At 36.5% G+C, this 63,900-nt stretch overlaps 4 protein-coding genes, 1 long non-coding RNA gene and 1 other non-coding gene across 7 annotated transcripts; 3 read left to right on the forward strand and 3 right to left on the reverse strand.

Moving 5' to 3' along the window:
- Nucleotides 1–21,081: 21,081 nt before the first annotated feature.
- LOC147552156 (cysteine-rich receptor-like protein kinase 10) lies at nt 21,082–24,195 on the forward strand. The gene is made up of 7 exons (XM_086666365.1): nt 21,082–21,970; nt 22,125–22,250; nt 22,386–22,507; nt 22,599–22,809; nt 22,930–23,167; nt 23,262–23,412; nt 23,502–24,195. The coding sequence occupies exons 1-7, from the start codon at nt 21,097–21,099 to the stop codon at nt 23,841–23,843; spliced, it is 2,064 nt and encodes a 687-aa protein (XP_086522491.1). The 5' UTR covers nt 21,082–21,096; the 3' UTR covers nt 23,844–24,195.
- A 766-nt stretch (nt 24,196–24,961) lies between these two features.
- TRNAF-GAA (transfer RNA phenylalanine (anticodon GAA)) lies at nt 24,962–25,034 on the reverse strand. The gene has a single exon. It is a non-coding gene; the product is annotated as a tRNA-Phe (tRNA).
- Nucleotides 25,035–25,821: 787 nt separating this feature from the next.
- On the forward strand, nt 25,822–29,061 carry LOC147552158 (cysteine-rich receptor-like protein kinase 25). Of its 2 annotated transcripts, none has more exons than XM_086666366.1 (7): nt 25,822–26,781; nt 26,890–27,021; nt 27,101–27,225; nt 27,478–27,688; nt 27,807–28,050; nt 28,141–28,282; nt 28,367–29,061. In XM_086666366.1, the coding sequence occupies exons 1-7, from the start codon at nt 25,917–25,919 to the stop codon at nt 28,658–28,660; spliced, it is 2,013 nt and encodes a 670-aa protein (XP_086522492.1). In that variant the 5' UTR covers nt 25,822–25,916; the 3' UTR covers nt 28,661–29,061. The 2 variants fall into 2 exon arrangements, with proteins under 2 accessions (XP_086522492.1, XP_086522493.1); XM_086666367.1 differs by having other exon boundaries at nt 27,813–28,050.
- A 505-nt stretch (nt 29,062–29,566) lies between these two features.
- LOC147552159 (uncharacterized) lies at nt 29,567–38,256 on the reverse strand. Its single transcript, XM_086668612.1, has 15 exons — nt 37,146–38,256; nt 36,933–37,061; nt 36,622–36,743; nt 36,327–36,537; nt 35,946–36,183; nt 35,704–35,854; nt 35,183–35,457; nt 33,538–33,604; nt 32,058–32,925; nt 31,845–31,973; nt 31,203–31,324; nt 30,908–31,118; nt 30,531–30,768; nt 30,265–30,415; nt 29,567–30,021 (listed from the first exon to the last, which is right to left on the reverse strand). The coding sequence occupies exons 1-15, from the start codon at nt 37,996–37,998 to the stop codon at nt 29,746–29,748; spliced, it is 4,041 nt and encodes a 1,346-aa protein (XP_086524738.1). The 5' UTR covers nt 37,999–38,256; the 3' UTR covers nt 29,567–29,745.
- A 1,985-nt stretch (nt 38,257–40,241) lies between these two features.
- Nucleotides 40,242–42,519, forward strand: LOC147552160 (uncharacterized). The gene is made up of 4 exons (XR_015237821.1): nt 40,242–40,358; nt 40,456–40,515; nt 41,174–41,238; nt 42,305–42,519. It is a non-coding gene; the product is annotated as an uncharacterized LOC147552160 (long non-coding RNA).
- Nucleotides 42,520–42,995: 476 nt separating this feature from the next.
- LOC147552161 (cysteine-rich receptor-like protein kinase 10) lies at nt 42,996–48,639 on the reverse strand. Its single transcript, XM_086669806.1, has 8 exons — nt 48,318–48,639; nt 45,059–47,640; nt 44,849–44,974; nt 44,541–44,662; nt 44,244–44,454; nt 43,862–44,099; nt 43,595–43,745; nt 42,996–43,350 (listed from the first exon to the last, which is right to left on the reverse strand). The coding sequence occupies exons 2-8, from the start codon at nt 45,879–45,881 to the stop codon at nt 43,075–43,077; spliced, it is 1,947 nt and encodes a 648-aa protein (XP_086525932.1). The 5' UTR covers nt 45,882–47,640; nt 48,318–48,639; the 3' UTR covers nt 42,996–43,074.
- Between the last annotated feature and the right edge of the window lie 15,261 nt (nt 48,640–63,900).

The raw sequence follows: 63,900 nt of genomic DNA on the forward strand, positions 1-63,900 counted from the left end.
AGAGATATCGGCCAGTTGTTCGACCGAGAACACCTTATATGCATTGATAACTTCGGCCGGCGGTTCTGTTACTTGAGCAGCCGTAAATAAATTCTGAAAAAAGCCAATAAATTCCTGCGAGATTTCTTCGATCTTATTTGTGGATTGACCATTGCTTAATGTAAGTTGGTGAATTTTGTTTCTCTGTTTTCTGACTGACATGGCAATGTGGAATGCCTTTGTGTTTCTGTCCCCGTTCTGGACCCACTTAGATCTCGTCCTCTGTTCTGCTTGAGTTTTTTGAATGTTTTCCAACCACACGATTTCTTCCTGAATTTTTCCTTCTATGTGTAAGATAGCCGAAGTAGACTGTAGTGATTGGATATCAAGAAGTCTTTTTCTCAAAATACTAAGTCTGTTTTTTATTACCCCAAAAGCTCTCCTACTCCAATGTTTGATTGAATTCTTGACCTGATCTACTTTTTCTAGAAAATTTCCTTCGGAGCTTAACCATTTTTCTTCAAATGTCTTTTTGTAGTCAGCATGTTTAGTCCAAAAGATTTCGAACCTTGAAGATGTCGATCATGAGATCCGAAGTGCAGAAACCTTGCAGTTCAACTTCAGTATAATAAGTGCGGCCACGGACAACTTCTCTTAAGATAATAAGCTAGGGCAAGGTGGATTTGGTTCTGTATACAAGGTAGTGCTAAGTTAATAATTTCACATAATTGGAGTAAAATTAACTTTTCAATCATCAAGTGAGTTGTTTGATGTTTATCAGGGTACACTTGAAAGTGTATGAATCTCCATACCTATTATTGAGGTTGGGTATTGTATTTATAATAACAAATGGATCAGTACAAGTAAGATCTCAAAGATATTCTGGGAAATTTAAAATTTAAAATACAAGATAGATGGGAGACAAAGAAGAAGGGGCAGCAGACAATGACAAGGAAGAATCAGCAGTTGGAAGCCTCGATGCTTGCTGATCAGTTTCTGGAATGACAATGTTTGAAGGCAGAGACGAAGGTGCAGGGGGTTCCATCGAAAGCAACTGTGAGTCAGGGATTGTTGATGTTGCTTTACTGCTGGTTGGAGGGGAGAGGACTGAACAACAACCGGAACCGAAGAAGATGGTGAAGCATTGACTGTCGAAGAGGAAAATGAAGGGGGTGAAGAAGGTGAAAAAGGAATTTCTAAAAACACCCAACGAGGGGTCTCATCCACAGTAACTTCTTTACTAAGATTTTGCAAACCATTAAGTGCAAAAGGAAAAAGTGTTTCATCAAACAAGACATGGCGAGAGATAAAAATACGGGACGTAATCGGATTGAGACACTTGTAACCCTTATGAGTCTCATTATGCCCAATGAAAACACATGGAGAACTCTCATAATCAAGTTTATTTTGGCGATAGGGTGTTAATAGAGGAAAACATTGACACCCAAAAACACGAAAAAAATCATAATCGGGTTGTCGCTAGTATAAAATCGAAAAAGGTGAGACATTTTTTAAAACAGGCGTAGGTAAGCGATTGATAAGAAAAGAAGCGGTGCTAAAGGCCTCAGGCCCAAATGATTTTGGCGAATGACTTTGATGTAACAAGACTAGACCAGTTTCAACAATGTGATGAATTTTCCGTTCGGCCACTCCATTTTGTTGAGGGGTGTGGGGACAAGAAAATTGTTGCAAAACACCATTGTCTGAAAAAAAAAAATTTAAGAGAGGAAGAAGTGAACTCTCCTCCCCCATCACTTTGGAAAACTTTTAAAGTGGTTGAAATTGGTTCCCCGCTAAAGTTTTAAAATTTTGCAAGCAAGCAAAAACTTGATACTTTTGTGTTAAAAAATATAACCATGTAAATCGAGAGTAATCATCAACCAACACCAAAAAGTAACGAAAACTAGATAGAAGAGACTGAAGATGGACCCCATAGGTCAGCGTGAACTTTAGAAACGTGAGAGGAAGAACGAATAGTAGATAAATTGAATGGTAATTGATGGTGTTTCGATAGAACATAACTTTGACATTTATTAATTGAATTAGAAATAACATAATCGGAAAAGGCAGAGACAACTTTGGACACAATCCTAGAATGGCGATGACCTAGGCACATATGCCAAACATCCCCTTTTCTTTTAGATCCTAAAAAGCAGAAATTCGAAGACCTTGAAGTACGCCCTTTGGCTGAAAACACCAAACCCAAACACTAATAGAGACCGTCTTTATCGAAGTCCTTTGTCAATTGAGAGACGGACATAAATTTTTTGTTATTGTGGGTACATGAAATACATTTTTAAGCATAAGAGGAGAGGAGGGAGAACCCAAAGCAACATTGCCAACATTGTGAATAGTTAAGAGTGTACCATTTCCAATTGGAACCTGATCTGTCCCGTGGTAGGGGTTTCTGTTTACCATAGGTGATGCATCATTCGTCATGTGGTTGGATCCCTCTGAATCAGCATAGTAGTTTTTATCAAAAGGAACAAGTTGTTGCTGATAGGCTGCAAAAGATTGAGGAACATCTTGTGGTTTGTAAGAGAGTTGATGGTGATGATGAACCAGGGACTAAAGTCGAAGACAAATAGACAGAGAGACCTTAGAAGAAGAAGATCGGTTATGAAAGGATGAAGGAAGAATTAAGCAGTTTCTATGAGCACTCCCACACTCGTGTTATTCACTCGTGTGTTTTCTATTAACAGAATGGATTAGTAGAAGTGTTAGTTAATTGTTAGTTATCCTAAAACTAACTTTCTCTCTCTAGGTATTAGTTCTATATTTCTGTTAATTGTTTTCTTAAACTCTATATAAAGATATCTCTTGTAAACCAATTAGTATTAATTGAAGTAATAGAATTCAATCTTCCTCTTTCATGGTATCGGAGCCCTAAGCGAATTTTTTTTCGATCATCAGATCCAGGAAAGCGCAATTGGGACAATTTTCAAACGAACAAGATAGTTTTTAACTCGATCAGAAGTTTCTGCTATTCTTTGTAAAATCTTCAAGCTGAATCTTCAGCTTCGAATTGGAAAAGAGTTGTTTCTTCTGTATCAAAGAATCAGAGACTCAATCTCTTCCTGGAAATGGCTACAAATCAAAACCCTAATTCAGGTCAGTTTACTCATAATGCGAATATTACAAGTTTGATTTCTACTCGTTTAGATGATTCAAATTTTCTGGTCTGGAAGGATCAAATTGAGAATGCCCTAATTGGTAATGACCTAATTTCTTATATTGATGGTACAATTGAAGAACCCCCCCAGTTAATTGTTCTTGAGGGTAGAGATTCTGTAAATCCAGCCTATCTTCAATGGCGGAAAAATGATAGCTTTGTCAAATCTTTTATTAAAGCTACCATTTCTCAGTCAATAGCATCAGATATTTTAGGCTTAAAAACATCAAGAGACATTTGGGTCTATCTTGAGTTAATTTTCCTTCAAGAATTTGAAGCTAAGAAGTCCTCTTTGAGACATAGTCTTCAATCTATCAAGAAAGGTTCCTCTTCAATTTCTGTTTATCTTAGCAAGATCATAACCATTGCTGATTCACTAGTGGTTGTAAATGATAGAGTCTCTGACTCTGAACTCTCACGAATTACTCTTCAAGGTCTAGGAAGGGAGTACTCCCAATTTGTTATTACCATTCAAAATAGGGAAGGTTCTTTAACTTTTGCTGAATTAAGAAGTAGACTTCTTCACCATGAGCATTGGCTTAAAGAACAAGAACTAATTGAGGATAATGAATCTTATTTTGTTAAAAGATATCCTTCTAGAGGTGTGTCTCGACCCTTTCCTTTCAGAGGTAACAAATCATTCTCACAGACTCAAGCTCTTGAGTCTGGGTCTAAGCTTCCACCCAAGGTTAATTCTCCTTCTGTCCGAAATAATTTCTTTGACTATACAACTATACCTTGTGGCATTTGCTATAAATGGGGCCACACAACTAGGCAATGTCGAATGAGATTCAAGGACTTCTCAGAGTCAACTCCTGTTCAAAGAAATCAACCAAGAAACTTTGCTAATCTTCACTTACAAGAAATTGAAGAAGATGATGAAGAAGGAGATGAATACATAGAACAACTAGAAGAAGAAGAGGAACAGGCCCATTTTGGAGCACTTATGAGTGATCTCCAACCTCTATCTTCTTCTCCTGAACAGATTCCATCCACTAAGAGAGATGAGAAGTGGATAGCAGACACAGGAGCCACTAGCCACATGACACACACCAAGGGTATACTTATTCATAGCTCTCCATATAAAGGAGACAATGGAGTCATGATAGGAGATGGAAAGTGTCTTGATATTCGAAACACTGGTAAAGCTACTGTGATGGCTGGGTCTCAGGCATTTGAGCTCAAAAAGGTACTTCATGTCCCAGCCATCCATAAGAATCTTCTCTCTATTTCCAAATTTACTAAAGAGAATTTTTGTAGTGTTGAGTTCTTACCTTGGGGGTTCTTAATTAGAGATCTCTGGTCTAAGGAGGTGCTAGCTGATGGTCCTATGGTGAATAACCTATATAGTATTGATTTTACTATGAGTCTCTGTGATACTTCATCACATATATCTTTGGAACAAGCTTATAGTGTCAATGCCTCTGCTAGGACATGGCACAACAGACTTGGCCATCCCTCAAAAGAAGTTATATCAATTTTGGAAAGAGGTAATCACATCACAATTTCTTCTAAAGATGCCTATGATGTGTGTCCTTCTTGTCAGCTAGGGAAGAGTCACAGGCTCCCTTTCTATCAATCCACAAGCTCTTCTTCCACTCCCCTTGAGCTTATCCACTGTGACATCTGGGGTCCATCTCCAGTCTCTACAAAGTCTGGTATTAGATACTACATATTGTTTATGGATGATTATAGTTCCTTCTTTTGGATATACCCCATGAAATTGAGGTCTGACAGCTTGGGCTGTTTTCAACACTTTCAAAGGCAGTATGAGAAGCTACTTTCTGCATCCATCAAGACATTCCAGAGTGATGGAGCTTTGGAATTGGCTAAGGGAGACTTTCAAGCCTGATAGGTCATGAAAATGCCCCATCTGAGTCGCTTAATTTAGTCGAGTTAGTTCGTTTCGAGTCTTTATTATAATAAAATGGTTGGTTTTCTTGATTAGGTGTCTTTTGGAGAGTTAGGTGTGAAAAACGGTTAAAAACGAGAAAAAGATGCATGAAGGGTATTTTGGTCATTTGGAGTCAAGGACAATCTGGTAATTTGGTCAAGGTCAGTGCGTGGTTGAAAAGTAGAGGTCGAGGCGAGTCCGTAGGAGAAAACGGAAGTCAAATCGGAGTCTGGATGGAGGAATAAATCAAGGTCAAAGTTGGGTCAACATTTGGTCAACATTCGGTACAAGCTCGGGGTAGTTTCTGGCCCGCGGTACGCTTAGGGACACGTGTCGATGTATGGAGGTTGGTATACGCGGTTCCCGTATTAGCGCTCAGCAGCGAAGTGACCCTTATAAGCTTGATCCGGTGGAGCGCGTTGCAAGTTAGTACGGTAGTCCCACTTCAAAGTTTTAATCTTGACCGTTCTTCTCCGCGTGTCCCAGATCGACGGTTACTGTGCATCCCGTGTTTTATTCCATCCCGTGTAGCCCGTCGCAACTTAGAATCCGTAGCCCCTTCCCACCTTTTAATCGTGACCGCTACTTACCGCGCTTTCAAGATCTAACGGATGCTGAGCGTCAGCTCTTTATCCATTCCCATGTTACCCGAAACATTTTATTAACGTGCTCCCGGCTACGTGTCTGTTTCCCCGAAGTCCAGATCCCGCGTTCTCCTCATCCGATGCTCCCTGCTTGATGCCGCACCTAATGTCATTACCCGAGAAACACCTTAGCATCCGGATTTCAGCAACTAACCCTAGCCGCCAGCCTATTTGAATTATTTTAGGGTTTTTGCACTTTAACCCATTAATTCCCAAAATGACCCTCCTTTTACCTTCTTTTCACCATTTAACCCAACCAAAACCAAAACCCACCTATAAATAAATCATTTTCTCCTCCATTAAAACCTAGACTTCAACAACCCTCTCAAATGGCTTCCTTACCTAATTTCTAAGCCACTTCTCTTTCTATCTTCTAACCCTAATCCTCCATTCTTTTCTTCTACTTCTTCTCACCTATTTCTTTCTCTCTTTTCTTCTTACTCAATCCATCTTCTATTAAATCCATCTTTTTCTATCTTCTTCTCTACCACTATTCTTTCTACCATTAATAGTCATTTCCTTCTTTCTTCCATATTCTTCCACCATTTCTAACCCTCTTCATCTCTTCTTTCCAACTTCTTTCTACATCTAATTTCTTCCTTCTTTTCCTTCTTTTTCTTATTTGGGTGGCAATAAAATAGCTATTACTTGGATTTCTTGGAGTACAATTCTTGAACATAAATGGAGCAAATCTTGGACAAATTGGAGATACATGGGGATATGGAATTTGAGCATTCTTGGTGATTTCTTTCCATTAATTTCTTAGTATTTTCATTTATTTTACAATGTCAATGAATGTTATTCTAGACTTCATGTATAGTTAATTTAGCAATCTAAGGTTGTGAATGAAACCCATTTTGGATCTTTATAATACTTGTTCTTGATTAATTAAATCCTTTGATGTGCTTCAATGCCTATTGATTGTCATTTCATGTTGATTCTATAACCTTATTATCATTCATGTATTATAATTAGATATTTCATGCTTTTATTGATTTATTAGATGAGATATGCCTTTTAGATCTTGAATGATAGTGTAGGAAATTAGTTTTATATGGTAGTCAATCATACATTCTTAATTATAAAATTGTTTTATCTAGAATATCATCCGGAATCCAAATAGTTCATTATATTGGATCCCGAGTAAATACAAAAGAGATTTAAGTAATTAAGTGCTAGTTTTATAAAGTGAAATTGTGCGGTGGATTTCATAATCTTAGATATCTTCTCACCTCTTTCTTATAGATAGTTTAGTTACTTTTATTCGTTTTCTTATTTCTTTACAAATCAATCATAAAATTTATGAAATGGGGTGTGTGAGTGTGTTAGTCTAAGTTAGCTATTGACATTTTAATTATTGGGCTAAACTCGCCTTTAATATCTGAAGTTACCTACCTATCCCTTGGGACGATACTCGATCTTATTTTCAATACTATAACTTGACCCCGTATACTTGCGGGAATAGACCTATTTTTAGGTTCATCAAAGCCTATCTAAATAAATGTGGGATAATTTTCAGAAGCTCCTGTCCCTATACTCCCCAACAGAATGGGAGAGCTGAGAGGAAGAACAGGCACATTACATCTGTGGGCAACACCATTCTCTTTCAAGCTTCTATGCCTAAGTATTTTTGGTATCATGCATATGCCACAACTACTTTCCTCATCAATAGGACTCCAAGTAAGGTACTTTCTTATAAAACTCCTTATGAGGTATTATTCAATAGGGTCCCTGATTATAATATGATTAAAGTCTTTGGTTCCACTTGCCATCCCTATCTTGGAGACATTAAGATTGATAAACTTAGTCCAAGATCAACAAAGTGTGTGTTTATAGGATATAGTCCTACACATAAGGGGTTCAAATGCTTGGATCTCACTTCAAATAAAGAGTATGTCTCTAGACATGTTATTTTTGATGAGTACTCTTTCCCTTTTAGTGAAATGACTCAGTCTCCTACTTCCTCATCTAGTGAGTCCCTAGCTCCTTATGAAGTTATTGTTCTGCCTGCTTTACCAGCCAGTTGTGACACTTCTTTAAGTGATCACCACACAAATTATCCTATTCATGATCAAGATACTCCAACCCCTCCTATTGAACTCACAGAGACCAATCCCTCATCTGATCTACCCTCAGCCACATCTCTTTCTAATACTCATTCTATGCAGACTAGGTCTAAGAGTGGTATTGCTAAACCTAAGCACATACCCGATTATGTGGCTTTATTGACATCTCCTCATACTTTTCATTCTTCCTTTATGGCTGCTCATACCCAATCTATCCCTGAACCCACCTCTTATAAGGAAGCCAGCAAAAGTGAGCACTGGTGTAATGCTATGTCTGCAGAGTTTCAGGCTCTTACCCAAAACAAGACTTGGTCTTTGGTACCTAGGCTTCCCTCTATGAATGTGCTGGGTAGTAAGTGGGTTTTCAAGGTTAAATATAGGTCAGATGGATCACTTGAGAGATATAAAGCTAGGTTAGTAGCACAAGGCTACAACCAACAAGAGGGAATTGACTATCAAAAGACCTTTAGCCCTGTAGTTAAGATACAAACAGTGAGAATTGTGTTAACTTTAGCAGTCACAAGGTCTTGGTCTATTCTCCAATTGGATGTTTCAAATGCCTTCCTCCATGGGGACTTGTTTGAAAATGTATACATGAAGCAGCCAAAGGGGTTTGTTGATCCTATTCATCCTGATTTTGTGTGTCACTTACACAAATCTCTGTATGGCCTTAAGCAGGCACCTAGGGCCTGGTTTACCAAAATAGCTAGCTATCTAGTTAAATGGGGTTTTACAAAGAGCTCTTCAGACTCTTCAATGTTTGTTTATAGTAAAAATGGTGATCTTTTGGTGTTTCTTCTGTATGTTGATGACATCATTTTGACTGGTTCAAGTACAACTTTGGTTCAGACCCTAGTTCATGATTTGGGTACTACATTTGCAATGAAGGAGTTGGGTATTCTCCATTACTTTTTAGGAATTGAGGTACATAGGTGTTCTTCTTCCACTTCTCTTCAGCTTACACAAACCAAGTATATACTTGAACTACTTCAGAAGGTAGATTTGGTCAATTGTAAGCCTAGTGGAGTTCCTGTGACTCATGGCAAGAGAGTCTCTAAGCTGGATGGTGATTTACTTGAGGATCCATTGACATATAGGAGTATTGTTGGTGGATTACAGTATGTAACTCTCACCAGACCAGATGTTACTTATGCCATTAACTATCTCTTACAGTTTATGCACAACCCTACCTCTACTCATTTGGTTTTACTCAAGAAAGTTCTTAGATACTTAAAGGGCAGCATTGGAGCTGGCATCACCATTGCCTCAGGAGATCTTTCCTCTTTGTCTGGTTACTCTGATTCAGATTGGGGGAGTTGTCCAGATTCTAGGAGGTCTACAAGTGGGTTTTGTATTTTCTTAGGCTCTTCTTTGATTTCTTGGTCTTCTAAGAAGCAGAATACTGTCTCTAGGTCATCAACTGAGGCAGAATACAGGGCTTTGTCCTTAGCCACATCTGAACTTCTTTGGGTCTCTTACTTGCTGAATGATCTTACCATTCCTATCCCTTTTCCAATGGTTCTCTACTGTGATAATATGGGGGCTAAGTATTTGGCTTCTAATCCTGTGTTTCATGCTAGAACTAAGCATGTAGAGATTGATATTCATTTTGTTCGAGATTTGGTCAATTTGAATCATTTGGAAGTGAAGTTTGTCTCTTCGGATTTCAATCTTGCTGACATTTTGACAAAGGGTCTTCTCCTCTCCTCTTTTGAGTTTCTCGGAAGCAAACTTATGTTCCTTCCTTCCTTGGAACATATGTTTGAGGGGGGCTGTAAGAGAGTTGATGGTGATGATGAACCAGGGACTAAAGTCGAAGACAGATAAACAGAGAGACCTTAGAAGAAGAAGATCGGTTATGAAAGGATGAAGGAAGAATTAAGCAGTTTCTATGAGCACTCCCACACTCGTGTTATTCACTCGTGTGTTTTCTATTAACAGAATGGATTAGTAGAAGTGTTAGTTAATTGTTAGTTATCCTAAAACTAACTTTCTCTCTCTAGGTATTAGTTCTATATTTCTGTTAATTGTTTTCTTAAGCTCTATATAAAGAGATCTCTTGTAAACCAATTAGTATTGATTGAAGTAATAGAATTCAAGCTTCCTCTTTCATGGTTGATAGGATTGGTCTCCTGGATGATAACACACTGAAGAGCAATATGGCCTGGTCTACCACAAATTTGACACCAAACTCTCGGTTTGGGTGGCTGACCTAGTAAAGAAGGATTGGAAGAAGAGGCAAAAGTCCAATTTTGGTTTGACGAAGGAGCTCATCCTCGACCTCGGGAGCCATATCGCCCCCCTCGGCTTCCACGATTTGGCTGAGATGGGTCTCTACCAGTCTGTTTTTGGTAGGAGGGCTGATTGACGAGCAAGGCTGTAGAAATAGAGGAGGCCTCAGATTTTTGTTGTTCCTGAACTCTCATTTCTTGATTAAAAAGTAATGGAATCAACTGATTAAAAGTGGAAAGAGTGTCTCTTGTTTCCATAACAAAGCCATAATATTCCGATCCCAAACTGTAGGGGACGATATTTGGGAGGAAATATCTAGATAAGATTTATAATAAATTTAGACATATAGTAATATATTTAACTATATTAAAATTTGGAGATGTACGGGCTAGAAGCCCGTACAGAGCTCCTTCAACTCTTACAACTTACTTTATAAGTTCTTCAATTCAATCTCTAATTTGCTTCTCTTGTGCTTCCTATGCTTCCTACCCACATCTTATCTCTATTTATACTAAAGATAGAGCATACTAGTAAAGACTATAGAATTCCACATTGGGACTTACAAAGAGTTAATATAATTTTTAGACTAATCTTTTTAGTCAAACTTCTCTAGATTATTCTTCTCTAGATATTTCTACTTTAGAGAAGACTCCATCTAAATATTTCTCCCAATACAAAGAGTTACATAGGAAATTACAAATTACTAATTTCCAACACCCCTCTTAATTTGTAATTTTTATCGAGACCTTGAATTTTTGAAAATTCTTGTAGCACCATTTTCTGCAATAATCTTCTTTGGATGATGGTTTTCTCCTTCTGATTTCAATTCAGGCCAAAACTATTAACTCAACAACTTCGCAATATGTTTGCATTTGCTCGCTGTAGCTGGAAGCATATTTTTAAATGAGCAATGAGACTTTTGTAATATCTTACTTAGGACATCCTTGAAGGAAATAAGAATCACTATTTTTTCTCCATAATCTTCATAAAAAAAATTAATATCCCACTTTTCGTTTCCTTACCTGGTGTGCTCAAACGACAACTTTGGTCGTATTTTCGTGCAGATGCTTAACTTTTTTTTTTGTTGATACGAGCTTGATCAATTTTAGATTCAGAGGCTCTTCACAACCTATTGAACTTGATCACTTGGATTCAGAGGTTCTGAATTTAATTGCTATAACTCAACCCGGCTTTTAGGGTCTTCTGTTTGTTGATATTTTTTTGCTAATTTTTCTGTCTCTCCTTCTTAAGAGATTCTCTCATTCACACCACCAGGTGGACAAACCTTTTCTTTGGGTAGTCACTTTTTTCTTGCCCTCTCTTTCTTTCTTTTTTCTTCTTTGTGGGAATACTATACTTTAAATTTGTTTTGTTTGCCACTAGTGAGGGGCCTTTTTTCCGTTGTATTTTTCTTCTTCTTTCTTCCTTTCTAATATGGAGATACATCAACACCCACCCATTTTCCAATTTCCAATTAACCTTGGATGAATATTTGTGAAGGACTCAACATTGAACCTTTGGCTATGATACCACTTGTAGGGGACGATATTTGAGAGGAAATATCTAGATAAGATTTATAATAAATTTAGACATATAGTAATATATTTAACTATATTAAAATTTGGAGATGTACGGCTTCAACTCTTACAACTTACTTTATAAGTTCTTCAATTCAATCTCTAATTTGCTTCTCTTGTGCTTCTTATGCTTCCTACCCACATCTTATCTCTATTTATACTAAAGATAAAGCATACTAGTAAAGACTATAGAATTCCACATTGGGACTTACAAAGAGTTAATATAATTTTTAGACTAATCTTTTTAGTCAAACTTCTCTAGATTATTCTTCTCTAGATATTTCTACTTTAGAGAAGACTCTATCTAAATATTTCTCCCAATACAAAGAGTTACATAGGAAATTACAAATTACTAATTTCCATCACAAACCACGGAGAGTATGAAGAACAAGCTCTATGTCTGGAATCGGATGGTGAGAGGCTGCCATAGAGTCAGAGATTTCTTTTACCTTACCGACATAATCGGCCATAGAGAGAGAGAGAGAGGCCTTTTGAATCGTTTGAAGATTAATAAGTAGTTGAGACTTCCTTGCTGTATTATTTTGAGCCGAGAAAGTGGATGATAAATAAGTGTAAAGCTCCACAGCGGTTTCAAACTCCGGAGTCTTAGAAAGCACCGAAGGGGAGACAAGGTGGTGTTGATCCAACTAATGATAGTTTGGTCTACCTTTGTCCATTGTGTGAAAGGCGGATTCGAAATATCAAATTGACTACTGAAGTCAACAATAAATGATGGAGGAGAAGAAGCAGATACATCAATGTGAGAGAATAAGTCATGTTATTTCATAATAGGAAGAATCTGTTTCTTCCAAGTCAGAAAGGTTGTGTTGTCAAGCTTGAAGATACAAGAGGAACGAGATTTGTAAGAGAGGGAAAAGGGATGGTGGGAGTGGTCAGCAGTATTGTAGCAGTGGGCAGAGGTCCTGTGGATCCCATCAGTTGTAGAGAGAAAGAGAAGAATAGAAAAAATTTATTAGTTTTCAACCTAAGCTCTTATACCATGAAAGTGTATGAATCTCCCATACCTCTTATTAAGGTTGGGTATTGTATTTATAATAACAAATAGATCAGTACAAGTAAGATCTAAAGATATTCTAGGAAATTCAAAATTTAAAATACAAGATAGATTTGAATGAGTCAAAGACCCATTCAGTTAGAGTCAGAGATACACACGATTGTGTATCCCTTATCAACACTAAGAGATGGGGAAGAAATAGCGGTGAAGAGATTCTCCATAAATTCTGGTCAAGGTGATCAAGAATTTAAAAACGAAGTCGCGTTAGTAGCTAAACTTCAACACAGGAATCTTGTTAGGCTTATAGGTTTTTGTTTACACAGAGAAGAAAAACTACTCATCTACGAGTTGATGCCGAACTCAAGCCTGGATCGCATCATATCTGGTTTGTGTACTATGGTTTCTAATTTTCTCTTACACATGCTCACGAGAAAGTGTTATTGTTTTTGTTTATTTATCGTTTCGACAATTATTAACAGTATAGTTTGATTGAAACCATTGAGCAGATCCGGTCAAGCGAACACTTTTAAACTGAGAAAAACGATACAGGATAATAGGAGGAATTGCCCGAGGAGTTCTCTATCTTCACGAGGATTCTCCACTTAGAATTATTCATCAAGATCTTAAAGCTAGCAATATATTACTAAATGAAGATATGGTACTTAAAATCTCGGACTTTGGCATGGCTAGGCTTTTTGTGGTAGATCAGACTCAAGCTAATACAAATAGAATCGTCGGAACATAGTAAGTATTCGAGTAATAAACCAATTGATATTCACTCTACGTTAGATCAAACTATTAACCACTTAAATTCTTGTTATATTAACATTTCCTCGTCTGCAGTGGGTACATGGCTCCAGAGTATGCAATGCACGGACAATTCTCAGTGAAATTAGATGTTTTTGGTTTAGGTGTCCTTGTGCTAGAGATTCTTAGTGGAGAAAAAAACACCTCGTTCTATGAATCGGTAGTAGGAAGAGCTCAAGATCTTCTCAGTTATGTGGGTACGATTCTCTTTTTTGGTTAAACTGAAAAACTAAATACTTGAACTATTTGCCGGGTTTTGAGTAATTGGGGATCTTATCACACATGGAAACATTGGAACATTTTTAGAATGTTTGGATCCAATAATGCGGGACAACTGTTCGAAAAGCGAAGTTATGAGATGCACAGTGGTGTATCCATCATTGGTCTAGGGGGTCTATAGACCGCCCTCAACTTGTACAATTTAATGTACGACATTTGAAAAAAAATATATATATATATATATATATATATATGCTCTAACTGTATAAGTAGATGTAGGTCGCCAATAGAAACAAAATTCGTTGTTGGCTTAACGGATGAAGGGTGGTGTTACCACTCTAGTGGTCATGGGTTCGAGTCCAAGCATAAACAGTATTCGTATACTTAGACAAAGATATATAAGATCATTATGTCATGAAGGAAAAAAAAATTAATTCTTCAGTTTTTCGTCCATTAGATTTGGTCAAGATGAACAAAACAAATTTAGCAGTAAGACTTAATTATAACTTTGAATGAGGCCTAATTATACAAAGTAATAAAAACACAAACTTCAAATATTCAAAAGCAATTACTAATGGCCAGCGCTTTGGGGAAATCTAAATTGTTTCCGGGGTGTGAAATTTTAAAGGGAATATGTAAAATTTTGAAAATTTTCTGGGGAAATATATTTTATGGGGAAATTGTCCACCTCACCTCTCTCCACCATACATTTCTCTCCACCTCATCTCTTTCTTCTCTGACGAAGGTCGCCGGTTGAAAAAATTCCGGCCGGCCACCTTCAACATAATTTTTTTTTCCTTAAACTCTTCTCTTTCTCTCTCTAAAAAAGAAAAAAAGGAAACAAAAAAAAACCTCATCTCTCAAAATATTCCGGCGAAAAGGGTTCCTTTCGCCAGAGAAACCAGACCGGAATCTGGTTGTTAAAACCAGACCGGAATCTGGTTGTTAAAACCAGATCTGGTTTGAAACCAGACTGGAATCTGGTTTCATCAACCAGAGTTTCTACGGAGAGAGAGTGTGATATTTTTTTTTAATGGTCGCCGGCCGGAAAATTTTCCGGCCGGCGACTTAATCGGAGAAGAAAGAGATAATGGTAGGGAGAGAGAAGATGAGGTGGAGAGAGAAGATGAGGTGGAGAGAGAGAGAGATGTGAGGTGGGAGTTTTTTTATTTTTCCCTCTAACAACTTGCAAAATAAAATTGTCAAACAAAATTGACCAATTTTTGACCAAGTCTTCACACCCCGGAAACTATTTAGCTTTCCCCAAAGCGCTGGCCTTACTAATTGTTTGAATAAAGAGCTTCACAAATTTAGGGTTTTTGTTTAACCGAGTTATATTACGAATTTATCACTTCCGGAGCATACAAACAAAAAAAGATTTTTGTTGCAAGTTGTATTACAAATTCTCAATTCAAAAACAGATACAATAGCACAACCAATAACAAAATTAGTTTAGTTCCTCAAGTAATGAAGCCAAAGTTCAACTACTACTACCTTATTTTGCTGAAACAATGAAGCCAAAGTAATGGTTGCTTAAGTGATGAAGCTAAATCATCCTTGGATAAACAATAAAACTCAAAATGAGAAGAAAAACTTCACTGTCTACCCACCTCAACAACATAATTCTGATAAGAAACACTTACAAATAAAAGAAATCGTCATCGAGCAATAAATAACAAAAAGTCGTATAGGTCTCGCTTAGAATAATATCTCCATCCAACTGTCGCATTTACGGTACCTGAATATCACTAAAGAAATTAGTAATACATAACATCATGCATTGTCAATGAAAAATATTAACAATACCAATTAGAAAATTATCCGCGATAAATGATTTTTCAACCAATCTAAAAGAACTTTAGAGAAAAGAAATGAGGGTACCTGTTTTGGAGTACAGGTTTATATTGAGAAAATGAGAACTTGTAATTTCATTAGAATGAGTTTACACTTTATATACATGAGTTTGTTAGAGTTATTAGTATGTTATAGAAGTTAGTTAGGTTGTTAGGAGCTTATGATTCAGTGTGACAAACCACACTGAATATAATACAACACTTCTCTAAAGTTAAACTCTAACACCTTTGGCCATTACCCCCCCCCCCCCCCCCCCCCCCCCTCCCAAGGTGAAAGGGACTTAGAAGGACTTTCAGTTTGGACTTCAACTCAAGAAACTTTGGTGAGGAAAGAGCCTTGGTGAAGATGTCAGCAGGCTGAGCAGAAGACTTGATATATTCCACCTTGAGTCGACCAGAGGAGACCAATTCTCTAATGAAATGAAAATCTATTGCCAAATGTTTCATTTTAGAGTGAAACACAGGATTAGAGGCAAGAGAAAGAGCTGAAATGTTATCACACCATAGAGTTGGAGCTGATGAGAGGAAGATATGAAGATCCCTGAGAAGATTACAAACCCACACTTATTCAGCAGCACATTGTGCTAAACTTCTGTACTCTGCTTCTGTAGAAGATCTTGCCACACTTGGTTGCTTCTTAGCAGACCATGCTATAGGATTAGGATCAAGAAATAATATATAACCCCCAGTGGATTTGCTAGTAGATAAGTCACCAGCCCATTCTGCATCTGAGAAGCCAGTAAGAGATATATCCCCTTTTTTAAAAATGAGACCTTGATGCAGAGAACCTTTTAGATATATAAGAATTCTCTTGACTGCAGCCAGATGATTCTCAGTTGGGGATTGCATATGCTGACAAACTTGACTCACAACAAAACAAATATCTGGTCTAGTCCATGTTAAGTATTGTAAGGCACCAACAAGAGATCTAAAAGAAGTGGGATCAGCTAGTATAGGACTATCATTAGGATAGAATCTTGATCCAACAGTAGCAGGAGAGGAACATGGTTTAGCACAAATCATATCACTTTTCTTTAAGAGATCCAAGGTGTATTTGGTTTGAGTAAGGTTGAGGCAATGGGCATCCCTCTTAGCTTCTAAACCCAAAAAATAGTGAAGATCTCCTAAATCTTTCATGGAGAAAGATGTACTTAATTGATCAATTAAGGACTTGCAGGCTGAGGGAGAGTTTCCAGTAACAAGGATGTCATCTACATAGATCAGAACAATGGTGAGAACCCCATTAGAGTAACTTATGAACAAAGAAGAATCTGACATACAAGTAGTGAATCCCAATCCCAGAAGAGCATCCATTAGAGCCATTGGAAGAATCTGACATACAAGTAGTGTTTTCCCCTCTTTGTCTTTTTGTTTTCTAACCCTTGGATTGTATTTAATTCAAATCTAAGCCATCCAATTTCAACAAACTAAACCTCAACCACTTGATATAACTTGTGAGTAAATCTGGGTCATTGGGAGGGGAAAACATACCCTCCTCCCTTATTATATAGACGAGGGTGTAACATGTGCCCGTAGGGCACGAACAGTAATTCCAAACGATATGTAAGGATTTGTGTTTTTCTCTTTCAAATTGACATACCAAATTGACAGCGAATATAGACAAAAAATCGTGTTATACCAAATGGTTACTTTAAATACAACAATTAGTAACAACCCATCTCTTAGGTCATGTTTGACGCACGAGAATGGCTTGGGAATGGAATGTGATTCCCGGGAATCACATTCAAGATCATTGTTTGGCTTGCTGGAATGGTGTGGGTCCGGGAATGTGCTTCCCTAAAAAATGGGCAATAGCAAACCCAGGAGGGAGGTGGGTTTGTGATTTCCATTCAGGATCTGGTATTAATAAGTACTATTTATGTTTATGAACAAAATTTAATTTTATATAAATTTCTATTTAAGTTTGCGAACAAAATTTTATTTTAGATAAATTTTTATTAAGATATTTATTTATTATCTTTAAATTCTAACACTTTGATGTATCATGTTATTATTTCATATCTACGAATTTGAAAAAATAATACTGATTTTAATATATTACAAAGTTGATGTGTATATTTTATGCTAAAAGAAAAAGTTGATGTGTATTTTATGTAGTTTAAGTAAGGGTAAAAGTGAACTTTTACAATTATTTACATTCATATTCCTATACGAATAAAACACCTAATTAGGAATATGCCAGGAATCAAATTCCCGTTCCTGGTCGACCCAAACATCGAACTACAGTAATCTGATTCACAGGAATCACGTTACGGGAATGTGATTCTCAGGAATCACATTCCATTCCCGCGCGCGAAACATAGCCTTACATCAATGGTTCCAAGAGAAATTAAGAGCCACAAATTATGTGTTGAACACTTCTCCCCATGTAATTAGTAGATCATAAAAAGGTATTCTGTTTAATTAACACACTATTAGAAGAGCGAAAATTCTATTCATTCTTCATTACCCCGCTTACCTTCTTCAAAAAAAAATCTATCCATCCCTCACCACCCGTCCGTTTGATGTGGAATCACTTGCGCATATACTTTCCATTTATTTCACGCTCAAGTGATATGTCGCTACATCAGGTGAAAGACTGGGGTGGAGACCAAATGAATGGATGAATAGAAATTTGGTTTCAGTCTCTTCTGTTTTCAACAAAAAAAAAGAAAAAAGTCAAAGGTGCACGGATTAGTGAGGTAGGGCGCGTTACAACAGATTTTAATTTTGGTGGGGCGCTTATAGAAAAGCCCACTTTGGGTGTTGGTGATAGCAGCGCCTATAGATACTTACCTGCTTTAGAAATAAATTTTGTTTAACTATGACTTGAAATAGTCACACTCTTAACTTTGACTGAAAATATTGGACCAACCTAACTTCTAGAAAGAAGATAAAATGAATGAAATTTGGAACTTGAGACTTGTTAGCAAAAGCCTCCCCCTAACAAACTATACATTGCCTGACGCCTACCACAGAAATAATTGCTCAAAATATTGGAAAAATGAGAGAAAAGACCAACATTGAATCCTATCACTCTTATCACATTCAATCCCTTATATTATGGGGTTACATTTGAAGAAATAGTGATTAGTATTGTGTCATCACAAGTATAAGATACGATATGTTGTTAGACAGCGCACCTTTTTAAGATGGGCGGTGCACTAGTAAGTGTGAGAGTAGTCTCACATAAGAGAATGGGTAACTAGCAACTAAGGATATAATGTACAGGTTCCAGAGGCGGAGCCAGGAATTGGTTGAGGGACGGGCTGAAATCTGAAGTACATATAGCCATTCAAATTTAAATTTTCGAGTTTATAATTAACTGAATAAGGTCGCAAACGAAAATATGATCTATATAATATTAGAATAACTATATTATATATATATATATATATATGTATATCGGCAAAATAAGTACCATATATCTATCCATATATGATAGATACGTACACCCAAAAAGCAAAAAATAAAAAAAATAAAAATAAAAAAAGTCATCGACACCACGACTTCAATATATACCAAAAAGCAGTATAAAACTATTCTAAGTTGTAGCCTTCGGTTCTTTAAGCGGTTAAAATCATCTATTTTAGGTATTAGTTTTATTCTACGAAGTACGAACTCTAAAGAAGAAGTGAAGAAGTTTAGGTATTAGTTTTTATAGTGCTCAATTAGGGATTTTGGAATCCACACACCACTATTCCAACAACTTAGGTTTTAGTTTCAATGTTATAATTTGTAACTTATAAGACCATCAACACACCATTGTTCCAATCAATTTTAGGTATTAGTTTTGTACTCAATTAGGGATTTTGGAATCCACAATTTCACATCTCTGTTTTTTCTTCTATTAAATATAAAGAAGAAGTGAAGAAGTTTGGGTATTAGTTTTTATAGTACTCAATTAGGGATTTTGGAATTCAAACACCATTATTCCAACAATTTAGGTTTTGGTTTCAATGTTATACTTTATAACTTATAAGACAATCAACACACCATTATTCCAACCATTTCCAATCAATTTTAGGTATTAGTTTTGTACTCTATTAGGGGTTTTGGAATCCACAATTTCACATCTAAGTAGTGTGTTTTTTCTTCTATGAACTATAAAGAAGAAGTGAAGAAGTTTATAGTCATTAATCAACTAGTTCCACTTTCACTCTTTCATAATTTTATAATTTCAAAATAGGATTTGAAAAGATTATAAAAATTATGGACTTACTTGTTGAGTGATGGTCTAAGAGAATAGAAGAAGGATAATAACTTCATTTGTAGCCCCCTATTCTAGATTGAACAACACTCCAAGTCTCCCAAGCCAAGAACAAAGAAGATTTCTAGTAGCAATGAAAAGAGTAAGGGAACCAGGAAGAAAGAGTGTAAAGGAGGCTAAAGAGAATTATGTTTTTTAAGAGCCGGGCTGGGTTATAGGGAGTGTTGGGTTGGGTTACTAAATACTAGGGTTTATGTGGAAAATGTTAGGGTCACACCCGGGCTGCAGCCCGGGTGAGCCCACTAACACCTCCGCCCCTGACAGGTTCTCTCCACTTATATCCAATTGGTTTTGAGTTGGATGACCACAAACTTAACATGGTATCAGAGCTACGCCCACACATGATAGGTTTAAAAACCACATGTACTCCACGCCACCAGAAAAAAAAAAAAAAAAAAAAAAAAAACGTGTTAGACTAACCACGCCACAGTGAAGAAAAATATGAGAATAGTCTCACATGAGAGAAGGGACAACTAACAACCAATAATATATCTCTCCACTTACACCAATTGATTTTAAGTTGGATGGCCACAAACCTAGGAGCAAAACCATCTCACATTAAAATATTTTGGAAATGACATTAAAATATCATGCAATATTGTCTGTCGTAGGCTCTTCCTCAGTCTTGACCTAATCTGGCTTAGCCTACCATATTTGACCACTTTGAATTCCATTTTTGCTTTTAAAATACACTAGGGGATATCCCGTGCCCTAGGGCACGGACACTTGTACCAATCAAATGTTACGAAATTTATTGTTATATTTTATTGAGAGGGAGAGATTCTAATTAGTTATTATTTATTGTATTACTTTTCTCCTAAATTAGTTACTATTCTATTGAGAAAGTGAGAGATTTCAATTTCTTTTTTTAACCCTTGAAATTTATTTTGTTTCTTTATTTCTTAAATTAGTTATTTTAATTTCTAAGAAGGAAACGATTATTGTTTTTTAAATAGGTAACTTTATTTCTACGAAGGACTATATTTTAAATTATGAAGGGCTTCTAAACAATATCCTTTCTTTTTTCAACCCTTGAAATTTATTTTGTTTCTTTATTTCTTAAATTAGTTATTTTAATTTTTAAGAAGGAAACAATGATTGTTTTTTAAATAGGTAACTTTATTTCTACGAAGGACTATATTTTAAATTATGAAGGGCTTCTAAACAATATCCTTTATTAAAAAAGGATGTTTGTCCCAGTCATCGTTTTCCCTTCTGTTTTATATAATAGATATAAATGTTAGATGGTGAACATGGGCATCTCAAATATTTGACTTCCTAATTGTGATATGTATATATATATCCAAAACTATTCAGATCATAAGTTTCTGAACTTCTGTTATTGTATCAGAAAAGAAGAACACAAAAATGGATCATTTTGATTTGTTCTTCTTTTCACTTCTTTCAACCATACTGATCATAATCATACAATATCATGCCCTTAGAACTTCTGCCCAAACTGTACCAACTTATTCTTATCATATCTGTTCAGGATCTAATTTCACTGCTAATAGTAAATACCAAACCAATCTCAACACCCTTCTTTCTTCTCTATCATCCTCATTCAACACTACAACCATTAAAAATGGGTACAAAAACGACACAGTCGGGCAAAACCCGAATACCATTTACGGCTCGTTCCAGTGTAGAGGTGATATCACATTAAGGGTATGTCAAGATTGTATTGACACTGCAGTTAAAGAGATCAAACAAACTACTAGATGTCCTAATTCTGAACAAGCATATATATGGTATGATGAATGTTTTCTAAGGTATTCTAATCAATCTTTCTTCAATATTGTTCAAGATAATCCTGGAGCTGTTCTTGTTAATGTTAATAACATTGAGAACCCAAATCAGTTCAATCAGATATTAGGTGATTTACTGGATAATCTTGTAACTCAAGCTGTTTCTAATGGTGGATCTTCTTCTTCTTCTTCTTCAACTAACTTTGCTAGTGGACAAAGCAATTTTACAAACTTTCGGAAGGTTTATGGGTTAGTACAGTGCACATCAGATACATCGAATAGTGATTGTAATCGATGTCTTCGAGGGGAGATCGGCGAGTTACCAAGCTGTTGTGGTGGGAAACAAGGAGGAAGAGTTCTAAGACCAAATTGTTATTTTAGATATGAGATATATCCTTTCTTTGAAGATAAGTTGGGTGGTGCACCACCACCTCAGCCATCTATAACAACCTCGAATAACACTACAACAACCTCGAATAACACTACAACAACCTGTAAGTTGTCAATGAAGTCTGATCTAAACTTAATTATTGTTAAATGGGTTTTGGTGCCTACTCTGTACCTTTGGTCTACCTATGATTTAGTTATGTAGTATTGGGTTCAACTGTATGATCAAATGCTTATAAAAATTGGTTCTTACTCACGCAGCAAACGGAACAAACAAGTCGAAGCTTGCTATTTACATAGTTGTTCCGTCGGTAATTGCAGTATTAGCTACCTTAGCATTTTGGTGCTTCTGTTTTCGAAGAAAGAACGCTAAAAAGACGTTTCATGGTAAGTAGCTATGCTCTAATAAGTGCTTTTCGTTGCTTTGTTATGTTTTGATCAGAATGCTTATATAAGTTTATCATGTAGAATGAAATAGTTTGCCATTTTGACTTCATCCTTGTTATTGTTATTTTGGTTAAGGTAACGACGAAATTCTAAGTGCAGAATCTTTGCAGTTTAACTTTAAGACAATAAGAACTGCCACAGATGACTTCTCTGAAGCTAATTTGCTTGGGGAAGGTGGATTTGGTTCTGTTTACAAGGTTGCAAGATGAGAAACTTCAATCTTTCTTTATCTAGTATTTGGAGTTGGTCTTCGTGTTTGACCGTTTTCGTTTCTCTTGATGTCCTCAGGGTAAACTTTTAGATGGGCAAGAAATAGCTGTGAAGAGGCTTTCTCCACATTCAGGTCAAGGTGAAAAAGAATTTAAGAATGAAGTGATTTTAGTAGCTAAACTTCAACATAGGAATCTTGCAAGGCTTCTAGGTTTTTGTTTGGAGGAAGATGAAAGACTACTCGTGTATGAATACATGCCGAACGCCAGCCTTGACCAATTTATTTTCGGTTTGACACCTATTCACTCTCTTCTCTTTATTTCTAGATCTTATATCATAATTTCATAACAAACTTTTAGAAATTTACTTTCATAGAGTTTTAAAATAAAATTGGTGTACAAATTTCTAGATCCGGTTAAGCGAACGTACCTGGATTGGGAAAGACGATACAAGATTATTGAAGGGATTGCTAGAGGTCTTGTCTATCTTCACGAGGATTCTAGACTTAAGATTATTCATCGAGATCTCAAAGCAAGCAACATATTGTTGGATGAACATATGATTGCCAAAATATCGGATTTTGGCATGGCTAGGCTTTTTGTGGTGGACCAAACTCAAGCTAATACAAGTAAAATTGTTGGAACATAGTAAGCATTCAAATCATACACTCAATTTTCATAGCAATGTTCCGAGAAATTTCTAAATACTAAACGCATTGATTCATTTGGTATTCATTTCTAGTGGATATATGGCTCCAGAATATGCAATGCACGGACAATTCTCTGTAAAATCAGATGTTTTTAGTTTTGGTGTCTTAGTTCTAGAGATTCTTAGTGGACAAAAGAACACATCATTCTATCAGTCTGGAGTTGCTCAAGATCTTCTAGGATATGTGAGTATAACCAGTTTCATACTTAATATTTTCTCCTTCATGAGATGAAATCACCACTCCAACAAAAAACCTGATTTTGTTTTCTGCAGGCATGGCGAAGTTGGAAGAATGGAAAAGCTTTAGAAGTGTTAGATCCAAGTTTGAGGGAAAATTGTTCGAGAAGCGAAGTTATGAGATGCATCCACATTGCACTATTATGTGTTCAAGAAGATATATCTGATAGGCCTACAATGGCATCGGTCGTTTTGATGCTCAATAGCTACTCTTTAACTCTGGAGTTACCTTCACCACCTGCATTTTTTGCGCATAGTAAAAAGCAACCCCTGTTGAATTTGACCGAGAGTGAAGAACAAGCAATCATGGCGGATAGATCGACAAATGTAACATGGACAGTCAATGAAGCATCCATCACTGAACTTTATCCTCGATGATAGATGCTTTTTAGTCCAGATGGATCTATCCGAGTCCGTGAAGGACTATGTGCACCCATAACCTGGCTAGGGTTAACCTGACAGGTCGGACAGGTAATTAATATTTGGGACAAGGGCAAGGACCCCTCACAAAGTGACCAGACTGTTTAGCCCGATTGTCCTTACCTGACGGGCACCTGCTTTGTACCCGACGACATACTTGTATTTAATTTTCTCAGATTTCATTGTTGAAATCTTTCACATTGTATTTTCGATCTTAAAATTCAAATATTGTAATTATATAATTCAAATCTTTCCAACTCCATCTTTTTTGGATCTTATGTATTGTTAATAAAGTTAAGAGTTTTATTAATTGGGGTTTCGTTCTAAACTTTTAATTATTACACACTCTACCTGTACTCGTCCGAGACCCAATGTGGGATTATCGCAACAATCTCCTCCTTAAAGATGTTAGCAAAGTGATGAGATGTATCAACAATGCACTATTATTTGTTTAAGATAACATGTCGAATAGACCTACAATGGTGTGTCGTTTGGAAGCTCAATAGCTAATCTTTCACTCTTTTATTACCTTCACCACCTGCATGTTTTGTGCACAATAAAACCCCTAATCGATACAGAATGGTGCATCGATCACAAATCGACACAGAATGAAGCATCGATCACTGAACGTACCCACATTAATGATAAAGGTTTCTTTAGTCTAAAGTGGCAGTACACGTTTTGACTCAAAATTTAGAAGGCTGGAAGCTTGACTGGTAATAAACAGATGCATAAATTGGGGCTGTATAAGATAAAGAGGGTATTACAACGACATCAGTTCAGGTCTAACCAATGCCCAATCCTCCAAATCTAAGCACTCATATGTCAAAGTTTAGCAGGTAAACCTGCAACCCTTCCACTTGTCGACTCGTCGTGAGCGGTAGGCACTCGGATCTCAAAAGTGCACCCATTAAGAGTGATGGGTATAACAACGACATCACTGGTAGGAAGCCGAATACCCAATGTTTTCTCACAGTAGCGCTGAAGTTACACAAATATGTCAGGATTGTGTTGTTATAGCAGCTGAAGATAGTTGTAAGCGTGTGCAGGAAATTAAGGAGTAAAAAAAATGAAAATGCGGTGAACGTGGATCGAACACGTGACCTTCAGATCTTCAGTCTGACGCTCTCCCAACTGAGCTATCCCCACTAATTGTTTGAAATGCACATGTATTATATTTGGTTTTAATTTTTGAAGGTATTGAATTGAACAAAAAACGGGTTATTCCGTGGAATATCTTACATAACGTAATTGAATTTCCTTATTAATAAATTAAGAGTATATGTGACAATCTAAGAACACATTAAGAGAGACTTTTGTTAATGCTTCATCTGCAAAGTCACAAGAAGGAAATTCAAGCAAGACTATGAAGCGACTTCAGCCTTCCTTTTCTTTTATTTACTTTTTGTACGTTAATCAGAAATGTAATAATCATGCGGATACTCTAGCTAAGTGAACTAGAAAAAGTTATGGAAAGCGGATGTAGAACTAAATTCACACCTAACTTTAAGGGGAAATGTTAGAATTTTACAGATTACATGAAGACTAAAGACTTTCAAAATGAAACTCCTCACTCAGTAATCTCTATCTTTTTCACCATCACCACCACCATCTCTGTCTCCTCTTCCCTTTTTTTTTACCAACTAAAGAAAAAATAGAAGACACTGTTTTTGGCTTTAGAGAGGCGAGACGGCGAGGAGAGACCAAGAGAGTCCAACATTTTGATTTTTTTTGTCTTAGTTTCCTAGTACAAAAAAGTTGTTCCTCTTACCATTTGATCAAATTGAATTAACCAAGTCAATATAAAAATGAAAGGAACCTAACATGATGGAAGTTGATTCTTTAAACATAGAATTTCTTTGCAGTTGACCATCTTTAAACCCCATGACAGTGCAAATGATGTATTAATTAAACAAACCAATAATTAATTCAGATTGAACAACCCCATAACTACTAATTGAAACAACCTATCATAATCCCCATTTTGACCAATTTTAATCATGATCAATACTCTGATATTGACAAAAAACAATGGGTTCTTTCATCACCAATCATCTGTTCATCTTCTTCCTTGCTTTTATCTTGATCTTCTTAAACTTGTATGGTCTTAAAACTTTAGCACAACCCATCTCAAATGCTTATCACTTATGTTCAGGAGGTAATTACACTACTAATAGTTCATATAACTCTAACCTAAATCTCCTTCTATCTTCTCTAACTAGTTCAATCAACAAAACAACAATCAAGAATGGGTTCTACAACAACACCGTTGGTCGAAACCCTAACTCTGTTTACGGATTATTTCAATGTAGAGGTGATATTACATCAAAAGAATGTCAAGTTTGTGTTGATTCAGCAGCTCAAGAAATCTTACAAAGTTATAGATGTCCAGATTCTAAACAAGCTATTATTTGGTATAATGAGTTTTGTATGTTAAGATTTTCAGATCAAAATTTCTTTTCTATTGTTCAAGAAGATCCATCTGTTTCTTTATCTAACAATAACAACGTTACGGATCCGTATCAGTTTAACCAGTCATTAAACATCTTGATGAATGATCTTATAACTCTAGCTGTCTCAAATTCTCGAAAAGTTTCTCCTCTGTCTACTTCTATTATAACTAGCAGAAATGTTACTTTGTTTGCTATGGGGCGAATACGTTTTATGACAAACGAGACGATATATGGGCTAGTTCAATGCATTAATGATATATCAAATACTAGTTGTTTGGCGTGCCTTGATGGATCGTTAAATGACTTAAGAAGATGTTGTGATGGTAGAAAAGGGGCTAGAGTTATTAGACCTAGTTGTTATTTTCGATATGAGATGTATCAGTTTTATGAATCTAATGAAACTTCAGCTCGGCCAGGGCCTTCTCCATTGACAAACATACATAGTAAGTAATAAAATTTCACGAGTTGGATCACGGATGGGCAGGATTAGATAGTTCTCTAGCTAGCTAGCTGCCTGTATTACTTATCAAAATTCCTTCGATTTCATGCAGAAAACAGAAAGATTTCATCAAGATTTATCGTTATTATAGTCGTTCCTGTAGTAATTGCAGTACTTTTATCTGCCATAACTATTAGGCAATTCTCATTGAGAAGAAGGGAAGCAAGGAAGAAATTACATGAAAGTAAGTAGTATAGTATGAAGTATGGCTTACAATGTTTCATTTTTTCGGTTTGATAACTGTTTTACTCTTTGTTATGAAGATGAAGATGAAGATATTGAAAGTACTGAATCTTTGCAATTCAACTTTAGTACTATAAAATCAGCGACACTCGACTTTTCAGACGCTAATAAGCTCGGGCGAGGTGGTTTTGGTTCTGTTTACAAGGTATTGGAACACATAGAAAATGATTTTTTTCTAATAACTAGAGTTTTAATTGGATTAAGACTTAGAGATTGATGTGGCATCATTCGAGCTGTATTGTGTTCATCGACAACTCTTAAAAATCTCAACAATATAAAACTAAAAGAAAATATTGTGTTAATCTATTTTCTGAGTAAAACTCTATGTGATTATACCACTGAGCTTCTTTCGTGGTGGTTATAGACTTCGTTGTTTTGTTCATTTTGATGTCTCTAGGGTACACTTTCAGATGGGCAGGAAATAGCGGTGAAGCGGCTCTCTAAAAATTCTGGTCAAGGTGAAGTAGAATTCAAGAATGAAGTACAATTATTAGTAAAACTTCAACACAGAAATCTTGTGAGGCTTCTAGGTTACTGCTTAGATGGAGAAGAAAAACTACTCATATATGAATTCATGCCGAACGGAAGCCTTGATCAATTCATATTCGGTCAGCCTCACTTTCTATATTCCTTTCTCCGACTCACCTACTAGTACGAACACATTAACAAATTCATGAATTTATATTATGCTTTGGGTAATAACTATAAGTTTTTATTTGGGTGAAGGTTCAGATCCTAATAAACGTAAACTTTTGAATTGGGAAACACGATACAAAATTATAGGAGGGATTGCTAAAGGACTTCTCTATCTTCATGAAGATTCTCGCCTTAAAATTATTCATCGAGATCTCAAAGCTAGCAATGTACTACTAACTGAAGATATGAGCCCCAAAATTGCAGATTTCGGTATGGCTAGGATGTTTATGGTCGATCAAACTCAAGCCAATACCGATAGAATTGTTGGAACATAGTAAGTATTCAATGAAATTCTTCCTTAGAAACATACGAAAAGTACTCAATTATACAATAAAATCCTTGCTTCATTCAAAACAAAATGCAGTGGTTATATGGCTCCAGAGTACGCAATGCACGGACAATTCTCTGTCAAATCAGACGTCTTTAGTTTTGGGATCCTACTTCTTGAAATCCTTAGCGGACAAAGAAACAATTCTTTCGATGGGTCAGAATGGCTACTAAGTCATGTGAGTATGCAAAAAAAAAATGATTATATGTTATTGGCCTCATTCACCTAAAAACTTGGCTTGATGACATAAGAACTTTTGCAGGCATGGAGACATTGGAAAGAAGAAACAGCTTTAGATATGTTAGATTCAACATTGAGAGAGAGTTATTCAATAACTGAGATTATGACATGCATTCATATTGGGTTATTATGTGTTCAAGAAGATATAGCTGCTAGACCAACAATGGCTTTGATCATTAACAAACTCAATAACTACTCGTTGGCTCTCCCATCACCATCATCGCCTTCTGCATTTTTAGTACCTAGTCTCCCTTCTGGTGAGAGTTCAAATATGACTGTTAACGAAGCATCAATTACTGAATTGCATCCTAGATGAAACCACAATTCAGACTTCAACTTGATTTCAACAATACAAAATGGTGAACCCATGCATACTTGAAGTACTATAGAGGTTGTGATTTGAAGCTTATGAAGTAATACCATTTCACATACTTGATTTTTTTTTAAGTCTTATTACTTATACAGAAATTTCCATTGTAAATGTATGATTGTAAATTATCTAAATTTAAGTTCATTTAGAAGGCATGTACAAGAAATTGTTGCCATAGTTTAGACTCCGACATGCAAAACCACACGACTAGTCGAGCAGATTAGTGGAACAGAATTATTATCGCTAAAAGTTTGGTTATTGTATACACATATAAATAATTTGTAGTTTTATAATGTGTAACGAAATTATTGCTGAAGATTAGCCTTGATTGATGGAAAGTTTTCTTATTTTGATTTGTATTAAAAGATCAATGTTTATATTTTTAGATTAATTTAGATGTCTATCTGAATTCTTTAATAACTTTTCTTCCTAATAATGTAATAGATAACTATTGATAACCTAATATATAAAAGAGAAGTCAACTTTCATATTTTATGGTTTACACAGTTATATCTGGTACGTTGGGTACACTTGTCGAAACATTACATGGAAACTAAGACAATGAGCGGAGAACTGGGTTGCTAGATACCGCTTCTCTCCTGTGAAACTATTCTCATACACCCTCTCACGTGTGGCATATTTCAGCCTAACACGTGTTTTTCTTTTTCTCTCTCAGGTGACATGGGTCTACCTCTGATACCATGTTAAGTTTGTGGTCATTCAACTCAAAACTAATTGCAATGAGTGGAGAGGACCTAGATATTATATACTTTGTTGCTAGATACTCCTTCTCCCATGTGAAACTATTCTCGGATGTAATACAAAAGGAAAAAACTACATGAAACTTAAGATTTCTTTATTTGAAAAGTTATTCAACCAGCCACTTTACAAACAATACTTATATATGCATGGTATGAGCTATCCAGATTTCTATGAAAATTACAGAAATTACATTATAAGCCAATGATAAATGCAAACAATGGTGAAGAATTGTTCTCACAAAAAATGCACTAGGCTTTTTCAAGGGGAAACTATCTTGGGTGTGTCTTGGTAACAGAGTCGTTTTGAGGATATGATACAATTGTGGTCCCAGCGAAAAATGCAGGTTTCAAAGGAGATGGTAGAGTGACCGAGTAACTATTTAGCATTAAAACAACAGAGGACATGGTCGGCCTATCTTCGATGTTTTCTTGAACGCATAACAATCCAATATGTACACATCTCATCACTTCATTACTTGAACAATTACCTTTCAGAGTTGAATCCACCAATTCTAAGCCTTTACCTTCTCTCCAATGTTTCCATGCCTGCAGTAAATCATGAAGATCCATAAAAAAAAATGTGTATATATGTTACTCGGGGGTGGAACCCGGAATTTTTTCGTCGTGGGTTACTACTGGTTCATATATAACCTATATGGTGGATGGGCCATTACAGGCTAATTAGTGTAAACCGAAAATTGCACGTTAGGATCCCTCTTAGAGGAAGGTAAATGGGTTAAGCCGGAACTAGCCTACTAATTGTTCTACCGTGAATAGAATCAGACTTACATAGCTTAAGAGATCTTGGCATGAAGCTGACTGGTAAAAAGTGGTAATCTTTTGTCCGGTAACGATTTCCAAAATCAGAACCCCGAAGCTATATACATCGGATTTTACAGAGAATAATCCGTGCAATGCATACTCTGGTGCCATATAACCACTGAATAAAGTAACGAATATTAGACAACCACCCATAATCAGATAAATATTCCTACTGATCTTTTGATACAATGAAATCCACTGAGTAGAATAGAGTTTAGAGTTATGGTACTTACAATGTTCCAGCAACTCTACTTGTATTTCCTTGTGTTTGATCAACTCCAAAAAGCTTTGCCAAACCAAAGTCTGCAATTTTTGCGTTCATCTCCCCATCCAACAAAATGTTACCAGCTTTGAGATCCCTATGAATAATCCTAAGCCGAGAATCTTCGTGAAGATATAGAAGTCCTCGGGCGATCCCTCCGATAATTTTGTACCGAGTCTCCCAACTCAAAATCATTTTCCTTGTGGGATCTACATTACACATCAGCATGAACAAACATTTAGAAGTAGTAACCGAACTACTAAAAAAGAATCTATTCATGAACTTCTTCAGTTCTAGTTACCAACAGATTAAATTAGATAAACAAAAGAAAGGATAAGAAAGACATACCAAATAGATATTTGTCGAGACTTCTATTTGGTACATATTCATAGATGAGTAACTTTTCTTCTCCTTCGAGGCAAAAACCTGAAAGCCTAACAAGATTTCGATGTTGAAGTTTATGCAGTAACGCCACTTCGTTCTTAAATTCTTGTGAACCTTGTCCAGAATTACTAGCAAGCCGCTTCACTGCTATTTCTTGCCCATTTGGGAGACGACCCTGAAAGTAGTTCGAATGGGGGTGTAAGAGATATCTCTAAGGTGCTCAAATTTCTTCAAGCAAAAGGATAAAACTAGAATTTACCTTGTATACTGCGCCAAAACCACCTTCACCAAGTTTGTTAGCATCAGAGAAGTCATTAGTAGCAGTTTTTATCTTAGACAAGTCAAACTGCAAGGACTCTTCACCTGTTATGCCACCCGCATCTACACAAATGTATCAAAGTTAAAAAAAAATCGCCATTTACGTTAAAGAAGGAACTTTTCGTCACTGAAAATGGTTAAAAAGAACTTCGAAACATAATTACTTATTTTCCATTAGGAGAAGTATTTTGTGTTCAATACTAAGCGAGCTAGCACAGTCTCCAGAAACAAGAGAAGAAGAAGAGTTGGCGGAATAGACAGTAGAATTTCGAGCAACATCATGTCCGTATGGGCCAAATTGCAAAATTGTTTCTCTAAGTCTTTGGTTAAACTAATCTAGATGAAGTTGGTAAATTATGTAACATAGACCATGATCCAAAGGAAACATGATAATTCAAGTTTAACAATTATCTCATTCAAATTAGGACTAATTAGTTTCAAATATGAGATAGGTTCTCGCTTAGCTTTTTAATGTCAATTTACATGACCCCATTTGAAACTCAGAGAAATCGTCAGGGATAATTTACAACTAAGGTTTAGGAACAAACTGAGATACCCAAAAAAATCGTCAGGGATAATTTACCTGTAATACTTGCTCTTGTCGGAATTGTTTTCCTCTTTTTCATCAACAAGTACGCAAATACTGCTACTACCAAGAGAACTCCAATGATGATTGGTACAACAATAGCAACAATTGATATTTTACCATTTCCTACATAAAGATTAAACTAAGCTTTCAAGCATTCACAAGTGCAACAAAAACAACAAAATCCTAAAATAAGCTGCCATATCATACCAGTGACACCCGGAGACGGCCCCGGAGGAAAAGAAACTTCTTGTCCTGGTGATGGTGGTGGTGGTGGTGGTGGTGGTGGTAATGGTGGTGGAGGTGATTGCAATTGATAGAAAATGCTATCTTCAAATCTAATAGCACAACTCTTACTAATAACTTGTCCTCCTAGCTTTCCTCCACAACAACTAGGGATTTGACTAATCATAGTTTGTAAACAAGATGAACAAGAAGTTGCTGATAAATCTTGAGTACACTGAACCATTCCATATATGCTACCGAAATTATTAAACCTAATTGAATCTGTTGCGAATTTTAATGGACTTGATACTGCCCTTGAAGAAATATTACTCATTAAAACACCTAATTGACTATTAAAAGTAAGAGGATCAGATACATTTTGAGTATTGGAAAGATATAATGTATCAGAAGTATCAAGTTGGGTGAAGAAATTGATATCCGAGTAACGTACCAAACAATTATCATAACGAATAGCTCCTCTTTTCTTGTTAGGGCATTTCTGGGTAATTTCCACAGTTGAAGAATTCAAACAAGATTTACAGTCATCCATGGAAACATCACCTCTACATTGAATTAATCCATAAACAGTATCTGGGTTGTTCCCAAAAGAAGTATTAAAGAAACCCTTAATTGAACCATTAGAGATTAAAGATGGGAAGAGAGAGTTTTTGAGATTATTTTCAAATTGACTACCAGAAGTGTAATTTGAAGAAGAAACACAGGAGAGATATATTGGACGAGCTTGAATTGAGTTATTTACTAAGAAGAGAAAGAGACATGTCAGCTGTAAGTGAAGAGAATTTGATTGAAGAAGAAACATTTTTTGGAGATATGGGAAGCTTTGGAAAATTCTCTAATGGCGGAATATGATTACAGAGAAGGAAGGAGATGGAAGGAGGTTGATGAGGGAGGTCAGCATTACAATTAAAGACTTGACTTTCGTTCAACACCTACCAATTTCAAAACACGTTTTGGCGTTTGAAAATATTCAACTCTACTAAGCATAAATGAGATATTCAGCTTTACTTCGTTGAACACCTACTGATTTCTAAGTTGTTTATCGCGGGCTTAGGCTTGGGCTTGAGTAGAGTCATCTTGACTTGTTGACTTCATAAAAGGGGTACAACAGAACCCCCTCAAACTGATGGGGTCGAAGAGAGACACACCATCAGTTTGCTTCGAAGATGAGAGAAGAGGTTGAAAGATAAACCATTAGTGAGAATAGCAGCAAGTTGGTGTTTCGTAGAAACATGATGAACATTGAACAATAATCGATCTAAGTGGAGACCAAATCACAAACTTAGTGAAAATCTACTTCGATGTGTTTGGTCGAGCATGAAAGACCGAATCCGAAGTCAGATGCTTAGCACTGATATTATCACAGTAGAGGAGGAAAGGTCGATTTAATGGACATCGAATATCATCCATAAGGTAAGAAAGCCTCAGTGGTTGTTGTCGATAAAACTTTATATTCAGCTTTTGTTGATGATTTAGCCACTGTAGCCTGTTTTTTCGAACTCCATGAGACAAGACTCGAACCAAGAAAAACACAGTAACTTCCCGGGAATCAGATTATTTTGGTTTAATTGGTTCAACCAGGAATAGGAATTCCATTCCCGATGGATTCCCAACTTGTTGATTGTTTGTGTAGGAATAGGAATGTAAATTTTACGAAAGTCCTGTTATATCCTTTTACTCAAACTACATAAATTATGATGTAAATTTTACGAAAGTCCTGTTGTATCCTTTTACTCAAACTACATAAATTATAGGTCAACTTTGTTATATATATTTTAAATAGCATCGTCTATTCAAATTTATAGATATGAAATAATAACGTAATACACTAATTTAAGTTGTATTTAAAGATTTATTTAAAATAAATAAGGTCTCAACTAATTTTTTTAAACGTTATGAAATCGATTTTTAATGAACAAAGAGCAAGAGAGAAGAAAACAAACTAGAGATATGGAGAGAGAGATACGTTTGAGCGAGAGAGGGGGTGGAAGAGAGAGTGTGTGTTGGTATGGTGGTAGTTGAAACCTTGGGTTTTTAATTTTTTTTAGTAAAAATATTTTATTAAGGATTATTTTGTCCAAAAATATTAAATCAAATCAGTCCCGAGAATGGGAATCACAAACCCACCCTCCTCCCTGGGTTTGCTATTACCCCATTTCGGGGGAATCCCATTCCTCCAGGAATAGGATTCCCCCTGCATTCCCGCGAGCCAAACAGTAGTCGGGAATGTGATTCCCAGGAATCACATTCCATTCCCATGCGATTCCCGCGTGCCAAGCATGGCCTAAGGGTAGTAGTTATGGGAGATAATCGAACTCCTGGGCCCACTGAACCTTTCAAATACCTTAATATTTTCTTCACAGTGACGATATGTATTGTTGATGGTTTATACATGAACTGGGTTGCATAATTTACTGCAAGGGAGATGTTTGGTCGAGCCAAAGTAAGGTATTGAAGGGCACCCACAAAGCTCATATATTCTGTTGGAGAGGAAAACTCATCGCCATCAGAAATGGAGACTCTCTGTCCATATAACTTTGATGGTTTTGAATCCAGTAATTTTGTTCTTTGAAGTAGTTGTAATGTATATTTATTATGTGTGAGTAATATGTTGGGAGGAGAGAAACCATGGGCAACTTCTATACCCAAAAATTTACCATCAACATGTAGTAAAAGAACCATCATTGTTGACTTGGTATGATAAACAAACATAGAATTGTCTGTTTTACTCTTCTAGAAAACCATATCTATGAAGAAAATTGGCAAAATTTATTGAACTATGCCTTTGGTGCTTGTTTAAGACCATAAAGGCCTTATGGATAGTCAATGCCTTCCTGTTGAAGAAACCCTTTGGCCACAAGTTTGGTCTTATACCTTTCTATAGACCCATCACTTCCTTTGTTTCAACTTGTAGACCCATTTGCAGCCTAAAACATTTATTTTGTCATGGAATGGAACTAGTAACCAAGTCTCATGACAAAATTGCTACGTAAATTAGAGAAATTACGTTATAAACCAATTTTAATCAATGCATAACGATGGCGAAGAATTGTTCTCACAAAAAAAATCACTAGGCTTTTTCAAGTAGAAACTATCTTGTGTGTGTCTGGATAACAGACTCATTTTGAGAATATGATACAATTGTGCTCCCTGCGAAAAATGCAGGTTTCAAAGGAGATGGTAGAGTGACCAAGTTAATATTTAGCATTAAAACAACAGAGGACATGGTCGGCCTATCTTCGATGTTTTCTTGAACGCATAATAATCCAATTTGTACACATCTCATCACTTCATTACTTGAACAATTACCTTTCAGAGTTGAATCCACCAATTCTATGCCTTTACCTTCTCTCCAATGTTTCCATGCCTGCAGTAAATCAGGAAATATTCATGAAAGAAAGAAAAAATTGTATAGACGTTACTCGGGGGTAGAACCAGGAGTTTTTGGTAGTGGGGTTACTCGTTTATTATGACCTTAGTATGAAGGGTGGGACATTTCGGGCTAATTAATTAAATTGAAAACTGCACGTTAAGTTCCCTCTCAGAGGAAGGTAAATGGGCTAAGCCGGAACTAGCGTAGTAATTGTTCTGTTCTGAATAGAATCATACTTACATAGCTTAAGAGATCCTGGCATGAAGCTGACTGGTAAAAACTGGTAATCTTTTGTCCGGTAACGATTTCCAAAATCAGAACTCCGAAGCTAAATACATCGGATTTTACAGAGAATAATCCGTGCAGTGCATACTCTGGTGCCATATAACCACTGAATAACGTAATGAATATTAGATAACCACCCCTAATACGGTAAATATTCCATGTGGTCTAGAATAGAGTTCAGGGTTTATGGTGCTTACAATGTTCCAGCAATTCTACTTGTATTTCCTTGCGTTTGATCCACTTCGAAAAGCTTTGCCAGACCAAAGTCTGCAATTTTTGCGTTCATCTCCCCATCCAACAAAATGTTACCAGCTTTGAGATCCCTATGAATAATCCTAAGCCGAGAATCTTCATGAAGATATAGAAGTCCTCGGGCGATCCCTCCGATGATTTTGTACCGAGTCTCCCAACTCAAAATCCTTTTCCTTGTGGGATCTACATTACACATCAGCATGAACAAACATTTAGTAGTAGTAGTAACCAAACTACTAAAAAGAGTCTATTCGTAAACTTTTTCAGTTCTAGTTACCAATAGATGTTAAACTAGATAAACAAAAGAAAGGATGAGAAAGACAAACCAAATAGATATTTGTCGAGACTTCTGTTTGGTACATATTCATAGATGAGTAACTTTTCTTCTCCTTCAAGGCAAAAACCTGAAAGCCTAACAAGATTTCGATGTTGAAGTTTATGCAGTAACACCACTTCGTTCTTAAATTCTTGTGAACCTTGTCCAGAATTACTAGCAAGCCGCTTCACTGCTATTTCTTGCCCATCGGGGAGCCGACCCTGAAAGTAGTTCGAATGGGGGTGTAAGGGATATCTCTAAGGTGGTCAAATTTCTTCAAGCAAAAGGATACAACTAGAATTTACCTTGTATACTGCACCAAAACCACCTTCACCAAGTTTGTTAGCATCAGAGAAGTCATTAGTAGCAGCTTTTATCTGAGACAAGTCAAACTGCAAGGACTCTTCACTTGTTATTCCACCCCCATCTACACAAATAGGACTAATCAGTTTCAACATAAGGAATATGAGATAGGTTCTTGTTTAGCTCCTCACTACCAATGTAGATTACCCAATTTCGAACTACGAGAAATCTCTTAGTCGAAAACAGAATCAAAATTTAGGAACAAACTGATATACCCAAACAAATTTATTTTAAATCGTCGAGGATAATTTACCTGTAATACTTGCTCTTGTCGGGATTGTTTTCTTCTTTTTCATCAACAAGTACGCAAATAATGCTACTACCAGGAGAACTCCAATGATGATTGGGACAACAATAGCAACAATTGATATTTTACCATTTCCTGCATAAACATTAAACTAAGCTTTCAGGCATTCTCAAGTACAACAAGAACAAGAAAACCCTAAAATAAGCTGTCATATTATACCAGTGACACGCGGAGACGGTCGCGGAGGCAAAGAACCTTCTTGTCCTAGTGGAGATGCTTGTGGTGGTGGTAATGGCGCTGGCAATGGTGGTGATGGTGATAACAATTGATAGAAAGGTACACTTTCAAATCTAATAGCACAACTCTTACTAATAACTTGTCCTCCTATCCTTCCTCCACAACGATTAGGGATTTCATTAATCATAGTTTGTGAACAATATGAACAAGAAGTTGGTGATAAATCTTGAGTACATTGAACCATTCCATATAAAGTATTAAAATTATTAAACCTAATTGAACCTGTTGCAAATTTTGATGGACTTGATGTTGCCCTAGAGGAAATATTACTCATTAAATCACCTAATTGACTATTAAAAGTAGAAGGATCAGATACAGCGTGAATATTGCGAAGAGACCCTATATCAGAAGTATCAAGTTGGGTGAAGAAATTGATATCCGAGTAACGTACCAAACACTGACCATAACGAATAGTTCCATTTCTCTTGTTAGGGCAGAATTGGGTAATATCCACAGTTGAAGAATTCAAACAAGATTTACAGACATTCATGGAAACATCACCTCTACATTGAATTAATCCATAAACAGTATCTGGGTTGTTCCCAAAAGAAGTATTAAAGAAACCCTTAATTGAACCATTAGAGATTAAAGATGGGAAGAGAGAGTTTTTGAGATTAGTTTCAAATTGACTACCAGAAGTGTAATTTGAAGAAGAAACACAGGAGAGATATATTGGACGAGCTTGAATTGAGTTGGTATTTACTAAGAAGAGAAAGAGACATGTAAGTAGAAGTAGCTGTAATAAGTGAAGAGAATTTGATTGAAGAAGAAACATTTTTGGAGAAATGGGAAGCTTTTGAAAACTCTTTTGATCATTACAATTAAAGACTTGTGATTACAGAGAGAAGGAAGGAGATGGAGGGAGGTTGGTGATGGAGGTCAGCATTACAATTAAAAACTTGACTTCGGTCTTCGTTGGCGTTCCAAAAATTTCAACTCTTCTGAGCATAAATTATTGCCTTGCGACAACTCCTATAAGATTGAGAGATTGGGCAAAAGCTCCATAATGGGCCCATGAATAAGAATCAAATCCGTGTCTTACAGGACGGGGTGATATCAATGTAATGGGCGTATCCTAATTTTGGTTATAGATGTTTTTTTTTTTTGTTGAAAGAATTTTGGTTATAGATGTAGTTAAAGGCATCTTTTTGCTAGGAGGATTCTTATTAAGTTAGAAATGGTAGAATGGCTGATAAATCTCTTTTATCTAGCTTCTTCTTCATTTAAACATATAGTGAAAATTATCTCGTCATTATTCGTGGTAAAATAAGTCTCCCCAACCAAATCACGTCACTCATTTTTATCCATTGGGATTGTTTACTTTCATTATTGTTTTATTTGATTTGTTTGTTCTTCATCATAACATTGAACATGTTTCACTCGAAGTTGCTAATGTAAGAAAAAGAGATTTTGAGTTGGATCGTCTGTTTGATTGATGTTCTGTCTGGATGAACAATACTTCTCATCCTAATTCCCGCTCCTTGCTTTTGGAAATCTTGGGTGAAAACCTGCATAAGAGTTCGGAAACCTCTCTGACGTTCATGTAACGCCTCAAGCCTTGGCAGTTGTTGATATTGTCCCCGCTTTAACCACCTCACTCAAGTATAGAGTTTTGTTCTTGGTGAAGGCACCTCAAGCCTACCCAAAAGGCCTCGGTACTTACTAAGCTTGAGCGTACACCTATAGCCCAGTCTCTAGACACTCTTGTTTTAGATTGTGACGCCCCAGGCCTTAGCAGTTGTCGATATTGTCCTCCCTTTGTCCACCACCACGCACAGGTGGTATGAGGTTTTGTTCTTGGTCAGGACTCCAAAAGTCCCCTAAAAGGCCTCGATACTTACTTAGCGTCAGCATACACCTATAGGCCAGGCTTTGGACATTCTCGTGAGCGATGTGGGACTATTACAGGGATCGGGTGCATTATATTTAACGCACAAACAAACTTTATATCAGCTCTCGCGGATTCAGTTAGAGGTCAAAATGCCGAGGAGTGTGAATGTTTAACAATTAATCGACTCTCTTATGGGCGATTAATTTCCAAATACATCATGTTCATATAGAGCGATAACCTCAATGTATTAGATACTTGGGAGACCAAAGCTACACCACTCAATGGCAGTCTGGAAAACATTTAGCTGAAATTCTACATATGAAGAACTGATTCACCAACATCAAGTTCTCCTACACTCCGAGAATAAACAACTCGATAGCCGACGTTGTAGCCAAATGGGGAAGGAAGCATCAACCAAAGAAGATTTGAAACTCCCTCCCTCCTTTTATTTCGAATGTTATTTAGTACTTTATTTCTTCTTTTCTTTCCTTGTACGCTCAACATAAAAAAGAGTTAATTCCTATTTGACCTCCTACTTTGTGACCAGCTTATGACCTCCTGTTTTTCGTAAATTCAAATATGACCCTCTTTTGTTAGTCAACTTAATTTGGTGGTTAACTCTTTTGTTTCCATTATTGCCTTTGTTATAAAAGAGATTTTGAAAATTCAAATTTGACCCCCTTCAAATATGTGTTGATTCCTAAAAATATTTAACTTCTTTAGAAAAAATTAGGGAACCAAAGTTGAATTTCTTTTAAAAAATATTAAAGACACTTCTCTCACTCCATCTCATCACCTATCTGTTCCACGTCATCACTCACCTGCCACCTCATCATCTTCTCCGACGATGGTCGCCGACCGGTAAAAATTTCGACGACCATCAATTTTGTTTTTTCTTCTTCAATTTTGTTTTTTCTTCTTTCTCTCTTCTTCTTCTTCTCTCTTCTTCTTCTTCATCTTCTCTCTTCTTCTTCTTCTTCTTCTTCTTCTTCTTCTCTCTTCTTCTTTCTCTATCCTCTTTATTCTCTCTCTCCTTCCTTTCTACTCTTCTCTCTTTTTGCAAAAGAACAAGGTTAAAATCAGGGACTAAATGTACGATCGCGTCAGAATCTGGGGCTTCTGCGGCCAGACCAATTTAGATGACTAAAGTGCTATTACATAGGTTTTATCTCGAGCTCCCATTTTTTATCGACATAAGCTTGGTTTGATTGAGTAACTGAGTTTGGAGAGATAATGAAGGGAGAAAATTATTGGGGATTCTTGGGGTTTTGCTCATTCAAACTACCATTGATGAATCAAACAAGGTTTGGAAGGGAATTTTGGTTAGAAATGGATTTCTCTCGAGGTTTTTATAGTTTCCGGTTGGATTAGTTTTAATGGAGGTTATTGTTGCATGTGTAGGGACTTATGAATTAAAGAGGAAGTCAGAGGAGAATCAAAGCTTTCATCAAGTAATTTATGGTAAGTTTTGCAAATCCTTAAGATGCATTCTAAGTTTATGGATTCTAAGGTTTGATGTTTATGAAATAGGGGATTGTCAGAAATCATGGAATTCTAGGGTTTGGATAATTCGAAAGTAAGTGAATTGGTATTTAAGAAATGTTAGAAGTTAATTAATAGGGGTTAGACTATACACCGAACGACGATTCCAGGGGACTGCACAATGCAGTTTGTTGCGATGCGTTTCTGTGTTATTTAAGTATCCGGATGAAGTTTTACAGAAGAGATAAGTTGTAGCATGAGATGTTAGCTTTCCGAGAAGGTATAGTGCAAGTTATTTGGAGTTCGGATGAAAGAGTTATGACTGTTTTGGGACTGTTGCATGTATGTTTTGTAATTTCCGAGGATGATTCACTTGGATTTTGGGCTAGCCAATCAATAATAAAATTTTAAGGATATAAATACCTTTCAAACGGTGTAAGATTGATCTTATTTGGACAGGGATATGCAAGTTAGAGTTCAGTCGAAATTCGAGTACATCTTCGAAGCCTCACAGACTTGAGGGATTTGTTTTTATGTTTTACATTTTCATTGTTTTCTTGTAATTACTCTTTTTGTTGTACGAAAGTTCTTAGTCCAAGAACCTGATGTTTGTATCTGTTGTTTATGGTTTTGGTAGAGGGGGTGCCGGAGATTATCGTTAACGATCATGCTATGGTTTCAGCGGAGTAGAAGTACCGCCAGGTAGGGGTTCTGAATCTGAATCTTTTATCCAGCATGGTATAGATAATGAAATATGTTATATTTTATATTTATATATGTGTCATTATAACTAGAGTTTAGGTAGCTTGGAACTCGATTTTAAGTGATGAACTGATATATGCTTGAATAGTTTTACTGCGATATGAGAAATGATTTTGAACCGTTTATACTATGATTTTGAACTACTTGGGGTTTTCTTTTATGTGCCCGACTTCGGATTATGTCAACCTACGGGCACGTAGCCATTGAGGTTAGGATGACATATGGACATGGGTGTAACCCATGTGAGACCGGTGAGGTGGTGCGATACTAGTCATGAGACTCGTGGGTGTGAAGTGCTCCAATCACTCGCCGTTGGTGCTCGTGCCTCCAGCTCGACACTGAGGGTCGTAATCTCTGACTGCTCGCTTGGGAGGTGACATTGATTGGGATCCCTCTGCTTTGTGTGCGATATGACTCTTACTCGTTACATTTCCGTGTTTGATAAGATAATGAATTGAATTGAATGAGAATATGGATTTTGATATATGAATGTAACTGATTTTGAAAGATCACATTAGATGCATGACAGGGTACCGAAAAGAATAAGGTTCGGGTCCTTCCATGGGTATTGGGGGACGACTCTCTTATTCGAACTCGGTGATCAAAAATGTATTTAGGTACTTAAGGTATATATGTATCATGAGGTAAACTCTTTAATGATTGCAGAGTCCCTTAGTGGGAGAGGGACTTACCAGCTGGGAGTAAGTCTCTTTCTCGAGGAGAGGCTAGTGCCTTAGCTAGTGTCGTCATGGAGATGATACTATCTAACACACTATAGATTCCCCTGAGGTACTCTCTTAATTGGGAGCGCGCCGTGGGTGGGCAACTAATCACTGTTGTTATTTGGTATATTAAGAAAAATATTTTATATATAGTAACTGATTTGACAAATCGTTTTGACATGATGTTTACAACTTATTAAATGAATTTTTGAAAACGTGATGGGTTTTGGATTGGTCTTCTACCAGAATAACTCGTGTCGGTGAGTTATCTGACCCCCTACCAGTTGTTAGTGTGTAGGTGTTTCTTGTAGCCTCGAGGCGGAGTATGTATTCCAACCGGTGTGATCGTGTCTAACGAGGCTAGTAGCGTTATGTCGTTTTCTTTGATTTTTTTTGTTCACTTTTCATTATATATGTAACACTTGGACCTTTTTATAAGTTGTAGCGATGTTTATGAGGCTTTTGATAGTTTTTATGGTAGTTCATATTTCGATCCAAAGTTATGTCGAGTTTGTTTAGCTTACGCTCTATGGTTTATTCTTGTATATGCGAATGTATGGTTTGCATGGCAGGTGATTTTACAAGTGCAACCGGTTCGATTTATAGAGGAGACTCTGCCGGATTTTTGTCTCGTCTGTGAATTGTCGGGCGTGGTCGTGTCTATTTTGGGACACTGGGCGTCACCGTTTTACTCTTCTGGAAACCATATCCATCAAGAAAATTGGCAAACTTATTGAACCATGTCCTTGGTGCTTGTTTAAGACCATAAAGGATTTTATGCATAGTCAATGCCCTCATTTTGATGAAACCCTTCGGCCACAAAGTTGTGGCCTTATACCTTTCTCTAGACCCATCACTTCCTTTGTCTATTTTGTAGACCCACTTTGCAACCTAAAACATTCATTTTGTCATGAAATGGAACTAGTGACCAAGTCTCGTGACAAAATTGCTATGTAAATTAGAGAAATTATGTTATAGCCCAATTTTGATCAATGCATAACAATGATGAAGAATTGTTCTCACAAAAAATTCACTAGGCTTTTTCAAGGAGAAATTATCTTGGGTGTGTCTTGATAACAGACTGCTTTTGAGAATATGATACAATTGTGCTCCCTGCGAAGAATGCAGGTTTCAAAGGAGATGGTAGAGTGACCGAGTAAATATTTAGCATTAAAACAACAGAGGACATGGTAGGCCTATCTTCGATGTTTTCTTGAACGCATAATAATCCAATTTGTACACATCTCATCACTTCATTACTTGAACAATTACCTTTCAGAGTTGAATCCACCAATTCTAAGCCTTTACCTTCTCTCCAATGTTTCCATGCCTGCAGTAAATCAGGAACGTTCATGAAAGGAAAAAAAAATTGAATATATGTTACTCGGGGGGTAGAACCAGGAGTTTTGGTAGTGGGTTACTCGTTCATTATGACCTTAGTATGAAGGGTGGAACATTTCGGGCTAATTAGTCAAATCGAAAATTGCACGTTAGGCTCCCTCTCAGAGGAAGGTAAATGGGCTAAGCCGGAACTAGCCTAGTAATTGTTCTGTCCTGCACAGAATCATACTTACATAGCTTAAGAGATCTTGGCATGAAGCTGACTGGTAAAAACTGGTAATCTTTTGTCCGGTAACGATTTCCAAAATCAGAACCCCGAAGCTATATACATCGGATTTTACAGAGAATAACCCGTGCAGTGCATACTCTGGTGCCATATAACCACTGAATAACGTAATGAATATTAGATAACCACCCCTAATACGGTAAATATTCCATGTGGTCTTCTGAAACAATGAAATCCACCAAGTAGAATAGAGTTCAGAGTTTATGGTGCTTACAATGTTCCAGCAATTCTACTTGTATTTCCTTGTGTTTGATCAACTTCGAAAAGCTTTGCCAGACCAAAGTCTGCAATTTTTGCGTTCATCTCCCCATCCAACAAAATGTTACCAGCTTTGAGATCCCTATGAATAATCCTAAGCCGAGAATCTTCGTGAAGATATAGAAGTCCTCGGGCGATCCCTTCGATGATTTTGTACCGAGTCTCCCAACTCAAAATCCTTTTCCTTGTGGGATCTACATTAAACATCAGCATGAACAAACATTTAGTAGTAAGTAGTAACCAAACTACTAAAAAGAGCCTATCGGTAAACTTTTTCAGTTCTAGTTACCAAAAGATGTTAGATTAGATAATCAAAAGAAAGGATAAGAAAGGCAAACCAAATAGATATTTGTCGAGACTTCTATTTGGTACATATTCATAGATGAGTAACTTTTCTTCTCCTTCGAGGCAAAAACCTGAAAGCCTGATAAGATTTCGATGTTGAAGTTTATGCAGTAACACCACTTCGTTCTTAAATTCTTGTGAACCTTGTCCAGAATTACTAGCAAGCCGCTTAACCGCTATTTCTTGCCCATCGGGGAGTCGACCCTGAAAGTAGTTCGAATGGGGGTGTAAGAGATATATCTGTAAGGTGCTCAAATTTCTTCAAGCAAAAGGATCCAACTAGAATTTACCTTGTATACTGCGCCAAAACCACCTTCACCAAGTTTGTTAGCATAAGAGAAGTCATTAGTAGCAGTTTTTATCTTAGACAAGTCAAACTGCAAGGACTCTTCACTTGTTATTCCACCCCCATCTACACAAATTAGGACTAATCAGTTTCAACGAAACCAATATGAGATAGGTTCTTGCTTAGCTCCTCACTACCAATGTACATGACCCAATTTCGGACTACGGAAAATCTCATAGTAGAAAACAGAACAAATAGGAAGAAACTGAGATACCCAAACAAATTTATCTAACATCGTCGAGGATAATTTACCTATAATACTTGCTCTCGGAATCGTTTTCCTGTTATTCATCAAGAAGTATCCAAAAAATGCTACTACCAAGAGAACTCCAATGATTATAGGGACAACAATAGCAACAATTGATATTTTACCATTTCCTGCATAAACATTAAACTAAGCTTTCAGGCATTCTCATATACAACAAGAACAACAAAGCCCTCAAAAAAGTTGTCATATCATACCAGTGACACCCGGAGACGGTCGCGGAGGCAAATAACCTTCTTGTCCTGGTGGCAATGGTAGTGGAGGTAATATCAATTGATAGAAAGGTACACTTTCAAATCTAATAGCACAACTCTTAGTAATAACTTGCCCTCCTATCCTTCGTCCACATTGATTAGGTATTTTATTAATCATAGTTTGTGAACAATATGAACAAGAAGTTGGTGATAAATCTTGAGTGCATTGAACCATTCCATATAAGGTATTAAAATTATTAAACCTAATTGAATCTGTTGCAAATTTTGATGGACTTGATGTTGCCCTAGAAGAAATATTACTCATTAAATCACCTAATTGACTATTAAAAGTAAGAGGATCAGATACACTATTACCATTGCAAATAGATCTTATATCAGAAGTATCAAGTTGAGTGAAGAAATTGATATCTGAGTAACGTACCAAACAGTTATCATAACGAATAGTTCCATCTCTCTTGTTAGGGCAGAATTGGGTAATATCCACAGTTGAAGAATCCAGACAAGATTTACAGACATCCATGGAAACATCACCTCTACATTGAATTAATCCATAAACAGTATCTGGGTATTCCCCAAAAGAAGTATTAAAGAAACCCTTGATTGAACCATTAGAGATTAAAGATGGGAAGAGAGAGTTTTTGAGATTAGTTTCAAATGGACTACCAGAAGTGTAATTTGAAGAAGAAACACAGGAGAGATATATTGGACGAGCTTGAATTGAGTTAGTATTTACTAAGAAGAGAAAGAGACATGTAAGTAGAAGTATCTGTAATAAGTGAAGAGAATTTGATTGAAGAAGAAACATTTTTGGAGAAATGGGAGGCTTTGGAAAACTCTACTAAGCATTAGTATTAAAGACTTGTGATTACAGAGGAAGAAGGAGATGGAGAGAGGTTGGTGAGGGAGAACAGCATTACTATAATACTATTTAAGACTTGGCTTCGGTCTTCGTTGAAAAAGTTCAACTCTTCTAAAGCATGAATTGACCATAACAACAAACAAATGCGCGTCAGAAAAGGAATGAGAGGCAGGCTCAGTGTGACGTCCCCTATCCCAAAATAAGTATAATCACGGCCCGCCAATTTACAGATGAGACAAAAATTCGGCACAGTCTTCTCTGTAAATCGAACTGGTCGCACCTGTAAAACATGTCATGCAAACCATACATTCGCATACACAAAGAAAAATAAAATAGAGCGGAAGCTAAACAAACTCAGTTTCAGATCGAAACCTGAACCACAAAAAACTACAAAATTCTCTTAAACACCGATACAACTTACAAACAACTCTAAATGTTATGTATATACTATTCGAGTGTGGCTACTGAAATAACTACATAACTTTGAAATAACGACAAAGTCAATAAACGAAAACCAAAGAAAACGATGTAACACTGCTAGCCTCGTCAGACAAAATCAGAATACTAACAACTGGTAAGGGGTCAGAATACTCACTGACACGAATTACTCTGGTAGAAGACCAATCCAAAACCCATCACGTTTTCAAAAGTTCATTTAATAAGTTGTAAACATCATGACAAAACGATTTATCAAACCAGTTACTATATATACCATTTACAAAAATATTTTCCTTACACCTAGCAAGCAATAGCAACGATTAGTTGCCCACCCATTTTGTGCTCCCAATTAAGAGAGTACCTCAGGAGAATCTATAGTTCGTTAGATAGTATCGTCCCCATAATGACACTAGCTAAGGCACTAGCATCTCCTCAAGAAAGAGACTTACCTCTAGCCGGTAAGTCCCTCTCCCACTAAGGGACTTTGCAATCATTAAAGAGTTTACCTCATGATACATGTATACCTTAAGTACCTAAATACGTTTTTGATCACCGAGTTCGAATAAGAGAGTCGTCCCCCAATACCCATGGAAGGACTCGAACCTTATTCTTTTCAGCACCCTGTCATGCATGTAATGTGATCTTTCAAAATCAGTTACGTTCATATATGAAAACCAATGTTCTCATTCATATCATTATCTTATCAAATACGGAAATGGAACAACCAAGAGTCATATCGCACACAAAGCAGAGATTCCCAATCAATGTCACCTCTCATGCGAGCGGTCAGGGTGTACGGTCCTGAGCCTCGAGTTGGAGGCACGAGCACCAATGGCGAGCAAGTGAAGCATTCTACCCCCCACGGGTCACATGACTAGTGTTGCACCACCTCACCGGTCTCACAGGGGTCACACCCATGTCCACATGTCATCCTAACCTCAATGGCTACGTGCCCGTAGGTTGACATAATTCATAGTCAGGTACATACAAGAAAATTGCAAGTAGTTCGTAATCATAGTACAAATAGTTCGAAAGCATTTCTCATATCGCAGTAAAATTATTCAAACATATTTCAGTTCATCACTTAAAATCGAGTTTCATGCTACCTAAACGCTAGTTATAATGGCACATAAAACTATAAGACCTAACACATTTTATTATCTATGAAATCATGCTGGGAAAAAGATTCAGAACCCCTACCTCAGTGCTTGCATCACCAAAGACCTCCCGCCTATCAGACGAGCTTATTCCTCCTCATTCGCATACCCTGTGATAAGGAAGAATAACCAAAAATACCGAAAAGAAACATTACGTTCTTATACCAAGAACCTTCGTACAATAAAGACAATAATTAATAGAAAACGATGAAAACTTAAAAACAATCTGTAACGCTGGAAGACTTCGAATAACCGTATTGATCTCTAACTTCATAGGCCATGTCCACTGGATACCCGCAATGCATACAAACCAACCAACCAACCTTTCATAAACTCTATTTTTCATTTTAGAGTCTTCATAAGCTGACAAATCATATAATGAACCCCATAGAATAAATCTCTGAAATTGTCCATTCATATGAAATATGACAAATTTGGGGGTAACCATCTCTATTCCAATTCATTGAAATCGTCCATTCATATGAAATATGGTAACCATCTATATTCCAATTCATTGTAAAACTGATCCAAATATGAAATTTCAGCAGTAAAATAACTCGACAACAGCCCGTCTAAATATGGACACCCCAAAATAGCCCATAATATCTTAAATATGAGTCTGCGCATAAATCATTCGAAGAAACTAAAGAATAAATGCTTCAAATTATAAATCCAAAAGAAATTAGACCCAACTATACAGTTATCGAAACAACTATCAAATAACTACCAAATTTGAACGAAATAAAAAATTCTGAATAGATATGTAGAACAAGTCAAATGAGATTACCTAAAAGAAATTTCATCGAATTCGGACCACCGTACACGAAGAAATCAGCCGAAGAAAGTCATAACTTTTTTTTTTCTGGAATCAAACTTCATTTAGAGGCCAAAAGACTAATGAGTATTACATCATGAAGCTGAAAAAGGAAAACGCAACCAAATCACATACAAATCAGGTTATGCCCACTTGGGGTGATTCATAACTTTTATAACCCAAACTAAATTGATTTCTCAATTCTGTGTCACTCTCTCGGCTTCTTTTGTTTGCAAATGACGTATGAATTTTTTTTTCTTTTGTTAAGGGATAATGACATATGAAATGAATGAATGACATATGAAATGAATGAATGACATATGAAATGAATGAAAGGAATTTCAATGGTAAAGTGGAGTCCACACATATAAAACTATTTCTCTCCAAAACGCGTCACACATGCATGTCAAACGCATAAACAGGGCTTTTTTTTTTTTTTTTTGTTGAGACACGCATAAACAGGGTTGGATACAAACTAGTTCAACAAAAAAAAAAAAAAGGGTTGGATACAAATGGGGTGCCACATGACACATTAAAAAGTGGCCATAGATTTTATCTATTTCAAGTCCTTAATTCCTGTATTCTTTATAAACAAACCCCTCATATTTGTACCCAATTAATTCAATCTCTAATTACCATTTAATTCTTAATTTGACTTTTTCTAAGTGCCAAACAGTCCCTCTTTTAACAGTAGTCTTTTATCTTTTTTAACCGAAAACATGGGATGTCACACCCATGGTCAAATTTTACACTTAAAAGACGAGAACGACTTTTTGAATTTCGGTATTTACTACAATGTCATTGAAAAATCCCGCAAAATATTCGATTTTTGTTTTGGAAAGTCTGACGTCCCTCGATTTGGAAATGGCTGGTTAAGGGAATTTTTTTCATCTTTATTAATCACTCACCCACACTTCTTTCCAAGAGAGACTTCTTTCCTAAAACTACTTTTCCTTCCTAAAAAAAACTTCAAGTTTCCTGTTTTTCTTTTTCTTCTTCCCCCCTCTCTCTCTCTAAAATTTTCTTCAAATCAAAATTTTTGTTCTCCATACATAGTTTATTCACTAAACATGATTTTACAAGGTTTAGTTCTTTGTACACATATTCGTTCGGTATGATTCTGGGTATGTTATTGTGATCTAGGCAATTTCTGCCTAACTATTATGTTCAAGGCAGTTTTTTGTACATATTTATGTTCCCTGTACATAGCGTGTTCACTGAACATAGTTTTACAAGGTTTAGTTCCATGTACACATGTTTGTTTATGACCACCAATGTGTTCTCTCTACACATATTTGTTCCCGGATATATTTATGAGTATGTTATTGTGATCTAGGTAATTTCTGCCTAACTACTGTGTTCTAGGCAGTTTCTTGTACATATTTTTGTTCTTCATTATAACATAAACCATGTTTCACTTGAAGCTGTTGATGTCAAAAAAATGTCAATTCCGATTATCAGTCAAGAAAAAAGACTTTTATGTTGGATCGTTTGTTTGATTGATGCTCTGTCTGGATGGACAATACTGCTCCTCCTAATTCCCACTCTCTACACTTGGAAATCTAGAGGAGAAACCTGCAAAGAGTTCGGAAACCTCTTTGACGCTCAAGAGAGTCAGATTTCCATTTGCAGTTAAAGAATGAGTATTGAGTGATCCTTGTGGAACGTAATGAACTTACCTTGGTGAAGATGGTATGATGTCCTTTTATAGGCTGCTTCGGACCGACTGTGATAGACGGTGTGGATGAAACAGTTTTGATCCACCATTCGGATTAAGACTACTGTTCCTAGTTAGGATTTCCTTTTCAGTTTATCTCGTACTATGATAATTAAAAGTGCCTCTATTCAAGGGTACCACGTAAATATCCTGCCGAGTTGATAGATTCTTTAGGAGATATTTCCTCCTTTTAAGTCCAAGTTAATTAAACACTTAGGAGCGTAGCTGACTAAGATCTTTAGGAAGATTTGGGATTAAGTCGATAATCGTGTGGCGCGCTTCTTCCTTCCCATGTTCAGGACGTAAGGCATCGACCTTGCTTACGTGGACCCCCTTATACTTCTTACGAGTCCCAGGACTGAACTGGTTGTGTGTCGGCGAGATAGGAATGGGGTTTTTTTAGATGATATGGTCGTCCTACCAGTTCTAAGCTTAGGTGGTGGATCTCTTTGGCCTTAGCGGTCATGTTGTCTTAAAACGGGTTGTTCCGCTGGGCTTCTTCAGGTATATTCTTGACTTCTTAACATCAGTCAACAGATGACCATTTTATGTATCAACAGAAGCATTTCAACGATGTATACCTTTATTGTTGGAAATTTAATCACCTTTGTTGCCTTTTGTTTTATTTTCCTTTTATCAATAAAGCAAAAGAGAAAACCAAAATGACGAGATAGGACTCATAGCTTTTAGCTAAATGGCACATTAAGATAGGGCTCATACTAAGGTTGAAACTTAAAGACCGCGAAAACCGAAAGACTCGAACCAGACCGGACCATTAAAAATTGGACAAAAAAAACCCGGTCTTTACTGGACGGTCCTTTTCGAGATGAATTTGTCTCCAGGTCCGGTTCGGTCCTTTTTCTGGCAAGCCTGTGGACCACGAACCGGACCACATAAAATGCTATATATGTACACAAGACTCCAGATCTACCTCGTTGTTGGTGGTTGGCTAAGATGGAACTTGGACGAACTATTCCGAAGAATCTTGCTACACAGATTGACTCAAATCGCCATCAGAATGTTTAGGTTCCCCCACCGAAAAATACCATCAAAATCAATGTCGATTGGGCATATAAAGATTAAGGAGCTTCTACGGCGGCGGTGGCAAGAAACCATCGAGGGGAGGTGGTAGGTTTGGTGGCTAGCAAAGTACCGACAGTCTCTCCTTTGTGTAGTGAATTCCTAGGGTTTCAAATGGGAGTGAAATTAGATGAAACCCTAAAAGCCGAGTTTTTTTATAGTAGAAGGATACAACAAAGCAATGGTTTAGATCTTACTTCAGACCGACATGGACATTCCATGGAGACTATCGAAGCACGTGGCAAACCTTAGTATTAGGCTTAATCAACTTCGGGTAGAATTCCTACTTTGCCCTCGCGAATGCAACAGATTGGCCCACGATTTGGCAGCTTCTGTCGAAGATTAATAATGAATCGGGCTTTAGCCCTCCAATGTTAACTTTGTTTACTTTTAGTCCGTTCTTTCTTATTTGTTGTATTTATTTCTTATGGACTAATTGTGACTTTTGCTTTTTAGTATACTGGATTTCAAAATAATAATAATAATAATTCCAAGTATTATCGTTGGATTTGTTTTCAAATATTAGGGTATATCCCGTGTCCTAGGGCACGAGAAGTTGTATCAATCAAATTTGACGAAATTTTAACACAATGTGTATAGACGCCTCATAGTATTGTTCTAGGCGCTATCCCCAGGCATGACACCTAAATTTTCATATTTATTATTGTTGTATAATTTGGATACCCTAACTTTTTGGTATCTTGCTTATTGTTTGTTTTCTTTGTTTCATTTTTTTTCTTAAATTAGTTATTTAAGTGAGAGCGAGATTTCAATTTCCTTTTTTTAATACGTGTAAAAAAATTAATTAGTTTTTTTTATTTCTGAGAAGGACACGATTTTATTAAGAGATAGAGATTTCAATTTTCTTTTTTAACCCTTGCAATTACGTTTGTTTTCTTTTTTCTTTAAATTAGTTATTTTCTTTTTAAGGACAAGATTATTTTTTTAACTAGGTCATTTTATTTTTAAGAAGGACTATATTTTAAATTTTGGAAATGATTTATAAACAATATCGTTAATTAAAAAAAGATGTTTGTCCCAGTCGGCATTTTCCCCTTCTGTTTTATTATATACTAGGTATAACCCGTGCCTCCGGCACGAACACTTTCCTTGTGCAATTTATGTAAGTAAGCAGGTGGTGAGTTGAAAGAAAAAAAATAAAAAGATGAGATAAAATTATGGCCCGATGGCGTAACAAAAGAAAAAAGAATAGTAATAAACTTATGTCCGGGATTAAAAAGCTGTTAGGAATAAAAACTTTTTACGTTTGGATAATAGAAAGTTAATCGTAACGAAAAATTAATTGATGTATTATCATTTCTCAATATCTAAATGTAACTTCTAATTACTAAGTTATGTCATATACATAATAAGTTAAGAGGATCTGGTATCTGACATGGGAAAAAAATAGTAGGAAAAATCAAAGGAAAATAAACCATACTTATTTTTTCAAGATTGTAGCAAGACTCTTATGATAAGATATATTGTAAAATTGAACCAAATTTGTGTATTAATCATAAGCATAATATAATGAAAAGTGTAAAATAGAAGTAAAATTCTTGAGCCAAAACTGAAAAATTAAAAATACGTGTTCTTAATATGAGATGTTAATGTTCAATTTTTTTTCTGACATAGAATAAATCTAAATGGAAAATAGATTATGATTAAGAATCTCACCTTTACATTAAGACAAAATATTAAATTTTCTCAATTTTAACTTACCCAAATACTTCAAACTCTCTTGAAAAATCGAATTCGGATGTAAACGAGACATCTCTTCCTCTAAGCATAAATGTGTTCCAAGTAAACACCTTGGTTACTCTGGTTGACCCTATTATAGCCATAGGTACGCATTGAGGTGTATTGAATAACTAACTGAAGAAAGAAAAAGGAAAACCTTGAATTATGAAAAATATATTAGGTTAGAGATAGAACCAGCAGGATGTTACCTATAACATTCGAAAACAAAAGTAACATAACACAATTAGAGAATGAGCTAGATATTACCTGTAGAGTTTGATAACAGAAATCAATTTGGTCTTTGTGATGATATGTGTAAATCTACAATTGAAAGAAAATTGAAACATAATTTAGCTTGATGGTAAACCATTTGTTGTGATTGTTTTTCTATTAATAGGAATAAGTAAAAGTTGTTGTTACTACTGGGATTTGTAACTGAAGAAATAGGAGTAAATCCTAGTATTAATTATTTTCTCCATTTATGGTGTAAAAAATAATGGTGGAGTAAAAGTTGTTGTTACTAATGAAATTTGTAACAGAAATGTGACACTGGAGAATCATTTCGATGGAGGACCAAGATTTATCATGGGATAACGGACGGCTAGATTTGTCTTTGATTTGTCTTTGGTTTGTCCCAGTCAGCACTCAACATCCTATTTTATATAGTCCCTCCGTCCCATATTGAATGACCTAATTTCTATTTTGGATTGTCAAATTTTAGTGTCCTGTTTCTAAAAATAAAGAAAAGAACTTTTCGCTCTTTCCAACAATACCCATTACTATAAATTTAATGACAACTTTACTTAAAAGTAAATTCAACTTTTTTATTGTAAATTACAGAAGTTAATGAGGTTACAATTGGAAAAACCATATTATTTTTACGGTTTTGGTATAGGAAGAGCATTTTTTAGCAAAGGCAGTGGATTGGATAGGGAGAGCACTCTTTTTTGGATAGGGAGGGATAAACATTTTTTTTTAAATATCCAAATTTATACTTTGGTCCCTCCCATAAAATTATTTTGGACCAAAAGAGAAAGAAGAGAGTATCCTCCTGTTCGACTAAAAACCTTTGAGAGAGAAGAGAGAATTATGTTCAACCTAAAACCTTCGATCAAATCAAAGAGAGAGAAGAGAGATAAACATCCTGAAAAAGAGAAAAGCCTTAAATCTGTTTGATTCTATAAAAAAAGAGATATAGAGATAGAAACCTAAACCCTAGATGACCAACACAACACTCATCTCCATAGAGAGTTTGTAATTCTCGTTATTGTTTGATTTCTCCATAGATTTTTAGGGTTTTAACACTAAGTAAAGTAATTTTAAAGATTTCAAGTATCAATATGCAATGAAGAATACAAACAAGGATGTAACTCGAAAAATATATATATATATATATATATATATATATATATATATATAAAAGAAATTTTGCTTACCATAAATAAAAATTCATGAATACCATCTGAAAATTTAAAAAAAAAATCGACCAGAGCAGTTGAATAAACAGACTAATTTCAACCATCACAGCCGAAATTTGTTACTATGTTCAGCGGGACCGGCCGAAATTTGTTATCTTTTCCAATCGACCCAACCGAAATTTGTCATCTTTTTCAGCCGTTACGGCCGAAATTTATTGTCTTTTTCACCCGACCCTACCGAAATTTGTTGTCTTTTTCAGTCGATCCAACCGAAAATTCTTTACGAAAAAAAAGACCTAAACCCCTAAAACGTTAGACTACAGTGATGGTAAACTTTGCAAGTTTTTTAATATTAATGGTGATGTTGATAGTAGTGACGATATTAGGGTTTTGGTTGTTTATGTGAGAGAAACTACAAGTGAATAAAATATTATATTTATTATTAATTTCTATCTAAGTCCTTCTATTTTGACACTATTTATTAAATGATCCTTATAACGCCCTCCTTAAACTAATTTGGTAAAGGAAGAGCAAATACATAAATTGACCTTTCTAACACACTGCCTTTACTAAATAGTGCTCTTCCTATACCAAAAGCCTATTTTTAAAGTCAAACTACAACTAATGATGTTCCCTTAAAAAGTTGGGTTTTCAAAATAGGTCATTCTTTTTTGGACTTAGGGAGTAATAGATATAGATATTATCCATATAATGAATGGCAAAATATTAATGTATAATTAAGTATTACTATATCTTGTAATGAACTTGTTTTTGTTCTCATTCTTATTTTGATACACTATTGAGTGAAAGAAAACTCAGCGAAATTGTAATTATTGTTGGATTATATTCATTTGATCTCTTGCACACAATATTAACCTCAATAGAATCTTTTGATTGTACGAACTTTTGCTCGTTTTCTTTTTTGTTTACATGGGTGGTCTATTTTATTCTGTACGCACTTTTAGTCAGATTCTTTTTACATATAAAAATCAGACCATTGTAATAAGTATCTGTTCAAATACATCAAAAAACCGATTCATTTAGACCAATTTCTCAGGTACCTCATACCCAACAAAACTAAAACCCTTCTTAATTCGGTTTCCCTTCTTTGTCCTACTCTAGGATTTTACGTGTTGTAGCTCTTATGTGAGGTACCTTCGGTTGAGCTACTCACACTCCTTCCACTCTTTCTTCATAGGATATGAGTCTATATATTTGAGTAATCCCTAAGAAAAAGTTGTTTATTAGCAATAAATTAAATATATCTTATTGTAATTATTATAATATCAACAAGTACATCATCAATTAATTGGAGACAAAATTACTACTTATAATTTCACAAAATGTAATATACACACACATCGTAGATATGATATATAAAAAGTTTGAAGGTCGCGGATGTACTAACTGAGAGCTCCTTTCTTCGTCGTGTTAAAAATTTACTAATACCCAAATAATATAATTCCTCCAACGATAACCGGGACAACAATGTGAAGTAATTTACTTACTCCATTCATACCAAAAACATTCGATGAAGATGATGAAATCTGTTGATAAAATTTATAACTTTCGTATCGAACAAAACAATCAATACTAAGAACTTCCCCTCCGATCGCATTACTACAACAATTAGGTAATTGAAGTGTCATCAAACTTAAACAATTCGAGCAATTAACACTTTGTAAATCATCCGAACATTGAACCATACCATATATATTTCTAGACGACCCATCAATCGAAATCGAACCAGTTTCAAACTTTGGATATTTTGCTGAAGCAGAAGATGAAAGACTATTCAAAAACTCTCTTACTTTGGCATTAAAAGCAGTTGGATCATTAGAAGCATTCTGGGTCTTATTTGAAATTTGTTTAATCTCTATAGGATTTTGCTCAAGTGGAGATTGTTAGAGAGTCTACTCCACTCGGCTAAACCGAGTGGATTAGTCCATTGATTAGGAAAAGGTTTCCTACTATAATTAGGAATCCTAGTCCTAGTTTAATTAGGAATGTTGTAGTAATTAGTTTTTCTATTTCTATTTTCTATTTCTAAAACTTCTTCAATGTAAACCTATATAAAGAGATCAAACCATAATGTAATAATCATGTTATTGTGAATAAACAAAGGTTTTACCTAATCTCTCTCACGATCAACATCTTCTTCTTCTCGACTTCATCGAAGCTCTCTCACTCCATCTCTCGGTCTCACCCGAAGCTGCTACACAGTCCTCTCGGATTCAACCGAGTTTACTCTTTCTCTCGCTCTCGGTTTCACCCGAGAGCCATTATCATAGCTCTCGGGTTCAGCCGAGAGTTACTTCTCCTCCTCTCGGTTCACACCGAGAGCATCTCCTTCCCACTTCTCGGCTTCAACCGAGATATTGCTACATCACCCTCGGCTTCATCCGAGTCGATCATCAAGAGGTTAGTACCTCTTCACATGGTATAAGAGCCTAAAGAATTCAAATTTTTTTTTAAAGATGACTACCGCCGAATCTTCGGAAATCTCTCAAGCTAATCCTAGCACCAATAGTGGGCCGTTTGATGTTCACCACTCGGATTCTCCTACTACTATTCTCATCACACCGCTTCTAACCGGTGACAATTACTCCTCATGGTCACGAGGAATGACTAAGGCCTTAAGGGCTAAAGCTAAACTTGGTTTCGTTGATGGAAGCATTGAAAAACCCACCGATCCAAAAGAATTAGAATTATGGGGACGATGTAACGATCTCGTCTCTAGTTGGCTCATCAATTCCGTTGATCCACCTCTTCGTGATTCAATCTTATATGATGAATCGGCTTTTGATATATGGCACAATCTATATGATCGCTTTCACCAAAGCAATGCTCCCAAAATATTCCAATTGAAGAGAGCTATTTCTTGTCTCAAACAAGATAATTTTGATGTTTCCACATACTTTACTAAACTCAAGGCTCTTCAAGATGAACTCAACTCTTTGCTAATTACCGAGCCTTGTACATGTGGTCATGGTAGATCCTTGATTGATCGAACAAATCAAGATAGAGCTATGGAATTTCTCCAAGGTCTTAATGACCGATTCTCGTCAATTAGGAGTCAAATCCTATTGATTGAACCCTTCCCATCAATCCTACGTATTCATTCCCTTATTAAACAAGAAGAGGTTCAACAAAATCTCATTACTCCTATGCATATCGACTCCAACAATGCTGCCCTTGCCGTTGGTAACAATGAATATAATCAAAACCGTTACAACGGTTCGGAGAGGCAACGCACAAAAAGACCTAGACCTTTTTGTGACAATTGCAAGATTCATGGTCATGACGTCACTTCTTGTTATAAGATACATGGTTATCCACCCAATTATGGCCAACGCAATCGAAATCGCACTCGAGAAGACCCTAGGGCCAACTCGGTTTTAGATCAAAGTATGGGGGTGCCTACAGCAACTTCTTTAACCAATGAACAATACCAAAACGTCCTTGCTCTATTGGAACGATCTCAACAGCCCACATCTACCAATTCTAAGGGCACCAACAAGGATCCTCTTGTCAACTTAACGGGTACGTATTCTTCCTCTTATCATCCTCCTTGGGTCATTGATTCGGGAGCCGCTAAACATATTTGTTCAAATCTTTCTCGATTTTCTTCTTATTCTCTTGCACCTCCGGATTTCTATGTTCGATTACCGGATGGTTCCCGAATCAAGGTTGATCATATTGGTACAATTTATTTCTCAAATAAATTTTATTTACAAGATGTGCTTCATATTCCATCTTTTCAATTTAATCTCTTATCTATTTCTCAAATATCTAAAACACTTCGTTGTACCGTCCTATTTGACCACAATTTGTGTGTTTTTCAGGACCGATCAACGAGGACGGAGATTGGGCATGGTAGTCTTCATGATGATCTTTACTTCCTTCGCACGGAGCGTCCCATCCTTTCGGTTTCAAGTTTAGATAGTTCTAGTCAAGAATCTTTTCTTTTATGGCACTCCCGTTTGGGACACCCATCCTTTAGTCGTTTTCAATTTTTTAATTCTAAACTTCCATGTTTAAATTTTAAGTTTTTATCGAATAAAGTACCGTGCGATGTTTGTCCACTTTCTAAACAAACTAGGCTACCCTTTCCACTTAGTACTTCTTCTTCTACTCATATATTTGAGTTAGTTCATGCCGATATATGGGGTCCTTTTCCGGTTCCCTCCACCTCCGGGTGTCGTTATTTTTTGACCCTTGTTGACGATTTTTCTCGTTGCACTTGGATATTTCTCATGAGTTCCAAATCGGACTCAAATACGTTAATTATGAATTTTTCTAATTACGTTAACACGCAATTCAATTGCAATATTAAGACAATTCGTTCGGATAACGGTTCCGAATTTATGAACAATTCTTTACAACATTGGTTTCTTGAAAAAGGAATTTCCCACCAACGTAGTTGTACCTATACACCTCAACAAAACGGAGTTGTTGAGCGCAAACACCGTCACATTCTTGAAGTGGCACGTTCTTTACGCCTTCAAGCTCATCTCCCGCTTTACTTTTGGGGAGAGTGCGTCCTAACCGCCGTCTATCTCATTAACAAGTTACCTACACCTATCCTTGATGGAAAATCACCTCATGAAGTCCTCATGGGTTCTCCTCCAAATCTTACACACTTACGTGTATTCGGTTGTCTTTGTTACGCCCGAATCCCTTTGGTCAACACCAAGATGGACGCTCGTTCCTCCGCCGGCATCTTCCTTGGTTATCCTAATGGACAAAAGGGTTATCGAATTTATGATATCTCCACACGACGTATATATACTTCTCGTGATGTGACTTTTTTTGAAAATCGTTTTCCGATGTCAACCGAACCGACGGATAAACCGTCTAGCTCGCGCCCGACACCTTTCATCTCCATCGACGACGACGACACATTCGAGTTTCCGGCAACCGATAAACCTCGATCAATATCACCGCCGGACAGCAGCAGATTCAACGATGAACCTGCTGTTGCTGTTCCGGCGAGTCTGAATTCGGGACAGGGGGTGCCTTCAGACACCCCCGATGACCCGCCTACAGGCCCTGTTCACACAGGACCATCTTCCCCATCAGGAGTGCCTTCAGCAGACCGTGATGGGGATCCAGTCTCTGGAGTGCCTCCAGAACAGTATACTCCACCGACGAGCAATGAATCCTCATTACCGTATCCTTCTTCCGACACCGCTGTTGCCGATTCCGGCCGACCAGTCCGGTCCCGCCGACCACCTAGTCACCTTGATGATTACGTGTGTTCCAATACAAGCAATATTAAATATCCTCTTGAAAACTACTTTTCCATCAATTCGTTTTCAAATTCTCATCAACAATTTCTCTCTTCGGTTTTATCAACTCCCGAACCAACCTCTTTCACTCAAGCAATGAAGTCCCCTCATTGGAAAGAGGCAATGGCCAAGGAAATCTCAGCCTTGGAAGAAAATAAAACCTGGACAATCACTGTTTTACCACCCGGTAAAAAGCCCATCGGTTGTAAATGGGTGTATAAAATTAAGTTCAAATCCGATGGTTCTATAGAACGATATAAAGCCCGCTTAGTAGCCAAAGGATACACCCAAATCGAGGGGTTGGATTATCATGACACTTTTGCTCCGGTTGCTAAATTAGTAACCGTTCGTGTCCTTCTTTCAATTGCCGCCATTAAAGGTTGGAATCTCCATCAATTGGATGTCAATAACGCCTTTCTTCAAGGCGACCTCGATGAAGAGGTTTACATGAAATTACCCCCCGGTTTTTCATCTCAGGGGGAGTCTAAGGTATGTCGTCTCCATAAATCCCTTTATGGTCTCAAACAAGCATCCCGGCAATGGTTTTCCAAGTTTTCCTCCGTTCTCATCGAACGAGGCTTTTCTCAGTCTAAAAGTGACTATTCTCTTTTCACTTTTCGATCTCACTCCACTCAAATTTATGTCCTTGTCTATGTTGACGACATAATTATTACAGGAAATAATGATCATGCTATTTCCCAGTTAAAAATATTCTTAAATAAAGCTTTTTCACTAAAAGATATGGGCCGTCTACAGTACTTCCTTGGTATCGAAGTATCTCGCTCATCACAAGGCATTTTTTTATGTCAAAGAAAATATGCGCTTGATATTTTGAAAGATTCTGGACTCACCGCTGCACGTCCTTCTGAGTTTCCAATGGAACAAAAACTCCGCCTCAGTCCCACTGACGGTACACCTTTACCAGATCCGTCAGTTTACCGCCGTCTCATAGGCAGATTACTTTACTTAACGGTTACACGGCCGGATATCACCTTTGCCGTAAACAACCTCAGTCAATTCATGCAAACACCTAGCCAAGTACACTTAGACGCAGCTCATCGCGTTCTACGATACTTGAAGGGTACTCTTGATAAAGGAGTCTTCTTATCCGCAGACAGCTCTCTCCATATTACAGGATACTGTGATTCGGATTGGGCTGGCTGTCCTTCAACCCGTAGATCTACTACTGGGTATTTCACAATGTTGGGATCCAGCCCCCTCTCCTGGAAATCAAAGAAGCAACCCACAGTTGCAAAATCTTCGGCAGAAGCAGAATATCGAGCTTTAGCCATCCTCACATGCGAATTACAATGGCTCAAGTATTTACTACTTGATTTTGGAATCAATCACTCTGACCCGATGACAGTTTACTGTGACAATCGGGCCGCTCTCCACATTGCTGATAACCCCGTCTTCCACGAACGTACAAAACACATTGAGATAGATTGCCACATCGTTCGTGAAAAGATTAAAGACAACGTCATTGCCACACGCTTCACCAGTACAGAAAATCAGTTAGCGGATATCTTCACAAAGCCACTTGGGGCAGAACCGTTCAAGAACATTATTGGCAAGTTAGGCGTTACTTCCATTCCCGCTCTAACTTGAGGGGGAGTGTTAGAGAGTCTACTCCACTCGGCTAAACCGAGTGGATTAGTCCATTGATTAGGAAAAGGTTTCCTACTATAATTAGGAATCCTAGTCCTAGTTTAATTAGGAATGTTGTAGTAATTAGTTTTTCTATTTCTATTTTCTATTTCTAAAACTTCTTCAATGTAAACCTATATAAAGAGATCAAACCATAATGTAATAATCATGTTATTGTGAATAAACAAAGGTTTTACCTAATCTCTCTCACGATCAACATCTTCTTCTTCTCGACTTCATCGAAGCTCTCTCACTCCATCTCTCGGTCTCACCCGAAGCTGCTACACAGTCCTCTCGGATTCAACCGAGTTTACTCTTTCTCTCGCTCTCGGTTTCACCCGAGAGCCATTATCATAGCTCTCGGGTTCAGCCGAGAGTTACTTCTCCTCCTCTCGGTTCACACCGAGAGCATCTCCTTCCCACTTCTCGGCTTCAACCGAGATATTGCTACATCACCCTCGGCTTCATCCGAGTCGATCATCAAGAGGTTAGTACCTCTTCACAGAGATCTAGATGAATATTTCAACATACAATTAGTATCTAATCGAATAGCGGCGGTTTTACCATTAGGACATTCTTGTATGATTTGTTGAGCTGATTTTCGTAAACAAGATTTGCAAGTTTCAATAGAAATATCAGGTCTACATTGAACTACACTATTAATTATATCTTGATCACTACTACCATAAATATAATTGAAGTAACCATTTGTAGAAGTAGAAACACTTGAGATTAGAGTTGGGAAGACTGAGTTTTTGAGATCTTTTTCATATTGACTACCAGATGTGTAGTTTTTTTGTTCAATTGGTATATTCCATGAAGAACTACATGAACTGATTAGGGTTTGGTTTTGAGCTTGAATTTGATTTTGAAGGAATAGAGATGAAAGTAGGAATAGTAAGAGGAAATGAAGAGAGTTTGATTTCATGATCATCATATTTTTCTTTTGGGTTGGTTTTAACTTTTAAGATTGACTAGATAATTTCAGATAGATCTGTTTTTATAGACCCCTCGTGTTTAAATTAATACAGACGTGTATCATTTAGATAAGTATGACAAATTTTAGAATGGGTCAAATTCTAGTTTCTTTGAAGAAACGGGTCAAATAAAACAACGTCTTAATGGTGAAGAAGTCATTGCAAAAAAGCAATCTTTTGCTCTGCATGCCACAAGATCAAAAGAAAAAAGAAAAAGAAAAAAGAAAAATAAGTCAGCCCCAAAATGCTAAAACCTAGCTTTTGAAGGGCCCTTCTTCCACCTCAACAACCGCACAACATCAGACAATAATAGGATACGTTATATAAGGAGGATCGAAAATAGGAGATCCGGCGGTCAAGATAAGTTGCATAAATAATATACGTGTGTAACACGTGTATGTACGTGACGGATCGAGAAGACGAGATCCGACGATCAAGAAGAATTCGGAATATATTTGAAGATACGTGAAGATATTAGAAGATATGTGAAGATATGTAAGGTGGCCAATACGCGGACAAACAAAATTCTTATATGGACAACTGAAATTGGGTGTACAAAAATCAATTAAGGGACAAATGAAATTCATATGTGGACAACAGATAATGAACTTCCTTGGGTAGAACAATCAATTGCAGTTATATCCAAACTCAAAGCTGGAAAACAATCAAGAATTTAATGATTCAAAAGTAAGCGATCCAATAACCTAAAAGCAATTTCACTACGTTTAGATCTTAAAGATATCCATAAATAAATAAACTTCACCCTAATTTAAACGGACTTCACAGAGATTTAACAAAATCAAACAAAACCACAAGATGAATTGAAAAATTATCGTATAACATTAAAATTCTTATGAAATCCAAACACTTTTGGATCATAATAACAAAAGAATCAGAAAATGTTTGAAGAGTACGAGCCAGAACTTACTATTCCGGATTCATGTCTTTTTGCCAGGTAGAACTAGAATCAGTTGTTCTTTGCAATTGAAGATTAACTGGAGGATCCCCAATCTAAGATGGTCTTTGCAAGTCATATACAGGTGTATTAGATTCAATTGGTTATACTTGTGTAGTCTACTTAAACTTAGATTTAAATATCTTTTTCTTATATTGCTACAATTTGTTTTTGATTGATTAACCGAAGACATGCCGAGCCAATTGTAAATATGATATTAAGAACATAATCAATCAAAGACGCCATCATCATCATCAAAACTCTCCAATATCAAAAACAATTTTTTTTTTATTTTTTTATTTTCCCCTCTCTTAATACAGTAGATGATTTTGGTTAGAATTAACGCTTGGAAGGATTACGAAGGGGTAATTGTTAGGTTGGTAAGGATGAAGTGGAAGATTTTATCACTAGAGTTTCACCTTGTCAATGACTATTGAGTTATAGGTTCACCATTGTTTTACAGTAAATTCTTAGAGAGAGAAACAATGAAGGATGAAGCCGAAAGTTTAGATGATGAAAGGGAGAATTATTTTTACACCCACTATTGTTTTCCACCTAAGATTTGTGTTTGTCCATATATTGGCCACCATATGTAATATTAGTATAATATATTCAGAATATCTCTTGTAACTATCTAATGGTAATATTAGATAGATTTTGTATTATTTCCTAGTTTAGTAATCAGAAACTAGGAAACCCTAAACCCTAAGTCATCTATAAATAGGAGAGGG

The sequence above is a fragment of the Eschscholzia californica genome, unplaced genomic scaffold, assembly GCF_041429995.1.
Source record: "Eschscholzia californica isolate CP2 unplaced genomic scaffold, dmEscCali1.0.p SCAF_3, whole genome shotgun sequence".
NCBI classification, from domain to species: Eukaryota; Viridiplantae; Streptophyta; class Magnoliopsida; order Ranunculales; family Papaveraceae; genus Eschscholzia; species Eschscholzia californica.

What these genes read in the sequence shown, in the direction of transcription:
- LOC147552156 (XM_086666365.1), top strand. Translation starts at nt 21,097, where the DNA reads ATGGATCATTTTGATTTGTTCTTCTTTTCACTTCTTTCAACCATACTG. An exon ending in AGTAAAATTGTTGGAACATA is followed by an intron (nt 23,168 to 23,261) that starts GTAAGCATTCAA and finishes ATTCATTTCTAG; the next exon opens with TGGATATATGGCTCCAGAAT. An exon ending in CTCAAGATCTTCTAGGATAT is followed by an intron (nt 23,413 to 23,501) that starts GTGAGTATAACC and finishes TGTTTTCTGCAG; the next exon opens with GCATGGCGAAGTTGGAAGAA.
- LOC147552161 (XM_086669806.1), bottom strand. Translation starts at nt 45,881, where the DNA reads ATGTTTCTTCTTCAATCAAATTCTCTTCACTTATTACAGATACTTCTA. An exon ending in ACCGTCTCCGGGTGTCACTG is followed by an intron (nt 44,975 to 45,058) that starts GTATGATATGAC and finishes ATGTTTATGCAG; the next exon opens with GAAATGGTAAAATATCAATT. An exon ending in AGTAGAATTGCTGGAACATT is followed by an intron (nt 43,746 to 43,861) that starts GTAAGCACCATA and finishes TACGTTATTCAG; the next exon opens with TGGTTATATGGCACCAGAGT.
- LOC147552159 (XM_086668612.1), bottom strand. Translation starts at nt 37,998, where the DNA reads ATGTTTCTTCTTCAATCAAATTCTCTTCACTTATTACAGCTACTTCTA. An exon ending in ACCGTCTCCGCGTGTCACTG is followed by an intron (nt 37,062 to 37,145) that starts GTATAATATGAC and finishes ATGTTTATGCAG; the next exon opens with GAAATGGTAAAATATCAATT. An exon ending in GCCGTCTCCGGGTGTCACTG is followed by an intron (nt 31,974 to 32,057) that starts GTATGATATGGC and finishes ATCTTTATGTAG; the next exon opens with GAAATGGTAAAATATCAATT.
- LOC147552158 (XM_086666366.1), top strand. Translation starts at nt 25,917, where the DNA reads ATGGGTTCTTTCATCACCAATCATCTGTTCATCTTCTTCCTTGCTTTT. An exon ending in TCCATTGACAAACATACATA is followed by an intron (nt 26,782 to 26,889) that starts GTAAGTAATAAA and finishes GATTTCATGCAG; the next exon opens with AAAACAGAAAGATTTCATCA. An exon ending in GATAGAATTGTTGGAACATA is followed by an intron (nt 28,051 to 28,140) that starts GTAAGTATTCAA and finishes AACAAAATGCAG; the next exon opens with TGGTTATATGGCTCCAGAGT.